The sequence below is a fragment of a genome, unplaced genomic scaffold, assembly GCF_019419815.1.
Source record: "Pyrus x bretschneideri cultivar Hongxiangsu unplaced genomic scaffold, Pyrus_bretschneideri_v1 Contig7, whole genome shotgun sequence".
NCBI classification, from domain to species: Eukaryota; Viridiplantae; Streptophyta; class Magnoliopsida; order Rosales; family Rosaceae; genus Pyrus; species Pyrus x bretschneideri.
The window spans coordinates 7,016,792-7,088,348 of NW_025999809.1; the positions used below are offsets into that span (position 1 = coordinate 7,016,792).

At 40.6% G+C, this 71,557-nt stretch overlaps 5 protein-coding genes and 1 pseudogene across 5 annotated transcripts; 4 read left to right on the forward strand and 2 right to left on the reverse strand.

Annotated features, from left to right (window-relative positions):
• Nucleotides 1-13,726: 13,726 nt before the first annotated feature.
• LOC103957326 (transcription factor UNE12-like) lies at nt 13,727-17,746 on the reverse strand. Its single transcript, XM_009369478.3, has 6 exons — nt 17,396-17,746; nt 16,501-16,620; nt 16,287-16,352; nt 15,295-15,360; nt 14,631-14,708; nt 13,727-14,548 (listed from the first exon to the last, which is right to left on the reverse strand). The coding sequence occupies exons 1-6, from the start codon at nt 17,729-17,731 to the stop codon at nt 14,318-14,320; spliced, it is 897 nt and encodes a 298-aa protein (XP_009367753.1). The 5' UTR covers nt 17,732-17,746; the 3' UTR covers nt 13,727-14,317.
• Nucleotides 17,747-24,904: 7,158 nt separating this feature from the next.
• Nucleotides 24,905-28,477, forward strand: LOC103957327 (tryptophan synthase alpha chain). The gene is made up of 9 exons (XM_009369479.3): nt 24,905-25,255; nt 26,119-26,265; nt 26,379-26,444; nt 26,854-26,962; nt 27,105-27,181; nt 27,300-27,377; nt 27,702-27,779; nt 28,004-28,063; nt 28,188-28,477. Exons 1-9 carry the CDS (start codon nt 25,061-25,063, stop codon nt 28,320-28,322), a joined length of 945 nt encoding a protein of 314 aa, XP_009367754.1. The 5' UTR covers nt 24,905-25,060; the 3' UTR covers nt 28,323-28,477.
• Nucleotides 28,478-28,875: 398 nt separating this feature from the next.
• LOC103957357 (light-inducible protein CPRF2-like) lies at nt 28,876-31,664 on the forward strand. The gene is made up of 6 exons (XM_048574239.1): nt 28,876-29,310; nt 29,400-29,499; nt 29,686-29,896; nt 30,530-30,605; nt 30,728-30,853; nt 30,988-31,664. Exons 1-6 carry the CDS (start codon nt 28,891-28,893, stop codon nt 31,489-31,491), a joined length of 1,437 nt encoding a protein of 478 aa, XP_048430196.1. The 5' UTR covers nt 28,876-28,890; the 3' UTR covers nt 31,492-31,664.
• A 68-nt stretch (nt 31,665-31,732) lies between these two features.
• LOC103957328 (histone acetyltransferase GCN5) lies at nt 31,733-37,044 on the reverse strand. Its single transcript, XM_009369480.3, has 13 exons — nt 36,344-37,044; nt 36,155-36,219; nt 35,826-35,906; nt 35,614-35,685; nt 35,307-35,475; nt 35,082-35,125; nt 34,674-34,773; nt 34,438-34,506; nt 34,189-34,243; nt 33,140-33,252; nt 32,528-32,621; nt 32,059-32,200; nt 31,733-31,980 (listed from the first exon to the last, which is right to left on the reverse strand). The coding sequence occupies exons 1-13, from the start codon at nt 36,923-36,925 to the stop codon at nt 31,914-31,916; spliced, it is 1,653 nt and encodes a 550-aa protein (XP_009367755.1). The 5' UTR covers nt 36,926-37,044; the 3' UTR covers nt 31,733-31,913.
• Nucleotides 37,045-59,781: 22,737 nt separating this feature from the next.
• LOC103957360 (ubiquitin-conjugating enzyme E2 11-like) lies at nt 59,782-60,234 on the forward strand. Its single transcript, XM_009369513.1, has one exon. The coding sequence runs from the start codon at nt 59,782-59,784 to the stop codon at nt 60,232-60,234; it is 453 nt and encodes a 150-aa protein (XP_009367788.1).
• Nucleotides 60,235-65,786: 5,552 nt separating this feature from the next.
• LOC103957361 lies at nt 65,787-71,133 on the forward strand (annotated as a pseudogene).
• Nucleotides 71,134-71,557: the final 424 nt, after the last annotated feature.

Below are 71,557 nucleotides of genomic sequence, written 5' to 3' on the forward strand. Positions count from 1 at the left end.
AACCTTTGTTGGTAGAGGTCATCTTACTTAGCCGTTTCGGCATAGTTGGGTGTTACGAATTACCTTGCTCGGCGCATTGAAGGCCGAGTGAGTTTATGATTGGATACTCACAAGTAAGTTTCAGGGTTCGGCATTCCGACGGCCGAACTACGTTTACCATTAAGACATACGTCACATTCGAGTACCTGTGCCCGTATAGTTTGGTCTCAATTCGGCGTGCTTATACTCTTACGAATATAATCACAGTGGCCGAATCAGGCTTCGACGAGTTGTGAACTCCGTAGAATTAGTAGCCTTGTCTTCAGGCTATAGAATCCAGAGACCGAGAGCGTTCCTTACTCGGTCGTAATCGCAAGATACAGAAGTCAACAGCACGCTCAACGCGATCGCATCAAATTTTACTCCTCGGCCGAGCTCGGCCGACGAGTTGGCACGCCCTGCATTCAACCGAAGGACATTAGTTAGCTCATTAGTTATTCGGCCTGCGAGCCACGTAGGTTCTGTAATTTTTGTAGTCAACATTTTGGCACGCCCAGTGGGACCATTGTGCTAAACCTTCGGAGTTCATGACCGTAGAAACACGGTCTACCAAGAAGAAAACAAACATGGGAAAGTCAACAGTTGACTTACCAGTGCAAGGCCTTGGGCAGGATTCGCACCCAGCAAAAAATCCGGTCATTGCTTTGCCACCCGAGGCTACAAGTGTGACCCGCCGAGAGAATGAGATCTGTCTCGGTGGGCAACCTCACAACGCGGCTATCCCGAATCAAACGACGCCCATATTCGTGGAGGGGATAGTGGAAGACTGCGACGACGATGGTGGAGAAGGCTCTGATCCACCAACTAGGTCGTTTCTTCGGAGGCGACTCGATGAGCAGTATCGACAGGTCGAGCAGTCGATTGGTCAAAAGATGAATGATTTGCTAGAGGCAATACGAAGTAACAACGATACACAGACCAGAATGCTTGAAATATTAGTTAGTAAAGCCTTCGAAGATGGCCAGGTCGGCCAACCTCGACAGCTCTCGACGAACGTGCCCATACCAGCCGATAGAGCGTCCGCTCGACCGCAACCAGTCACCTTAGAAAGAGGATCAGGACATAGATCCGAGGGACCAAGCCAGGGAGAAGAAGCCGCCTCCGTGAACATGACCGAAGTCCAGAGAATGATTGATTCGGCCTTGAAGAAAGGGCCGAAGTTTCCAAAATTCATTCATCCTTACCCGGCTTACGTAGAAAGGTTTGAATACCCACGGGGATTTAAGATCCCTGATTTCAGCCTCTTCGCCGGGGAGTCGTCTTTGTCCTCATTAGAACATGTGGCTCGGTTCACGGCGCAGTGTGGAGACGTTAATAGCGATTTCTACAAACTACGTCTGTTTAACTTTTCATTGACAGGCTCCGCTTTCGCCTGGTACATTAATCTTCCACCCAATTCTGTGCAGAGTTGGGAGGAGTTGGTCGAAAAATTCCATGAACAATTCTATCGGCCTGGGATGGAGATGTCAGTGTCATCCTTGGCCAGGATGGCTCAAGCATCCAACGAATCTCCAATGGAGTACTTAACAAGGTTCAAGTCGGCCAGGAATTGGTGCCGAGTACCACTCCCCGAAGTGGAATTCGTCAGGATTGCTCTCAACGGATTAGACGTGGAGTACAAAAAGAAGTTCCTGGGGGCAAACATTCGCGATATGTACGAACTTGCTCAACATGTCGAACAGTATGATTACCTGCTCCGAGAAGAGAAGGTCTCAAAATCACCATCCCGGGGAACGTTGTATAAAAACCCCACGGTCAGCTATGCATCGGCCGAAAGCGGGGACCCTCAGTACGTCAGTGTGGATGCGGCCGAGATAGTAATAGATAAACCATACGTCTGCAAGGCTCTGGCTCAAGTACACGGCAAAGACACCAAAGCCCATTCGGCCGCCGAGGACATAAGTAAATCTTCAAAAGTATACACTTTCGACATCACCAAGGCCGATGCAATTTTCGATCAATTATTGGCGGCAAAGATCATCAAGCTTCGGCCGGGACATATTATCCCTAAGGCCGATGAACTTAAAGGAAAGATATACTGCAAGTACCATAATTCTAATAAGCATGCAACAAATAATTGTGTCGTGTTCCGGGATACAATCCAAAGTTGGATCGAAAAAGGAAAATTGAAATTCCCGGAAAAGCAGATGGCGGTCGACGTCAATCCCTTCCCTTCAACAACAATTGGTATGGTGGATGCTCATCTTCCTAAAAACAAAGGGAAGGCCGAATACGTTCCGGTGCAGCATATCCGTAAACAGAATGGTCGAACAAGGCTGAAGCTTGATATATTTTCGAATGCACCACCCACGGAACAATCGAGGCCCCTCGCCGATGAGCCTATGATGGGGTCGAGTTCCGACGAAACTCATGAGTCAAAGGTTTTATGTGACCATTGTAAAACACCGATTGAACCTGGGAAGAAGACATTTTCAACAACACCCACGGCCCTTACCACAGCACCAAAGGAAGTTGGTCCGCGACGTCAAGTGTTCGATCGACTCGGCTTACAAGTACGGCCGAAAGACCAGGCCTCAGTCAGGCGGCGCCTTGATTTCGACGCGCCTTTCTATAATGAGGATTACTACTCGCACAATACTAACAGTTCCAGCTCGTCAGCCGATCGCAAAACCTTCAAACCACCCCGAACATCGGATCAACGCTGGTACAGTTACAACTCCCCGACTGGTTTATATACAGCACTGTCTAAATCCCAAAAACGTCGCCGTCAACGGATTGATTGCATGGCTCGGCGACGAGGAGCACAGGCCAGCACTGCCAACCAGTGGCAACCAAAGAAGGCCGCGGAAAGCATCAGTGAACGACCAACCCCGACTACCATGACCGAATTGGCCGAAGGGAAGCAAGTAGCTGCTGCCGGTTTTGAAACCACCATTGAGGATGCTGAGAAACGTATCAAAATCCTGCTTCGGCCTGGGGAAACTAGAGCTCGGCTAGAACACTTCACGCAAGAGGCCAAAAGGAAGATTTCCTCATCACCACCGCGCGAACCGTTTATCAAAGTACGGCGCAACTTACATCCCCCATTCCTCGGTGAATCCTTGGAATACATGAGAGAGTTTCACAAGAAATACTCCGCCAATGACTTGTACGGACTACCCAAGGAGTGTCAGGAAGCCCTCGACCTAGCTCTCACTTGCCCTGATGCCGAGCAAATCATTCAGAAAACCTCCGACCCAGCAATTAAGGCAAGGTTCCAGCATATACGGGAAGCTCGGGTACTTGGTTTTGATGTTGATCCTTATACAGATATCGACACCGCCGAATTACCTTTCTCGCTCGATGACCTTCAGCATTTGCGCTATCATTTCGAAGTTTTCTCGGCGGTATCACTCTTCGGCCTCACGGCCGACGAAGAAAAACGAATAGCAAGGTTGGATACATATCTCGACACTAGGAACGCCCGCATTGCCTATGAAGAACGGGCCCGTATAACAAAGGACCAACATAAATCTTCAACAGTCAACATGGTCGAGGAAAATAGCCACACCACATTCGACTCGGTTCCCATGTCTCGGGTACCGGCTCTTACCGAGGCACTTGAAAGCTTGATCGAGGATGTTCCGCCGACTGATACTGTGGCTAGTTCGGCAGAAGACGACGACCACGATCCAATGGGTCCTTCGGTTCTCGAACAAATGGAGATCAGTATGGTCCACGTGTTACCAGCCGAATTCCAACCAAGTACACCCCAGTCGAATTTCTTGGACGGGGATGTGGTCGCCGAGGAGGCAACACAAGTCGATTTCATCGCAAACGATGACGACCGAGAAACCCGAAGCACGGACAACCTTAAGGCGGCATTGGCCGAGCTATTTCCTCGTTCCCCTTCGGTTAATCTCCAACACCTGAAGCCGTTGTACATCACGGCTCACATCGAAGGATTCCCCATTTCCAAAGTGTTTGTCGACTGTGGGGCCACAGTCAACATTATGCCAATATCTGTCATGAAGGCTTTGCGCCGTTCTGATAATGAGCTCATTCCGTCAGGGATCACTATGAGCAGCTTCATTGGTGACAAGTCTCAGACCAAAGGAGTGTTACCATTGGAGGTTAGCATTACCGGTCGCCAACACATGACGGCATTCTTCATAATTGATTCCAAGACCGATTATAACGCATTACTTGGTCGAGACTGGATCCACCAAACCAGTTGCATTCCTTCATCATTGTACCAAGTTCTCATCTTCTGGGATGGCAAATCGGTTACCATCCATCCAGCCGATAATCAACCATTTGAGACCAACATGATTCAGGCTCGCTATTATGATGATCACGTCGGCTACATCACCCTCCAAGGTCTTAACGAGGATGGGCGGCCGACGCGAATTTCAGTGCAGAAAGTGATTGAGGTCGGCGCCGAGACTGTCCAACAGGATTCGGCGAGACTTGGCTTGGCAGATTTGGTCCCCAATGCCGATGATTGAGCACACCAAACAAGAACAGCGTCAGGCCGCGGTTTCGTCAACAATGGAACGTCTGCTGGCCCATTGGTACGCCATTACCAAGCAACCGCATTCTGGCATTAATTTAATTGAATTTTTGGCCGAAGCAGATGACGGCCCTGTTTTGTCTCTCGAGAAAGTTCGGGCTGCCCCGGCCGAACTCGAGGACCATCGGCCTCAAGTCAAGGACCCATTAGAGGAAGTTAACGTAGGCACGGCCGATGATCCTCGCATATTGTTTATAAGCGCGTTACTCCCACCGGCCATGAAGGCCGAACTCCGTAAGTTACTCCAGGAATTTAAAGATTGCTTTGCGTGGAGTTACCATGAAATGCCAGGCCTCGATCGAAACTTGGTCGAGCATGAACTACGCATCAGAGACGGTTGTAAGCCTTTTCGACAACCCCCTCGCCGATTCTCGACCGAGTTACAACTCGGCATTAAGGAAGAATTGGTTCGGCTTCTCAAGGCCGGATTTATTAGGACCGCTCGCTACGTCGAATGGTTGGCCAATATCGTCCCAGTGTTGAAGAAAAACGGTGCCCTCCGCATTTGCACCGATTTCCGTAACCTGAATCTAGCGACTCCCAAGGACGCATATACAATGCCAATGTCGGATTTACTCATTGATGCCGCAGCTAATCATGAATTACTATCTTTTATGGACGGTCATGCGGGATACAACCAGATTTTCATCGCCGAAGCCGACGTCCACAAAACGGCTTTCCGTTGCCCAGGGGCACTAGGCACGTACGAATGGGTAGTCATGCCATTCGGCCTCAAGAATGCCGGCGCCACATACCAACGAGCCATGAATATGATTTTCCACGACTTAATTGGGACCATCGTCGAAGTTTATATCGACGATGTGGTGGTAAAGTCGAAACGCCGCCAAACACACCTGGATGACCTACGACAAGCGTTCCTTCGCATGCGCAAGAACAGCCTCAAGATGAACCCAGCCAAGTGTGCTTTCGGTGTTTCGGCCGGTAATTTCCTAGGGTTTTTGGTGCACCATCGCGGCATCGAAGTCGACGCCAATAAAGCCCGCGCCATCATTAGCGCCCCACCTCCCACAACAAAGAAACAGTTGCAGTCGTTACTCGGGCAGATCAACTTCCTCCGCCGTTTCATCGCTAATTCGGCCGGTAAAATGAAGGCATTCTCTACTCTCCTCAAACTTAAGGATACCGATAAATTTGTTTGGCGCGAAGAACATCAGAGTGCATTCACGCAGATCAAGGTGGCCCTTTCGACCCCACCCGTGCTGGTTCCACCTTGTCGCACCAAACCCCTCAAATTATACATTTCGGCAGCCGCCGAATCCATTGGTTGTCTCCTTGCACAAGACAACAACGTCGGTCGTGAGCAAGCTATCTTTTATCTTAGCCGAAATCTGAATGCACCAGAGCTCAATTACTCACCGGTCGAAAAACTTTGCTTAGCTTTGTTTTTTGCCGCATCCAAGCTTCGGCATTACATGCTCCCATCAGTCACGCAGGTCATCGCCCAGACAGACGTAATTCGTTACATGCTCACTCGGCCTATCGTTAAAGGCCGAATCGGGAAATGGACACTCGCCTTATCCGAATTTAGCCTGCAGTACGTTCCCCAAAAAGCGGTCAAGGGGCAGGCTCTCGCCGATTTCTTGGCTCAGCACCCTTCCCCATATGGTTTTGAAGGGGGCGATGTCGACATCGGACTAGTCACCACACGCGATAACCATTGGACTATGCATTTTGATGGATCCAGTACTTCGACCTCGGCAGGCGTCGGCATCGCAATTCAGTCGCCCAACCACTGCCGATGGTACTTCTCTCTCAAGTTGGATTTCAGCTGCACAAACAATCAGGCCGAATATGAAGCCCTCATTATCGGTCTCCACGTTTTACACGATCTACGGGCTTCCCGTGTTCTTGTCCTCGGTGATTCCGAACTTGTGATTAACCAATTGAACGGCATTTTTCGTTGCATGAGTTGTACTTTGGCGCCATATCACATGGTCGCCACATACCTGGCCGAGTCCTTCGAACGGATCACGTTTGAACATATTTCACGAATCCACAACACCGATGCCGATGAACTCGCCCAGATCGCCTCCGGAGCACAACTCATGGGGGGCAAACTCGGCCGCGTCGCAGCCACAGGACTGCAATCGTACCCGGCCTTGATCGATCGGCAAACCCTCCAGCGCACACACGTAATACGAACAAGGGTAATGTCGCTCCCATCCCTACTAGAACGAGGAGACCCCGTAGAAATATGTGCCGTCGAGGTGGAACCAGATGATTGGAGAAAAACGATGTTACGATACCTCGATAATCCCAATGGGAAACACGACCGGAGAACGAAGGTCCTCGCCACGAATTACGTGTCGTATCAAAATGAATTATATCGCAAGGGCGAGGATGGGTTACTGCTATTGTGCCTTGGCCCAGACGAGGCTACCCAAGCAATGGCCGAGGTACATGAAGGAATTTGCGGAGCACACCAGTCTGGACGAAAGATGCGTTGGTTGCTCCGACGACACGGTTACTTTTGGCCCAGTATATTAAAGGATTGCATCGAATACGCACGGAGATGCGTACCATGCCAAATTCATGGACACGTACAGAGAGCCCCGGCCGAATTGCTACATTCGGTCACCAAACCATGGCCGTTCAGAGGTTGGGCAATGGACGTGATTGGCAAAATCACGCCATCATCGGGAGCAGCGAAACACGCGTGGATTATGGTAGCAACTGACTATTTCACCAAGTGGGTCGAGGCAAGGTCATACGCCGAATTAACGGCCAAGGAGGTATGCAATTTCGTAGAAGAAAATATTGTGACCAGATTCGGCGTGCCAGAAACGATCATAACTGATAATGGCACTATCTTCACGGCTGATAGGTTTAAGGAATACGCAGCAAGTTTGAACATCCGACTCGAGCAATCTACGCCGTATTACCCACAGGCAAACGGGCAGGCCGAGGCAAGCAATAAAGTGTTGATCGGCATCCTTGAAAAAATGGTAAAAGAGAAACCTGGGTTGTGGCACTTAAAGTTAAATGAAGCGTTATGGGCATACCGAACGTCACCCCGCTCGGCCACTGGAACGACCCCTTATGCGTTAACTTACGGACACGACGCCATGTTACCGGTCGAGTTAAGTATAAGTTCGTTACGAGTAATCGAGCAGAGTGACTTGTTCAGTATTGAATATTGTCAAGCGATGCGGCAGGAATTAGAAGATTTAGAAGAAAGTCGAGTCGACGCGAGTAACTTATTGGTAGCACAAAAGAAAATTGCCGAACGAGCGTATAACCAGCGTGTAAGACAAAAAACGTTCGGCGAAGGAGAATTGGTTTGGCAAACTGTGTTGCCTGTTGGGATTAAGGACCCAAGATTTGGGAAGTGGTCGCCGAATTGGGAAGGGCCATTCGTCGTTCACAAAGTCCTCGGCAAGGGGGCATATCATTTAAAAGATCGGACGGGTTCAGTTCACAAATTGCCGATTAATGGAAAGTTTTTAAAGAAGTACTATCCAATTACTTGGGAAATGCAAGAGTAAGACTATTGTATTGATAGCAAAATGAGCATTGTATTAATAGCAAAAAGATTATTACAAAAACAATACAAGTATAATGATGGGTTCCTAAGGGGTCGAGGGGAGGAAAGTCTCGAGGGCAGCTTTCAGCTCCAGCCACTTCGCTTCGCTCAAAATTATCTCAGCCTGCCGTGTCTTCTTGTTACATTGCAGCTGCTGGATACGCCGTGCACCGGCAGCGAAGGCCGTCAGCCGAGCCTTGTTAGCCTCGAAGTCTTTCTCGAGCTCGGAAGCAGCGGCCGCCCTTTGCTGTCGAAGGACAGAAATCTGACGCTCGAGGTCAGAGATCTGGCGATCAAACTCGGTCAGCTTCGCTTTCCTTGCTTTGATTGCCTCCAACTCCACTCGACCTGCCTCCTGCGCGACCTTGGCTACCTTCAGGTCATCCTCGGCTTGCAGTGCTCGTTCGAAGATAAGAAAATGGTGCCGAGTCCGCTCCAGGAGATCGGTGAGGAAAGAGATGCCCTCCGGGCTGAGGTGACCACCACTGGCGAGGTCGTTGAGACACTCTCCAACAGAGTCAAGACCCTGGCATCGAAGAGCTTGGGAGGCAGTGAGAGAAAGGACTTCGCGCAGCTTCACGAAGACTTCGGCCTCGGGCATGGCTCCTGCTGGTTCGGCAGGAGCAGCGGAGGAGCCGGCCTCACCGGTCGTGCTTTGGAGAAGAGCGTCAAGCTCCAACTCCCACGATGGCTGCACATAAGAGGGAATGTTTGTGAAGAATAGTAGAAACATCGTGATAATGCATGAGGGAAAAAGGGGATTGTTTTAGACCTGCCGAGAGGAGACTTCGGCCATGCCCTCTGGGTCATTGCTCGAACCCAGGGAACTTAATGGCCGAGCCCAGTGCCTTAGACCGCTACGCAATTCACGCGGCCGATGGAGGTTGTCTACATTTGATGGCCACGTCGGCGGCCAGGAAATATAAACAACACCCCTCGGCGCATAAAATTGCCGGTGAAATGACCGTTCGGGCACCTGACATTTAATAATTTTTTAAGAACATGTCATGGAAAAGTAACAAGAAAAAGTGAAGACTTACGTAGGCCGAGGAGACTTCCTGCGGGGGAATGGGGAGGTCTTCGTCCTGCGGGTGGATCGGCGACTCGGCCGTGGCCTCAGGATCGGCCAAGGGTCTCTTGCCGCGATCCGCCGCAGAAGGAATCGGGCGAGCGGTCGCCTCGACCACCGGAGGATGAACGGGAGGAGAGTTGACTGGTCGGCGCCGGCGTTCCAAGGGGACCTCTCCGCTCTCGCTCTCGACATCCTGAACAAAAAGAAACTTTTGCATCATAACCGAAAACCGAAAGGAACAAGGGAGAGAAGTAGGGTCATACCTCCAGAACGACCGTCGGAGAAGAGGGTCCCTCGACCGGTGCTGCCGACCTCCCCGCGGCAGGCGTCACGACCGGCTCCGAGGCTGGGGCTGGCGCGCCGATGGGGGCTGCCGTGGCCTCTGGAGAAGCGACGGCCGGTGGAATCAAGACGTCCGGCAATGGAGGAGAGCCGGCGGGAGCGGTCGTCCCTGTGGTATCACTAGGGACGACATGAATTTCCCGATCGCCCTTCTTCGCCAATTTCTTGACGCGTTTGGAAGGGCGAGGGGCATCAACCTCCGGCTCGGCCTCTCGGTGGGGGCGTTTGGCCGGGACTGCCTTCTCTGTGGCGATTGGCTTCGGCACCTTCTTCGCCTTCGCCACCGCGGCGACCACCTCTACCCTCCTCGACACACGGCTCCCTGGAGGGCAAGGTGATTAGTGACAAGGCTCAGGATATATATAAAAAAAAAAAAAAAAAAAAAAAAAAAAAAGAGAAAAGGCGGAAAGACTACCTTGGGCCGGCTCCTTAGGTTGAGCCGAGGGCGTCGACCGAGGACGGTCGCCGAAGATCTTCGTCACCAGATCTTCGGCCGGGGACCCGAAGAAGTCTCCAGTGTACTCTTCCCACCAGTCCCCAAAGGTGTCGGTTCCCAGAGACTCAGGAACCGCCGGCCGGATCCTAAATTTCCTGCACTTCTCCTGGAACTCCTGGTCGGACGCCTTGCACTCCCTCTCAGAGGAGCCGGTAAGACGTCCCCGACTCAAGAGTGACCGAGAAGCAAGCAGGGGGACTGGACTGCCTTGGAGGTAGCCGAGCTGCCGGGCGACAAAATTGGGGTGGTAAACCTCCCAGCCCGCTCGGCGGGCATCACAACCCAGTGGGAGGTCACGAGCCACAACGAACGACCCCCATCGTTGACGAATGTCCGCATCCTCGGACGGGGCCCACGTTGCCGTAGGAAGCCCGAGCGAGGAAGGGTACTCCTGGTGCCGGCACACCAGGAACTCGTCATCCGAGAGGACGTCGAGGCTGAAGAAATGTTTGAATACCTCGTCGGCTCGGTGGGGAGGCGCCGGTCGCGAGGCCAGTTGGGGGCCGAGGGCGGCCGTTCGGTCGAAGGCGGGAGCCTCCGGTCGAAGGGTGGAAAAGTAGACCTGCAGCCAGAGTTGGAACACCCAGAGGGGTCCGTTCTGGTGCGGGTCAATCTTGCCAATGGTCGCCTCAGCCAGGCAACGGAAGAGGTTGGCGAGTATGGCTGGACTGAGCGCCAGCAAGCGACCATTGGCCAGTGCCTGGGCCACTGGCATGTTCTCCACCAGGCACTTGTTCGACCTGGTACAACAGACGAATTTGTTGTACCAGTAGAAGAGGAAGGCCTCGTGCTCTCCCTTCCTCAGGCCCTCCTCGCCTCGACCGGCGAAATGCAGAATGAGGGTATTGTAGTTGAAGAAGTTCTTGTGGAGTTTATGAACTTCTTCCCTTGAGGGCTCCCGATCGCCCCGGCTCAGCGTTTCGACGGCCCTTTCGTCGAATAGCGCCTTCAGGTCGAGGGGAGAAGGGTATCCAGAAAGGGCGGCGTCAATGGGAAGGCCGGTCGGGGAAGTCCCAAGGATGGCCGAGACGTCGAGGACTGTAGGGCCGAGGGGGCCGAAGGGCAAAACCATGGTATTGGTGGCCGAACACCATAGACTCATGGCCGCCAGGAGCAGCTCCTTATCCATGGCAATTTCCATGGTTGACAGCATAATGGCATCATAAATGCCAAGAGCCTTCCACTCATTGGAGAAAAAGGAGCTCATCCGGTCGACCCAGGCAGCCCAAGCCGTGGTGGTCGAGGGCCAGGCTCCCTGTGGCCGCGCCAGAGTCCACTTGGACCAGTCGAACCCCTGCAGCAGGGGTATTAAGCACTGCTCTTTGAGCAGGTCAGTGACGGACGATGGCACGGCGTCTCTAAAGAGGGGACCCAGAATCTGGTGGGTGGTGGCCATGTCCTCTTCGAATCGCAGCGTCTTGACGGTGCTCCGATCGATGAAGTCTTTGCATTTGTTGATCTCCTCAGAAAGTTTCGCGATAAAGGAAGCCATTAGAATAGTCTGGAAGAACTGGTAAGCTTGCAGGAGGGAAAATTAAAAGGTTGTGAACAAGCAAGAATGATTGAAATTTGAGTTTGGATTCTTTCTGAAAGCGTAAGATACGAATGGAGTGAACTGTGGGTATTTATAGGCTTTTCAGATAGAAGAGCAAACGACTGAATTTTGGAAGGCATTAGAATTCGAAAAGTGTTCGTTCAAAAGAGGGGGAAATTTAACCGGGAAAGTTGGCAATCATTTCGGATATTTTGGGAACCTGCGAAAATGGGATCGAGGGGGCGAAGATCCAGGACGCACGATGGCGTGCGGCGATAGGTTCAATGTATTAATGAGGATAAGACGGTTCAGTTGGTGCACGGTTTCGAGGCCCATGATTGAAGCTTTTAAGAACGGCGGAGAATTGACGCGTGGCCATGCGTTGGGGGCAACGAGGAAGGTGCAATCATGTCTCATAAATATGCAGGAATAATGGTCATTAATGAAGTAAGGTCCAGAAAAGCAATAAATGTTTTCGCTTCTTCAAGGCCGAGAGCCGACCAAGAGTGACAGTCGGCGACCTCAGAAGCGAGGGGGCAATGTTTGGGCCCAAAATATTGGGATTGGGCCGAGCAGCAGGATGTGCTCGGCCCAAGGTAATGACATGCTATGGGCCAAATAATGAAACCCGGACCAGCTGGCAGGGTCGGCGAGATCCTATCTTAAAAGTAGTCCAGATAAGTGAGGAGAGGTCGAGGAAATCCTGGTGCAATCAGGATTCTCGACCAGCAAGGGATAAAGCCTCAAAAGGAGAAGAATTCAGAATCCCAGTAGGACTAGGGTTGTTCGAGTTAAAGGTGAAATGGGATAAGGACTCCCAATCCAAATTAGAATGGGATTCAAGGAGCGAGGTGCTATAAATACAAGAAATTACGCAAGGAAAAGGTCTCCACAACCAGCATACAATTGCCCTGCGCAAATTCTCTCAAACACCTTGAGATTTTTCCTTTTCCTTTCCCGCCGACACACCTTCAGTTTGGATAAACAGCACTGTGGAAGCAACCGGTGAGCACCTTCAGTTTGGATAAACAGCACTGCTGCCGCAGAATCAGCCGACCAAGACACACCTTCAGTTTGGATAAACAGCACTGCGTCGAGGTCGACCGATTATCTATCTAAGTCTCGGCCGAGGAAGGTTTTCGAACCTTTGTTGGTAGAGGTCATCTTACTTAGCCGTTTCGGCATAGTTGGGTGTTACGAATTACCTTGCTCGGCGCATTGAAGGCCGAGTGAGTTTATGATTGGATACTCACAAGTAAGTTTCAGGGTTCGGCATTCCGACGGCCGAACTACGTTTACCATTAAGACATACGTCACATTCGAGTACCTGTGCCCGTATAGTTTGGTCTCAATTCGGCGTGCTTATACTCTTACGAATATAATCACAGTGGCCGAATCAGGCTTCGACGAGTTGTGAACTCCGTAGAATTAGTAGCCTTGTCTTCAGGCTATAGAATCCAGAGACCGAGAGCGTTCCTTACTCGGTCGTAATCGCAAGATACAGAAGTCAACAGCGCGCTCAACGCGATCGCATCAAATTTTACTCCTCGGCCGAGCTCGGCCGACGAGTTGGCACGCCCTGCATTCAACCGAAGGACATTAGTTAGCTCATTAGTTATTCGGCCTGCGAGCCACGTAGGTTCTGTAATTTTTGTAGTCAACAGAAATAGGAATTGGAATCATTTTAATTCTTAAGTTCTTTGATATGGGTAAGGAAATCATTCATTCCTTAACTTTTGCTGGCGTTTACTTACACGTAAGGAATCGGAAAAGTACAAAATTCCCCTTAGAATCGTTAATAAAATACCAAAAAAACAAGAAATCTAATCGAATAAGAGGGACTACTAGTTCTTATTCTCTCTCTTTCTATTTTTAAACTTTCTGAACAATTTCATCAAAAGTTCTTTCAACCATTTTAAAAGCACTCTTCAAAACGAGATTTAGACTTCGAAGGCACCTTATTGTGCTGCAATGCCAAACTTTAACAATAATACATGACTTTGATGGTTTGATTGCAAAAAATAATAACTCAAGGCTAGCGTTGGGTTCTCTCTCTCAATTATTAATCCTCAAATGATGATTCGGAAGAATTGAAAAATAAGTCTAATTACTTTTCTGTTGGACTTGCACAAAAGAAACGCTAAGGTGGCCGTATCTCACACCTTATTATCTAACACGGCACGCTATAAAAATTAAAACACACATCACATGTTAGGTTCCATATGCTGTCACTTTAACGTTCCTGTTTCACATGGCTAACACCCAGAATTTTCAAACTAAACAACTATTATTTATTCTTTATCCCACCTTTATATTACATTCCTCTAAACATACATAGGAAGGAAAAAAAAAACAATAATGTTCATATATACTCATCTAAATCCTTTTATTAGGTAGGTCCCACAACCCACTAAGCAAAAACAACGAGAGAACCTCCACTACAAAAGGGCTTTCCATCATTTTCCACTACTCCCACCATTGATGCAAAAAAGCAGAGCATATCAAGTGATCTTTGACAATTCCTCTCCTTTTGACTTGAAGCTGGCAAGACATGGAGGGCCAGCTCTGTTTTTTGAGAGCATTGACATCGATCCCTGTTTTGACAAAAGTTGAAAGCAAAAGGCAAAAAACAACAACTATGGCATCTGACTTTGAATGCAATTTGAAGCTTAAGATATGGCAGGTTGGAAAACGACCAATATGGGAGTGGGACCCAAGAGCATCTAGTGAGTTTCGGGTGGGACTGCGGGAATGCATACCTACCATTTTCTGGGGTCTTAGGAAGGAGGGTTCATTTCAGGCTTGACAACGCTAGAGGTGTCCGGTGATTGCGTGTGGTAAATTGCTGAGGCCAGTGAGATGGGCATGATGCAGAGAGCCTTTGATTGGAGGAACTGCATTGCAGCCCCAACGTTTTCTTCCATAAGCTTAGCTACTTGTCGTTCTGTGCCATCATTAGACCACTTATCCCACGCCGGTTGGTTTCTACCACCTTCGCCGCCTTCTTCCTGCCATTAGATCAGGACCATGTTTGGTCATAAGAAGATAGAAAACAGACCCTAGGAAATATAAAATGTTATCATCTATTACCTCAACGGAAGATAGTGGAATGTCCGTTACAAGTGGTGCCACAGCACCAGCTCCGCCCAATCTACTCATGCTCAAAACCTGTAAAGGATATGACTAAAGCATTAATAAGAAAAGAACAAAAAACCTACACTTCTTTCATTATCATAAGAAGACCTACTTCCACTCTATGCCCGCACGCCTAACAAATCAGAATGGTCGTTTGTTTGGGTCCTAAATAATTGGTCAAACAGACCAAAATAAAAAAAATGAAATCTATCCTTTCGTTGTGTTGTTCAATATAACAACAATAATTTGATTCGATATCTTACCAAAGAAAACAACACACTTGTATGAACATTAGGAAATCTGAAACCCACCCTCAAAAAGAGGAACTAACTTCCAGTATTTGATTGCACAACAAATGTCTATGGAAAGTATTCAGTTTTTTTCTTTACTATGCTCAATCATGTGGATTTTCTACCAGTTTATCAGAAAATGTTAATATCAAAGGAAAGTAAGCCTTTATGGAATAACAATCGCTTAAAAATTAATGACCATAATAAGTACAAAAAGGTTTCAGTAAAAAATTGAATGTAAAACAGACAAAGATGAGAGGATTGAGTAATTAGGAATTCTATCATGTACGTGAAAAAGAAAACATGCATTAAACTTGAAACAACTCTACCTTTACTTGGAGCCTTAGGAACTTCACGTAATCCATTATCTCATCAAGCATGGCAGCTCTATCCGTCTGCACAAAACATAAGTACATAGAATACAGATGATGAGGTCTCAAGAAGCCGTAACAATATGCAAATCCATAAAGCACCAGCATTGAAATTATTTTGCTACAGCATTTGTCAGATAACCAGCTTCTGGAATGCCATTAGTATGTTATCATTAAAAAATGTATGTATAATCACTAAAAATGTCACAAGAAACCATTGTGTGGATTAACAAGCTCTATTGAATTCCTGAACTTTAACTTATGAACAGTAATTCTCAATCACCCAAACTATTAGTCAATGAAGCAACCAGTCGTAACATTTTATTGCGGACAACATATTCAATTTCTTAACTTCATAGTACCAGAGACCAAACTATTTTTACACAAATAAAACTATCCTATGAGTTGGAGGAATCATAATAAAAGGTCAGTTCTGTAAGCACTATTTCCACATACATACCAGCTCTTTCATTATGTTTCTAACGACAGTCACAACATGTAATTTATACATCCATAAAATTTCTTCGAATGCATGCAACATTTGCGACAGCTTAGTAAGTTGCAGAAGAAATTATTTTAAGAAAAACTGAGAGCTGAAAAGAGGTGAATATTTCTATAAACTGAAGAAGGATTCAGTCCCCAATTTTTTCATTCAACACCTCAGAACAGCACTCGAGGTAAAGTACATGTCTCTGAACTTTCTGAACAAGACCACCATATTCACTACATCTAAGTCGGATTTATTACCCGGGTTTCCAAAGGGGTATTCTCTTAAATGATTTAACATATTATCACATTGGTAACAATTCAAGTTTTACTAGGATAGCTTGTGCACAACTTTTATCAACTTGTAGAACAAGGGAATCCTTCCTTCCCTTCATACTACATAAAACAACATGTTTCTAGTTAGCGTGAAATGAAAAACAAGACATGAAAGGAGTGTCACTGACCTTGTTGACGCTAGGAACTAGTTCCTGCAATGCTCTGATTCTTTCTGCTATTCTTTCTCGGCGCAACTGCACAGAAAAGGTGCGAATCAAGAATAATTCCACAATAATCATAAAGGAGGGAAAGGAAAATAAAAGGTACAAAATTAAAAATTAAAACATAGTTTCAGAACATTTCCAAGGAATTTTGTGTGTGTGTAAACTATAGCAAAGTTACCCGCTCGGCAATGCTGTGTGGATCTGTGGCTTGTCCTCTTCTAGCTCGCACCCTTGGTCGCATTGCTGGTGGATGCGGTGCTGCAGCAACTGTATTTGAGATTGGTTGGCCATGGAAAACCTGTAAAACGATATGGTTTATATGACTAAGGACAGTTGTAACGAAAGAAAGTGGGCTAGTTCCTCAACAACGCACAACACCGCAAAACCCAAACGGTAAATCACATCAAACATTTTCAATAAAATAAGCTGGCCTATCCAAGTTCCGAATTTCCATAACCAAACATCATACTTATACATACATAGTTAAAGATAGTCACGAACTTCTGTTTCCATAATCCAACATCTTACGAGGAAAGCAGAAATATTATTCTTGGTCTTAAGGTTTCGAAGGCCTGCCGGAATTGTACTCAATCGAGAAACAGTATTACATAAAGTATAAAACATTTAATCACCACAGTTAGATACTCTCTCTCTCTCTCTCTCTCTCAAATCACAAGCAAACCCATCACTTTTAACATGCTTCCATCTTCTCTGACATCAGAATGCTTAAGGATAATCGGTTTTTATGCCAAAAAATTGTGAGTTTTCTGTTTGATTCTGGCCAGCCATTTAGCACCAATTTCTCTCAAGTAACCCATACGCATCCTCTTGTAACTTGCTTCTTGTCAGATAGCACTACTTGACTCTCACCCAATCAATCAAAACCCCATTTCTTATAAGTTTCCAATTTTCCTTGTTTCCATTCCTTTGTCTTCTTGCTTATTAAGCAAGCAAATGAAACAGTTAATTAAAAAAATTGATTAACTTTATAATTAAATCATATGAAGTGTTAAACTTTAGAATTAACAAAAAATATAAAAAATAAAAAAAATAAACACCCAAACAAAACTTACATTTTTCACAGATGAGCCTCGACTATCAACGACGTCGTCTTGGAACCGCTTCCCGCTCCCAGAAGCCTCCTCGTGCTTCAAAAACCCAGCTTTCCCCTGCTCCAAGCTCAACCCCAACGGAAACACCCCTCCATGGAACCCCCCACCGCCGCCGCCTATGTGGCCTGAGCCGTTGCCGGAGTTCAGCTGCAGCATCATCGACGCCTGAGACACTTGACCTCCGGCCAAACCCCCATCGCTTCGCGCCAAATTAGCATCGGCGGAAGCGAAGTTCTGAAGGCCGAGAATTTGCTCGAGGAAATCGTCGGCCTGGGCCTCCGAGGGGTTGTTGGCCATGGGAGGAAAAGGAGGAGGTAGTGAGCGAGTAAGGCCGAGTCGAGGTGAGTCGGTGGGAAGCGAGTTAGGGTTTATGAAGAGAGCAGCTACATGCAACAGAGAGAAATGGAAAAGGAAAGCTTTGAGCTTTGGGCTTTGAGAGAGCTTTTGAATTTTTTGCTTTGAGCTTTTGTTTTTTTGCCTGCTCGGACACGGAGTGAGCGCAGAGACAAAAGGTGATGGTGGCTTTGTCTGGTTAAAAATGTTGCATTTTTGTAAAAGGGGCTGCTTTTTGCAAAATTTACCTTTCTGTACCATTGTATGATTTTACCTTTATGTTTGATTTTGCTGGTTGGGTTTTTTCGTTGGTTCTTGGCGGGCAACTATTTTGCCGCCCAATGTTAAGTGAAGCCCCATCATATGCAGGCCCAACATCTTAGAATTATGGACTGTATTTCTTTGTTAAATTTGATTGTTTCTTGGACCAAATGGTGAAGTAGGGGGAAAACAAGGTAGGGAGGACGGGAAGTTATTTAGAGGTGTCTCCCTGAGACGTAAAATCAGAAGTTCTGCTAGTTTAGATGTTTTAACGGCAGTGGTTGACGGTGATCAGCTTCGTCGGCCACAATGAGTTGCCTCAGGTGGAACTGCAGGGGGCTTGGGAACCTTCGTGCAGTTCAAGCGCTACAACGGTTAATATCAAGCAAAGATCCCATAATTGTTTTTCTATGTGAGACAAAAAGTACTGTTGCTCAGATAGAAAAACTTAGAAAGAAGTTGAATTTTGATAGAAGCTTTACAGTGGCAAGCAGAGGTCTCAGGTCGATCATGTGGGTTATGTGTGCTTTGGAAGGACGAGATCGATTTGAATTTACAATCGTATTCTCAAAACCATGTATACTTGGATGTGGGCGGAACAGGAGACGTTGATTACTGGCGGATCACATGTTTCTATGGTTTTCTAGCAGTTCGTGATAGGTACAAATCTTGGCAACTGTTAGATGCGTTGCGGGAAAATAGAGACAAACCTTGGTTATGCTTGGGCAACTTTAATGAGATTCTACAAGCTAGCGAAGGAAGGGGGCAAACCTCGAAGAACATCTCAAATGAAGAGTTTTCAAGATACTGTACTAAGATGTAATTTAAATGACCTTGGTTTTGTTGGCAATAAATTTACTTGGTTTACTATTAGGGATGGGCATTAAGGTCAGACTAGATCAGGCAATGGCAAACCAAGTTTGGATGGACCGGTTTTCGAAATTCAAGGTATTTCATTTAAATAAAACCACATCGGATCATAATAGGGCAGAAAAAAGAGTTAATGGGTAAGCTCAATATGTTACTTGAACAAGAAGAAATGTTTTGGCGGCAACGCTCGAAGGAAAATTGGTTGAAATTGGGTGATCGTAACACGAGATATTTCCATCAAAAGGCTAATCGGAGACAAAGAAAAAACTTTTTGTATGGGCTTCAGGATGAGAACGGTGATTGGCATGATGATAAACCAGGAATGGAGAATGTTGTGGTGGATTATTTCTCGAGGTTATTTAATACAAATGGGGAAGAGAATATGGCCACACTACTTAAGAATATTGCGCCTAAAGTCACACCTGAAATGAATGAGGATCTTACGCAACCTGCAACGGATGAGGACATCAAGTCTGCAATTTTTCAAATACACCCTACGAAGGCTCCGGGTCCAGAGGGTTTAACACCAGTCGGTGTCGACATCTGTAATGGAGTCAGGTCCTTACTGCAGTTAGGGATGATGCTTAGGAAAGTGAATTTTACACACGACTTTAATTCCGAAGGTTAAAGATCTAAAGAATATGAGTCATCTTCAGCCTATTAGTTTATGCAATGTATTATATAAGATTGTAGCCAAGGTACTTACGAATAGATTGAAATGTATTATTCGTTAGATTATATCGCATTCCCAAAGCATGTTTGTTCCGGGGAGGCTTATTTCCAATAACATTATTGTGGCTGCGGAGATTGCTCATTATATGCATAAACGTACGTCTGGGTGGAATGGAATTATGGCACTAAAACTTGACATCAGTAAGGCGTATGACCACCTTGAATGGAATTTTTTGGAGGAAATGATGCGAAGGTTGGGTTCCTCAAAGGGATGGATTTGGCTGATTATGGTGTGTATCACTTCTGTATCATATTCTTTCAATATTTAGGAGAGCCGGTGGGCTATGTCCAACCTAAAAAAGGTATTCGACAAGGCGATCCGTTTTCGCCGTTTCTGTTTGTAATTTGCATGTCTGTTAGCATTGCTCACGAAAGAAGGTTGTGAGAGGAGGATTAATGGGGTAAGAGTTTACCGAGATGCCCCATGATTCACCATTTACTATTTGCCGATGATAGTTTCTTATTTGCTCGTGGGACACTCGAAGAATGCGGTAATATTAAGCGAGTATTGAAGACGTATGAAATGGTCTCGAGATAAGCAATGAACCTTACCAAAAGTTGTGTGTCTTTTAGCTCCAACCTCACGGACATAGACCAGCAGCTATGAGTCGACTTCTTGGGTGTGCAACGAGTCGCCTTCCATGATCGTTATTCGGGTTTGCCCATCTTCCTTCGTAAGTCCAAGAAAGAAACGTTTGCTTATGTGAAGGCTTATGGAATAGGCTAAATGGATGGCGTGGCAGTGCAAGGAAATAAGTTTTAATTAAGATCGTTGCCCAAGCTCTAACGATGTATAGGATGCAATGTTTCTTACTTCCATAAACTTTTTGTGAAGAGCTAACCATGATGATCGCTAAGTATTGGTGGAAAAGTGATCCAGGAAAGAGGAGAGTGCATTGGTTAAATTTATGTATATTATGTAAGCCCAAGATTGAAGGTGGTCATGGCTTATGCATTCAATATTGCACTACTATCCAAGCAGGCTTGGAGATTTGTCCGGGGTATAGAGTCATTTGCGTGTAGGGTGTTCAAGGAAAAATATTTCCCGACAACTAATTTTTTGAATGCTCCTGTTAAAGCTAATGCTTCCTATTGCTGGAAGAGCATTGCGACAACAAGGAGTGTTATACACAAAGGTTTAAGATGGCAGATCATCAGTAGGAAGGAGGTGAAGATTTGGAAAGATAGCTAGATTCCTAGGGAACATTTTTTTCGCGTTATTACCCCATGCCCAACAATTTGGGGATTAGAGACCATGGTGGATCACCAAATCTGCCCTGTTATGTGACGGTGGGATCAAGACTTGCTGAACACCGTATTTAACGTGGAGGAAGTGGAGCTGATTCTAAGCATCCCACTTAACTTTCGATCCACTTGTGATAGACTTATATGGCATCATGAGAAAAATGGCAAATTCTCGATATGTACTGCTTATCATGTAGCTCGACAAGATGTGTGTTTGATGGTGTTGAAGTTGAGCGTTTCAGGGCTAGTAAAGATGAACAAGTGTTTTGGAGGCAACTATGGGGAGCTCGGGTTCCTAGAAAGGTTCAAATTTATGTGTGGCAAGGATGTTCGGATAGTATCCCCACACGTACAAAACTAGCAAGAAGAGGATTGTTACAAGATATGGAGTGTGCTTTTTCTAGAAGCAACCCGAAAACTGTTGAACATGTGCTGCGAGGCTGTGATTTTGCTGCTGTGATGTGGTTGGCGCGACTGGGGCTCTGAGTCCGTGAGGCACTTGTAACTAGTTTCAGAGCATAGATTTTGGGTGCTGCACAAAAATGTCAAAGCAGGCTTTCAACTTATGTCTTATGTTGGTGTCAAGTATTTGGGGCGCAAACGGAGATTTTGATCGCGATCGAAAGTAGGCTTCAGGAGTATCACAAATGGCAATCTCCAGATGGATTAAGTAAAGCTCGGACACGATAACAGTGGACTAAACCGTACTTAAGAGGGTTGAAGTGTAATTTTGATGGAGCATGGCATGAATGGTCGCATCGGGGATGATATGGTGTGGTTATATGTGATTAGGTGGGCAATTTTATCGCTGCAGTTTTCTGGGCCTTTTTGCCATGTTAATTCACCCCTACAAGTTGAGCTGCTTGTTGTTAGAAGAGCAGCAGAGCTACTAATGGAATTCCAAAGTGCTACTTCGAATTCGATTTTGGAGGGAGACTCAAGTGTTGTGCTTGCAGCCGTGAATCGTTCCAAGGATGATTGTTCATTATTGGGACCTATAATTAACGACATCAAAGGAGTTTTATGCAGCATGGAGGGAACATCATTGAACTTTGTGCATCGGGAAGCGAACAACATGGCACACAGGCAAGCGCATGCTGGTTTGGGTGTGTTGAATCTCCCCCAGTTTTTATTTTAGATGCTTTGTTAGAAGACAATCAAGTGTAACCGTTTACGTTACGGTGATGATAGCTATTTGTGCGTGACACTCTTTTTTCCTTAGACTGGGTTGAAATCTCCAACAAGGTTTTTATTGAGGCCCATTTTAGCACCTTATCATCTCTTTGTATGCATGTTTTGTACTAATGAATATCGTACTTTCTTTAAAAAAAAAAAAAAAAAAAAAAATTTAAAATAAAGAGTCATTGCTACATATGCTGCTAGGACCGTTGAAAAGTCTGATGGCAATGAATGCCCACACAGTATGTTAGCAAAAGTCTTCAGCATGGGCAGAAGTTTTCAATGCTCATGCAAAGTGAAAGAGATTGTATAGTCAGACGAAGTGTCGTAAAATTTCAAAATGCATTAACTGCATCAGTTTGGAGTTGCTCTATAAATAGAGCACTCCGCATGTTTTTAAGTTACAAGGAAAGAAAAGAAGAAGTGAACGAGAGAAAAATATTAGTAACATCATCTATTTTCTCTGCTTTTATTTGTTATCTACCTGTGCTATAGTTTTAATGTAGCATTTTACATCTACCTTGCACCTACCATTAAAAAGGTTTTTCCTCTAACTTTGACCTTTTTATAACACGTTATCAGCACGAGTCTCTAAATATAATTATTCTCTCATCTCTCTTTGCTGAACGAACGAAAGAAAGAAAAAATGTTTCTTTTAAGGTTTTTACTGTTCATCTTCTTCCTCTGCCTCAACTGCGCAGTATACCCTCGCGACGAATTGTTTGCTCCATGCCTGCTCTTAGTTCTCCAACTAACGGTTACATACATCTTTGATTACTTGTTTAGTGTAGAGATTGATTACTAACCCAGTATTTATTTATGTTAATTTCACTGCAATCCAAGATGGTGCGGTACAATCGCCCATCTTGAACTGTAAATTTATTCTTACTGCGATCCAAGATGGTGCGGTATCATCGCCTATCTTGGACTGCAGATTTAATTTTACTGGAAATTTTAGGTGGAGCGATATAATCGCCCACCCTACCCTGCTTATAAATTTACCTGCTGTTTAATTTTATTGCAATTTTAGGTGGTGCGGTATAATCGTCCACACTACTTTGCATATTTAATTTTCCTGTTACTTGAGTGGTGCGGAATAATCTCCCATTCTATATTACATTATTTCAATAAAAATGGTGCGGTACAATCGCCCTTCTCATTCACTCTGAAAATCTTGAGCCAGAAGTTTCGAGTGCTTATCATTTTGGCCTGAAGATCAAAATGAAAAATTTGTAAGAACCAGAAGTTCTAACATCATATTCCTTCAGGAATATATATTATTGCAAGTTCTTACATATCTCATTTTCTTTCAGAAAAGAAAATGGCGAACTTGGCGAAGCTTGAATTTGCTGCCCTGGATATTACCGGGAAGAATTACCTGACCTGGGTACTGGATACCAAGATCCATCTGGAAGCAGGGACGAAGCCACCATTTGGTCCTTTTTTTATTTTTATTTAACACTGAGAACCTAAAATAAAAAATCATAAGGTTTAGTTGTATTCCTCTTCACATGTAACTAAAAGGTCTTAGGTTCGATTCTTCCCAATTGCGAACTTAAACCATATTATTGTTAATCCATTATGAGGCTAAACCCGTCCTTTTGTAAATAATATCATATGTGAAAAAAAAAAAGAGTAAATTGTTGTAATGATCTCTCAACTAAAAATTCATTACCATTGGTCCCTCAATTCATCAAAATGTGTAACTATGGTCTTTTTTGACAACTTCATCAGAATTTTGTCAAAATAAGTTATGTTGAAAGGATCATTGCTACAATTAGAGTCCCTCGACTCATCAAAATGTTGGAAGGATCATTGCTACAATTGGAGTCCCTCGACTCATCAAAACGTGCAGCTATGGTCCCTCAACTAAAAATCAATTACCATTGGTTCCTCGACTTTAACTCAATTGGAGCAATGGTCTCTCAAACTTTAACCCAATTGTAGCAATGATCATTCCAACATAATTCATTTTGACAAAATTCTAACGAAATAGACGAAAATGATCATAGCTACACGTTTTGATGAGTTGAGGGACTCCAATTGTAGCAATATTCCTTCCAACATTTAATTGAGTAAAAGTTAAGGATCATTGCTACAATTTACTTAAAAAGTAATGGGGCTTTTAGATCCAGGTCCAAAAATGTAGAGTGTTTTTAGGAGTGAGTCCAGTTATCTAATTATTTGTTTTTATTTCTTTTATACTCATTTTATATTTTCTAAAAATATTAAAAATCAATTAAAATCTTCTAATATTATGCATTTTCCAACTCCAAAAGAATATATTTAATATCTTATAACAAAAAAACTAATATACTAACATAAATTTATCTACAAAACATTCTACCCTAACTCAAGTAACAAATATATGAATGTATATAATACCTATACGTGAGATATGAAACCTAATTAAAATGTAGAAAAAACATAACATACCTACAAGTAAGACACATTAATCTGTGACAGGTTGATTATAAAAAAAGAATCTATCATATAGGTAGATAAATATAATTAACCTGTGATATAGGTTGATTATAAAAATTAAAAATAAAATCTACAAATCGGGTTTAAAGTAGGAGGAAGAACGAGAAATAACAAAAAGATAAATAAAAAGAAATAAGCAAAGAGATAATTGGGAAGAAATTTGATTTTTATAATAAATCTTATCATTGAACAGATAACTATTGATAATTAAATAATTAAATATAACAAATTGAACTTATTTTAATAAACTGGACTATTCCTACAATTGGCTCAAAAAATTGGACTTATATCAAGTTTCCTCAAAAATAAACTAAACTCACAAATTTTTTGCCCAAAATAAACTGAAAAATTTTCATTTGGGGGAAAATAAAAAATTTGCTGAATTCAACGGTTGAGACAATTGTATAAGATAAAGAAGGGATCAATGGCGAGTTGAAGAGTTCGGACCGAAGTGTACCGCCACACCAGCAGACAAAGGCTACTGAAAACCCTACAAAACCCTCTCACTGGTGTGTATACTGAATGGAGGCTGCTTCTTCTCTGAAATCTGCGGCTGGGTTTCTCCAACTGAAGAAACCACAAAATCCTTTGCTTTTTAGCTCTCCCAATCAAGTATCCACCATTTCGACCAAGAAGTTTGCTCCAATGGCGGCTTTCGCTTCTACCCCAGTCGTCAGCCTCTCCCAAACTTTCATAAATTTGAAGGATCAGGGAAAGGTAAGCAATTTTTGGGCATCTGGGGTTAGGAGATTTGGATTGCATTGTTGAAAAGTTTCGTCGTTTGGTGTGCCTGTTATGCTTGGTTGTTCTTTCATTTGAATCCATGTTGAAAATTTTGCAGAACCCGCCAAGTTTCGTGGCTTTCTATGCACAATGAAAGCTGGGTTTTGAAATTTTCATCATCTGGTGTGCCCTTTTCTGCAGTTTTGTTCTTTCATTTGAATCCCTGTTGATAAATTTGCAGAACCCATCAAATCTCATGGCTTTGTTTGCCCAATGAAATCTGGGTTTACAAAGTTTCATTATTCGGTGTGCTTGTTCTGCATGTTTTGTTCTTTCATTTGAATCCCCGTTGAAAAACTGGCAAAACCCACCAAATTCACGGTTTTCTATGCCCAATGAAGGCTGCCAAATTCTTTGTAACTCTTAGTCGGGTCTTAATCACCTGCCAAAGTGCACCTTTTTCTTAGCTCTCTTGGTGCTCTTGGCATTGCCATGTTCTTAATATGTTCAATTTCCCCTTCATATGATGGCCTCATTTCCAATTAGGGTCGGGGAAGAGATGCTGACTGATGAGACGTTGTTTGGTTCTTGTTCTTGAGAACGTTTTGGCCTTGACCAAAATATTCTGCATGTTACCAGTGTTGACAAAGTTGTTATAGACATTCCTTTATATTAATCAGTCACAAGTTATGTTTGTGGTTATTTGTTCTGCATGCTTCAGACTGGATAGACATTGGAAAGTTGGTTTTCTTAACTAAATTTCATCTTAGGACTAGGACTGGGAGTTGTGGCTGATTTCAGATGAAATTAGTTATTCTGTCAAATTTTGTTGTACTAATGATTGTCTTCCTTTGAAGGTTGCATTTATCCCTTACATCACTGCTGGTGATCCTGACCTTTCAATCACGGCAGAAGCATTGAAGGTGCTTGATTCTTGTGGATCAGACATAATCGAATTAGGCGTGCCATATTCTGATCCATTAGCAGATGGTCCAGTTATACAGGTTTGATATGTTTTTCGTTTGTATTGTATACTTAGGCATGTTCTTTTTACAATTTATGTTCAATAGGTTCCTGTTTTGTATCCTCCACTTACTAGTGTGGTATTATTTCTTAGGCTGCAGCCACCAGTTCCCTGGCAAGAGGGACCAATCTCAATGCAATTATTTCAATGTTGAAGGAGGTATATTTATATGCAATGTTAAAACAACTTGATATTTTGTTGATTTTGTATCTCAAAATAGTACGTTAGATTTATTACTGTAACTAAGACTACCAACGAAATATGGATTGCTGAAACCCATGACATATGCTGATTATAAGCATCCAAGTAATTCTCATATTACCATACCATGTATCTCTATGTGGGATGTAGGAATAAGAATTCATATCAAAACAATAGCATATTCTCCCATGACATTTCTTACTTAAATGAATCTACGAATGATATGCATACAGACATCTTGAAGTTGTTGCTAGAGGGGGTATAACAAATTTGTGTACAGTTCTTGTTTCACGTTGTCACCTGTCTCTGTCTCTGTCTCTTTCTCCATCAAACTAATCTTATTATATTAATATTGTTGAATGGACAGGTGATTCCCCAATTGTCTTGCCCAATTGCTCTGTTTACATACTATAACCCAATTTTGAAGCGTGGGATTCCTGAGTTCATGTCCACCATCAAAGACGTTGGTGTACATGGTAATGTATAAGCACTTGCTCTATAATGTATCTGAATATCATAATTAGTTCTGTTTATCCTTTGTCAACTTGATTTAGTCTTAAAATAGTCTATATAGCTTATAGGAATATGACTAGAATCCTATTTCATTTTGGCTTGTAGGGCTTGTGGTTCCGGATGTTCCATTGGAGGAAACAGAAATTTTAAGAAAGGAAGCTGCGAAAAATAATATTGAATTGGTTTGTTTCTTAGTTTTTATCCCTGCACTATTTTTGGATTTTGTAAATAAGTTCAAATTATTTATTCATACGTTTGGATGTAATTGTAATACTTCCGATCCGCTTGTATGATTTACAGGTATTACTAACAACACCCACTACTCCAATTGATCGAATGAAGGCCATTGCCGAAGCTTCAGAAGGATTTCTGTACCTGGTAAGAATAGCATGTATTCTTGGTACTTTATATTCTATATAGGTTTAAGAATCTTTTGAGTTATGCCCAATTTTCCAGAATTATCATTCAGCTTAGAAAATGAAGCTATTGGATACATGCTATACTGGTGTCATGAAAGTGGATGCTAAATGTGGCTTTTGTTAAAGAACTTTATTTTTCGGAGAGATAATCTCCTATCAATAACATGTTGGCAAGTTGTGTTCTCTTCACAGACATTTTGTTTATGCAAATTCTTTCGTCTGTATCTTGGGGTGAGTATGACATTGCTAATTGCAATTTATTGTTCATTGTTTCGAGCTATAGGTGAGCTCGATCGGAGTTACTGGTGCCCGTGCATCTGTGAATGAACGAGTTCCTGCTCTTTTAAAGGAAATTAAAGAGGTTTGTCTTCTGAACCAGTTCTACGGTCTACCAATGTAGAGTTTTATTTTTTTTTATTTTTTTGAATTAGGTTATATCATTAGGTGCTAGAATTGAACTGAATGTCTTTTAAAGTGTTTAGGCTTCAATACCAAATGGAGCTAGAAAACATTATTTAGTTGACATGATCCCACTTCAACTAACATGTTTGTCTTGCATAATCACGCTTACCTTTTATGCGACAGACAACAAAAAAGCCTGTTGCAGTTGGTTTCGGCATCTCAAAGCCTGAACACGCGAAACAGGTCATTAGTTTAACCTAACTCATAATGCCTCACACCTACACCTACACCCTCAGTGGGCTACTTTACGCTCCCTGCTAACATCCTACACCCTCAATCGAGATACTTTTTCACGTGTGTTGTACAGGTAGCAGGGTGGGGAGCCGACGGCGTCATCGTTGGTAGTGCGATGGTGAAGCTGTTGGGCGAAGCGAAAACTCCCGAGGAAGGGTTGAAGGAACTAGCAACCTTCACCAAGTCTTTGAAATCTGCACTCCTCTGAAGACATTTTATGCGATTTTTCTTCTTATTGTTGCAAGTGCGTTACATTCGAAGCATGTAATCCCCGCATGACGTGAAAATCTTACCATTGTAGTTTCAAAAGTGCGGTCAAAAATACAAGATGGAAGGGTCAATACAGCCCTTTTATCCTCTCAATTTAATTTCTTCAAATTTGATTACGGTTACGTAAAGGAGTTCTTAAAAAAAAAAATCTTTTCAACTTTACATGGGACCCATCCATGTGGATCCCCACTTTCATGTTTCACATTTGTTCTTCATTTATGTCTCTTGACTCGTGGGTTTCCTCCGATCAGCCAAAAATTGGCCCTTATCCTCTGCTGCACAGGCCGCCACATCAATTATTCAACACACGACACGTGGCAAATACATCCAAATCAACGCCGGCCGTCAGAAAAAGTCCCCGTGCATAATTATTATGCTGTACCGTACATCACCAGAATATTCCTCCATTTTGTCCGAAGTCCGATATATAAACACACGAAAGTTCGCATCTCGTCGACGAAAACAACAAAAATCGGATATTTCGGACACGCACGCGCGCACAGAGAATGCATTCAGTATTCACCGCGGACGACTCCTCCGATCCGTTTTGGGCGCTGTCGTCGCCGGCGGCGGAGATGAATCGGAGCGCGTCGGAGTGGGCCTTCGAGCAGTTCCTCGACGAGTTCTCGACGCCGGCCGCCACTCCTCGGCAATCGGTCGCCGAGCAATTTCCCGTCTCTTCCGCCGCTTCCTGTTCCGTCGCGTCTCAGTCGTCGACGTCGAAGCGCGACGATGTGGACGAAGAGGTAGTTGAGATCAAGAAGCCCGATCGTCATCGTCAACAGCCACCAGCTCAGCAGCTCAATCATCCTCCGCAGCCGACGGTGTTGGATCCAGCTCCGAAGGCTCCGGTTAACTCGGACCAGTACCGCGAATTTCTTAAGAACCGGCTCGATCTGGCTTGCGCAGCAGTAGCTCTCTCTCGCGTATCTCTCTCTCACATCAATTTTTTTTTATTTGATTTTTTTTTTAAATTTTTAAATTTTTTTTTTTTCATTGATGAATGTGATTGCAGGCATCGTCTTTGACGCCTGTGGATTTGGTTAATCTAGCCGAGAATCAATCGCCCGTGTCGAAGCCTTCACAATTAGCCCCTACTCGATCGCTTGATAAAGGTTTGTCATTGGCTCATTGCTTGCTTAGGTGCTTAATATGTTATGATTTAGTTGTTTAATTTCGTAATTTGGTTGTGTGTAAATTAAATTTGGGAACTTTTTTCAAAGCATTTCTCTGAGATATGTAAATGATCCTTATATTTGTGTCTAACATTCGAAAACCCATTTGATTTGAGCTATTGCTAGATTCTGGTAATGGTTTGCCAGTGACACAAAATGAAGCTGACGCAAGCCCGCTTGGCGTTTCGGCTTTACCTGCTGCTCAGAGGAGAACTCCGGTGCTGAGTAAGCAAACAACAAGTGGATCGTCGAAAGAGGACTCGGACGATGATGATCTCGAAGGAGACATTGAGATTAATGAGAATATGGGTCCTTCTGATGTGAAACGTGCTAGGAGGTAACCCATTTCTTTGCTTGTGTTCATTTTGCTTGCCTACTTTTTGAATTAATTAGGTAGTTTAATTTCATATCTTGGTGTAATGTTTTGGTTATTTCATCGGTCTCCAAGTAATAGTAGGTGTTTAGGCTTAATTGACACTAGTTATAATTTCTCTACAACAATTGCTATATGAAGGGCATCGACACATTGATTGCCTTCTTGATGGATGATTTGTTATTATGGGTTCTGTGTGCAAGAAGGATGAGTAGTTGCTATTTGGCTTAATTGACCTGAATTATAGTATCTCCACAATAATCGATATGCGAAGGGCATCAACACATTGATTGCCTTTGTGATGGATGATGGTTAGTATGAGCCCCTGTATGCACGAAAGATGAGTAGAAAGTTTAAAACTTTAGTCTGTCCAAACAGAAGTTCGTTTTTTTTTTTTTTTTTTAGTAGAGAATTTAGAGCAAGTGCCTACCTGCTTCGGAATCAGTGATTCTTGAAGCAAAATGATCTGATTTGGAAGGAGGGAAATGTTTCCTGTCTACTGAACTTTCACCTGATGAATTTGTTTGACAACGGGTTACCATATTGCTAAATCCAAAAACTTGGCCTTTTATCCATTGACATGTTAATGGTGCTCAGGATGCTGTCCAATCGAGAGTCAGCTAGACGCTCAAGGAGGAGAAAACAAGCCCAAATGAGTGAACTTGAGACACAGGTGGTGCTCCTTGTTTCAAATTATGAATTAGCAATAACAACCATCATCTTTTCTTGATATATCCCGTAATCGTTATTTGTACGTAGACAACATTATGAAGTTATATGTTTGCTTTCATTCAGGTTGGTCAGCTAAGAGTTGAACACTCTGGGCTGTTAAAACGTCTCACTGATGTGAACCAAAAATATGATAATGCCGCTGTTGACAACAGAATATTAAGGGCTGATATTGAGACGTTAAGAGCAAAGGTTAACAGCTAAGACATTCTGCGTTTTCAGATTTTGTTTTCGTTTGCATATTTTTTTCTTTAAATACCCTGTATACTGTTAATTCAGTTTTCTTATTGATTCAAGGTGATATGTATTTGAAAAAACAAAATCAGGTGAAAATGGCAGAAGAATCTGTGAAGAGAGTGACGGGGATCAACCCGCTACGTCTAGCCATGTCAAATGTAGCTAACGCAGGCATGCCATCAGTGAACAACCCAATGAATGCATCTACAAATGCTGCTGTGCCAATGCAACCGAACTCCAACCACCTCTTTCACCCGGGAGTTCCTAGTATGACCACTACTCCTCTGCATCACCAGAGATTGGACACTGGCTTTCACGCGAACCCCCCAATCTCTCTGGTTAGGAACCGACAGAGTAATGTTGGCCAACCAGTTGTCGCTGGAAGCAACATGACTCAAAACTCTTCAATTCCGCACACAGGCAACATAGATCACATGCCGCAGCAGCAGCCACAGCCACAGCAGCCACGGCCACAGCAGCAACAGCAGCAGCCACGGCCACAGCAGCAGCAGCAGCAGCCACGGCCAGGAGTGGGTGAAGCATTGCCGGGATGGGACCCTCAGCTCCCTCACGCCGTCCCAAAGAATAAGTAGAACTGAATGTGGGGGCCTTCCTAATTTGCAGGACAGAGGGATAAATGGCTGATTGAATATGTATTTATTAGTGGGATTTATACTTTGGCCCTTTGTTTTCGTACAGTTTACATTTCAATTCCGTAAGTGTTCATGTTTTAGAATTTGCCGTAAATAATCTTTTTCTTGTCAAACTTTGTGTGCCACGGCCCACGACCATGTTTCAGTTAGACGAGAATTACCACCGCAAAAGACTTGTAGCTCAAGTAATTAAGAACATTTCGATTGCTATCCCATCAATACTTGAGTGTATCAACAAACGTTGAATCTACAACACATTGTCTTCTATTCCTATGAAAATTTTGCAACAATCGGGACATAAAGTAAAAACCAACTTGAAACATAACGGCATGGGCTTACAATTAAAAATAAAATAAAATTCACTACTGGATTTTGGCACCACCACCTTGGAGACCTACCTGAACTTTACTTTGAAAATGGGCTTCCAGCCTGAAAGGAGTAGATTGAAATCAGAAACAAGCATAGAAAAGAACGAAAATGGGGAGGGACGTGGACGCACTGCCATACCTTGTTGCGCATTTGTAGTAAATGGTGTCCGGGGAATTGTAGGTGCGTGCATTTGCAAACATCCTCTTGGCATCTGCAACAAACATCTCGAATGTTACATAATACTGCTCCGACTCTACCCTCTTTGACATCGTCCTCAGATCTGCATCATATTAAATATCCGTTAAAAGCTTCGAATATTTGATACGATATGCACATTTACAAACATCTAACTCAACTTTGTGCCGACTTTTGAAGTACATTTAAGAAGTCTTGGCAATTTCGCTACTCAGGATGTCAACGACAATGAGCAGATTATGACCAAGCTATTATCGAAACTAGATTTTTCAGAAATCAAATCTTCAAAGTATGGTTTCCATGAAGGCACATGGAGCAAGTTCAGACACAATGCAACTACATAGTGCAGAAGACATTTAAACCATGTTCTTTGCGGGTCGCTGAAATTAATTAAAGAAATTGTCCTTCTTACCCATAGGATCTTTTATGATGTCATAATAATCAGGAACATCACGTGCGTCGACTGGTTCCTTGAAAGGCCAGGCATCAGCATGTTCATGCATACTCTGCGCATATGAAAATTTCTATGGTAAGAAGGCATTCGATACTGACAGCAGGACATAGGGTTAAAAATATTAAAGTCGACTATATAAATTAAAGTTAAAATAAATTACAATATTCATATGCGTCTTCTATCCATACCGACAAAAATAGTCAATACACCTCAAATGGCAGCCTGCCATACATTGTATTTTGCGTATTGCATACAATGATACAAACTCATATTGCTTCCGCCCCCTGGAAAGGCACTTGGCTTTAAGAGACTTAGATGGTATTCTATTGCAAGTGCAGAACCGAAGCATATATTTTCTATGTAGTCCTTCATGCTTTGTGGAGTTTCCATATATTTAAATTGAATATAAGGAAACATCCGATTCATTTCTCAAATTAAAAGGCATGCAAGTGAAAAATGCATAGCAACATATGATAGGATCAAACTATTGTAAAAAGAAAATGACAAGCTCACTATTCTCCATGATAAAAAAACTAAAGGCAACTGCAAAAGAAGAGCGAAGAGATTAACCTTTAGAAGTGATCGCATGAATGCAGTCAAATTCTTCCTGGCACTGTCTGTGGAACTACTCAAAGTTCCGAAGCGTGAATGCCCCCATTGATCCGGGGTCCACCCAGCCTCCCCTATTACCAAAATGTTCCATAAAATTCAGATTACCCATTCAACTTCACCAACAGAACTTAAACACAAGGTGAGGTTGGCATGAAGTTACAGCTTTCTTTATGACTTATGACAAGTCGCAGCTTGAATGACTGATTAAGGAAATAAAAAAAGGGATAATTTGATATAGATCCAATTTTGTGAGAGATTAGTAGAATTAGTCCACTTCATTGAAATAGGTCCAATAATTGAAATTCCATGTATGTTTATTTGTGGTTTGTACCATATTTACCCCTTAGGCTTACGAATTGTAGTAAATACACAAAATTTCTTAATTATGAGATAATTTGTGGTTTAACTAATCCCTTAATTGTAGGATTAGTTATAGCCATATAATCATCTCAACCCCCAGTCTGTTTCATCCCTCATTTTTTCCTTCTTCCAAACAATTCCCTCTATCAATCCTTCTCTTTTTTGTCTCTTCTTTTCATGGGTGATATTTTTGTGTTCTTCCCTCCAAATTCGTTCCTTTAATGGAGGTATATTATATCATATTTATATTTTTATGTTCCGCCATGTAGGTTCCCAGCATTTTTCTTCCAATACAATAGGTAGTTTATTTTTGTTTTGCGGGTAGATTATATCTGCTTTGTAGGTATAAAGCATTTTCTTCCTATACAATAGGTAGGTAGTTACTAGATTATATCGGTCTTGTTTTCTTCATAAATAGTAGGTAGTTACTAGATAATATTTTAGTTTGAGTATTTAAATATTCAAAATTTAAAAACTGAATAAATGATAAAAAATTAAAGAATTTAAATATTTTTATCTAAATAGGCAAAATTGATATCAAAATATGTAATTGGATAACTGGACTCGGTCCCAAAAACTATCTAAGTTTTTGGACCTAGATCCAAAAGCCCCATAAAAAACTAGTTAAGCAAAGTTATAGAACTTACTCAAGCCAGGTATTTCCTCGGCCTTGATAATTTTTTTAGGTATACCAGCTTCTTTCTGGATAAATAAATACGTGATCAGAACTAAGTTGTAGACATTGAAATACTTGATTGATCATAACAGTTAATGAACAACGAAAGGAACCACTGTGATACCATATTCTGACAGGCTATGTCGAATACTAAAAAATTTAAAGAAACCACTGGAAACAAATGGCATAATCTTCAAAATCTAGGATACTGTTATGTTACCTTTTGAAACTCCATGCCAGGATAAACAATGTGGCAGTTTGAAAGCTCTCTTATCTTTTCATCTATCGCCTACCATAAGACCAAAACAAGAAGACAGTTTAGAATGTAGTAAATACACCTTGGTTCAATACTCTATACATGATTTATTGATTTGGCATCTATCAAGACATATTTTTACATGGGAACCAATTTAAACTTTAATATGAAAATCTAAAATCTATTGAAGTGACTCTTACCTGCCTCTGACGACGAATCATAGTGGATAAGTCGGTGTATGGAAGCTTTGGGTCAATTCTGCATTCCATTAGGATTCCTCCATCGTAATCTTTTATATAGCTGCAGATAACAATAAAACGTTGAGCAAATTTCAAAACTGAATTTTTTTTTTCACATTAAGTAAGAACATAAATCTGGCAGTGCATCATATACTGGTAAGGGCCAGAACATAAATCTGGCAGTGCATCATATACTGGTGAGGGCCACCATCTCACAAGTTCATTTGTTTGTTTTATCTTTCCCCTTGTTTTGGTAGTGATTTTAGTCTCAAGGGTAAGAACTTGAAGCATACAAAGGACCTAAGAAACCTAGATCTGAAAAACAAAATTGGCAGTCTTTGAACAACAAGAGTTGTGTGCAAAACATACCCATGCCATCGGTCTTTCTCCAAGTGAATCTCTTTTGTGAAACCCTACAAGTAAATACGCCTTAGTGCAGTTCCTTTACCAGATCCACTCCATAACTCAGAAGCACAAAAAAGAAAAAACATTTGAAGTGTTGAAAAAAATGTCAAAAACTGGCATTATTAGTTTATACAGAAAGAATCAGTAGAAAACCTAAAAGGTGATTACACAAACAATGGAGAACAATACCTGTTTAATAAAGTAGCCAACAGCATTATTGTCAGCATAAGTCAGGAAATGGGTTAGGCCGTCCTCGTCCCGTGCATGCTGTTTTAAGTGATTCATCAGTCTAGTACCATAACCTTTAACTTGTTCATCAGCTGTGATTGCACAAAAGGCTATCTCTCCAAACCTTTGACTGAATTAGAGGAAAAGGGTGTCGGTAACAGGGTAAATAAAGTATGTCATAGATGAAGCCTCAACTATGTACTGAAGAATGTGAAAAAAAAAAAAATGCCAACACATGAATATACAGATGATAAAATACAAATTTAACCTGATATATGGTCGATATGTTATGCCACCGACAACATGATTACGCCTGATAACCATAACTGATTTATGACTTCTGCCATTTCAGAAACCATAAAAGAAATTAGATTCAATCAGATGCGTGACAAAGGGTTATGTTTCACATCCCAAATGATATAAACCAAGGTACCCGAATCACTTATTCCATGTGCTTGAAAGATGAGCTAATAGTATTACCTATCCATAACAAGTCGGACAATGTACTCCTTTGGCATGTTTGGTAGTTGCCTGGCAAATATGTTCTTCAATCCTACCAACCTGAGAAAAACCAAAAACAGCGGTCTAAATCAAGCTCCATACCCGCATTGTTAAACAATTTCATAACAAACTGTTTAAGCGGAATCGGTTTCATTTTTTCTTTTTCTTTTTGTATTTCATTCAGCATTGTGGCGTTCTAGGATTCATATAGCCGACCCCACTTAGTGGGATAAAGCTTTGTTGTTGTTTCGTTCAGCATTGTTAAATCATGAAAGATCAGAAATGAAAGTTCCATCAGAGACAAATACCAAATCATATGCTGATCAATACCATCATTCGAAAGGCACACAAACTTGAGCCTCCCTGCTTCCTCCTAAAACATCAAATTCGAAAACACAATTTTGATTCCAAATTCAATTTTATTTCGTACGAATTCACATTCCTCAATTTCATAAAATAAAAAGTAATTATAAAAAAATTAATTCAGAGAAGCTTACCTCTCTCTTCAAACTCTCTTCTCTAGCACTGTAAGCTCCACTGGTCTGTATATTCTCAGTGAAGATCTTAGAGGCGTCCTCCTTCACCACGATCCCCGGAACCGGCCCTGCGGCCGCGGTGGTCCCCGAGGCACCGGCTCCGGCTGGGGCGCCGCCTTCTTTCGCGCCATCCGAAGGCTCATTCTTGACCGTCGCGTTCTCAATTTTGAGTTTAGAGTTGCGCGCCACAGCAGAACCGCCGCTGTTATCGAGGCGCGCAGCCGTGAAGTTTCGCATGGAGGAGTCGTTGTCGAAGTCCTCCTCATCGTCGTCGACCAGAGCGTCGGACTCATCGTCCGAGTCGGAATCGGCGCCGCCGCCACGAGCAGAAATGCTCTCGAGATCGTCGTTGGACGTCAACGCGCCGTCGCGAGTGTCGGCCGAAAAGGAAGAGGGAGGGAACGGCGGCGCGTGATCCTCGGACGCGAGCTTGCGCTTGTGGATCGATGAGGTGGCCGAGGCCGAGGCCGAATGCGACGGGGACGGGGTCTGCGAGCTCCGCGAACGGTTCGACGCGGCAAGGTGTGAGGAGTGCGTGTCCATTTGGATCGAGTCGGTGAGTTGACTCGGAACGAGTTAAGGGTTTTGCGGGGGCCGAACTGGTGGGTTTACAATAGTTTGGGTTCGCACCGAAAATGTGGATGAGAAAGGCAATCACGTGCCAATCTCCTGCTACCTAGAGACTGACTGCAACGGCGTCGTTGCACCGGATAAAGATTGAGCCCAAGCTGGACAAAGTTCGGGCCAGTGAACCCGAACAAGTTTGAGTTGAGGCGTTACCCAATATTAAAATTGGCCCGAACTTTCTTTAAAAAAAAAAAAAAAATTTATTTTATCCTCTTCTACCAACACACACTAGTATACTACATGTTATTAATATTATCTTCACTTGTAAATAAGATGTACCATATTGCTTATGCTCTCTATTGATACTATCAATGTGATTGTCGTTATTCTTCCTTGATAATCTTTGTTCGATATACTGGATTCAAATGAAGGTCATTTTAATCAAATAAAAGTAATAGTAGATGAGATACATGTTGAGAGAGGGTCGTAAATGGTGATATCCTAAGAGAACTACTAAAGCCAACTTCTCAAAACAATTTAGGTTTGCGATTAGATTGAACAAATAAAAAGATAATCAAAATCTAAATTAAAAAGAAAATGTGTAGGATAGGGGAAATGGGTGTGCAAAAATCAACCATTTTTGTAGGGGTTGAAAGCTCTTCTTATATTAAAAGTTGAATTTTCTTGGTTTGTAACTCCAAGCAAACACATTACCACTAATTTCAGCCACCTTTATACTACATTTAATTAAGATCATCTCCAACCAACGGTTATAGACCACTTTTAACCCTAATTTGTGTAAAAGTTGTCTTCAGCCAAAATGCCAAAATATATCCCCCAAAAAGAATCAAAGCTAAGATTAACCAAGGGCTATATAGAGCAAGCATTCAAACCTCTCGGTGGGCCCCAACATGTGAATGCCAAGTCAAGATGAAAAGATTTAGCCTTGCGTAAATGGAGATGAAGAATATTTAAGCCTATATGGTCTTAATTATTCTTTATTAAAATAAAAGGTTAAGTGCTAAAACATAGATAAGGGCTAGGTTTAGCCTTATGTGACGTGACTGGAGATGACCTAACAATAAGATAGAAACCAACTGACTTTTAGTAGGAAAACAGTAATATGTGGTACTGGAAAATGTCTACCTAGTATAATTCGTTTATGTGTTATAGTATTGGTGGACGACATGATTGATAATTCCCTTTAAATGTAATACCATCTGTACATTTTCATGCATATGATACCACATAAACTAATTATACCACATGGCAATACACTAGTACTAAACTTACCAGAAAAATTATAAGTTCAAATCCCCCATGTATAGAAGGGACCTCAAATATTAGCACTATTAAGTTTACAAAATAAAATGCCCAAACAAAACGAGCCCGAAAGCTCATGAGTCCTGACCAAGCCGAAATAAAGTACTGAAAATAAAATAGTTCTAAAAAAAAACATGCAGCCCCTCACGACTTCATTTAAGATTGAGTACCAAACAGAACTTCCTATCAGACCACATCAGGCGACCAAGATCTTCCCAACACCTGCGCATAAAAGAAGAACACCATTTTAATTACATGTGAAAACCAAGATTTCATTAATAAAATAAAATTGAAATGACATATAGCTAGAAACTGTATATATAATTAGGAGAAATTAGGTTCTCATCCTTCCTTTTGCTATTCCATTGATTAAAATCCTATTCATTTTCAAAATTTTATCAAGATTCTTGGGTATTAATAACATCATTGATTATTTCAATAATAAAATATTTTTTTTTAATTTCTAAATATATTCATTTAATGTTAAAAATGTTATAATTAGTATATTTATATTTGTGACTAAAATTTTTATCATATATTTTTAGTTTTAGTTTGTACCCATTTTTAATTTGTAATTCTTTTTTTAATTTGTACCAAGTTTCTTTTCAGTTTTAATTTGTACGCATATATTAATGTCTTTTTGTGCCTATATTTTTTTAAAGTTTATTTGTATTTGTACCCATTTTTTTTTTTACTTTTTATTTTGCTAAATATACCCATGCTAATTATATGTACCCATTCATGTAAAACTTTTTAATCTTAAAATGTACTCATTCTTAAATATACCAAGTTGTTATATGTAAAATGTACAATTTTTTATATAAAATCTATTCAATTTTTTTCTAATCCATTTTTAAACTTATATGGGCGCATTCTTTTTTCTTTGATTTTAAAATGTATCTATGTCAAGTTTAATCAAAGAAATTTACTAAGTCCCTGTTTGGCACACTATATAATGCATCGGATAGTACTAATAGTACAGAGTACGGTGTTTAGTTTCTGTTTAGATTAAATAATCACCGGTTTAAATAATCTGGGCCCACCTTTTTTATACTGTCTTTACTCGCTTGCTTATATCATCCAAATCCACGGTACAATTTAGTAGGGCTGAAATCTCTCGCTCTCCCCTTCTTCTCCAGACGCACTCTTGCTTTCTCGTCTGAATCCCAGGTTCATCTTCTCAAATTCTTCTTCTTTTGAATCCCAGTTCGTCTTTTTATTTTTCTTCTTCTTCCCAGGTTCTGCCCTTCCCTCTGTTCTTCACCGTTGGCCAAATCACCATTGACCCAAAATAGCAACACTAATTCACTAATTGTGGGGTTGTATTTATTGCAATTTTATATGTTACAAAGCACCCCCTCTAAATCTGCAGCAAAGAGGAGATAAAATAAAAAATAAAAAATTCACCAATCGTGCGCCGAACCGTGGGCCCTCCCCTTGTTCTTGTTTTTCCGACGAACGGGAATCGATGACAATGATTCTTCAGGTAGTTTGTGGATTTTGGTTCAGTTAATTTGTTTCTGGGCTGTTTCTGCAACTGGGTCTTGCAAAGAAACATGGTATATTTGCAGAGAGGTTCTTGATCGAAATTGCAGTGAAGGAAAACTGAGTCTGTGGGTGTTAATTGCAGAGCTTCGGAGTCGGAAATCAGTTGAGGAAGAAGAAGGGGGAGAGAAGGAGGGAGTTTAGGGGGTGCGGCAAAGAGATCTGGTGAACAAAAGAGATGATTTCAGTTTTTTTTTTTAATTTTATTTTAAGTTTGATTCTTTCTATCCGGTATAATACCAAACATAGTATAAATAATATGGTCATTAGTTCGATATTGCACTAAACGCCCGATTAATTTAGTTAATACTATCCGGTGGTTATTAATCATATCCGACAGAAATAGTCAGTACAATCCGAACTGCCAAACGAGGCTTAATGTTATTAAGCCTAATATTTTTTTTTTTTTTTTTTTCGTGATTTTGAGAATGTACCCATGTTTTGATACAATTAATTTTGATGAATGTACCCATGTTTATACACACAAACAATAGTATATTTATATTTTAATATTTTTAATCTCACAAATTATGGTTTTTTATTTATTTAAAATCTCATTTATATAAACAATTAAAATTTCTAATTTTTAATATTAAAAAATATAGTAACATATATAAAAATAAATTATCACACTAATTTCAGGAACATTAATAAAAAATTAAAAAACAATAAGGTTTCAATTAAAGAATAATCATAATTAAGGACCGCATCTAAAGTCTCCCAAAACTGGATCTTTCTCAACCCATCTAACGCAGTAGGTTCATCCTCTCCCACCCCTGAAGAAATCATGCACCACTCTGATGATTTGATTTTAAAGTAATGCTATTCAAACCATGTTTTTGTACTACATTTTCATATCACCTTGGATGACATTTGATGTAAACAACCATATCATTTGAATTAATCAGATTTTTAAATTTAGTTCATTATTTAATAAACTAATAATTAAAAAAAACTAGTTAATTAAATGATGATTGTGGTATACGAGGAGTCTTTTTCTTTCTTTTCCTTGAATTTTGTAAATTTTTAAAATAATATAACTGTGTAAACAGATGTCATTTAAAATGTTATAAAAATATGATATAAAAATACGGTACGAATAACATTACTTTTGATTTTAATCGATTTGTGCTCACAAATTTCTCATATCCAATTCTTCTAAGCCTATCCTTTTTCTATGCTGACTTTAATCAATTTGCGAACTCGGTGGAGGAGCTGGAGCCAAAGAAACCTTCTACAAAAATCTCTGAATCGATGCCGAATTTCCAAAGTTTATCGAGATCCAAGCCGTTGGCTTTAAGGAGGGTGATGGATTCTGGGACATGGGGGTGGGCTTCCTCGTCAAAACCCCGGAAGTCGAACTCCCAGGTGCCGCTGACGCCGCCGCCTTCGTCGAATAGGGTGATACCGCGGTGGAATCGGGGACTGAAATGGGGAGGAAGTCGATCTCGCTTGACTTCACCTACGAAATAGGGACGAAAGCATCGAGTTTTTCTCAGGCATTTCCTCGAACAGCTTGCCTACTTCCACCATAGGCAGTCTGAGAGCTTAAATTCTACTTCTGAGTTCTCTCTCTCTCTCCCTTGAGGGATGAGGCTCTGTTGGGGTTTTTCACTAAGGATTGCTGGGTATTTTTTTCAAGTTTTTGAGTTTTGATTTTTGGGTTTTTGCTGTTTTCTCTTGGGCCTTTGGATTCTGTACCCAAAACCCGTATATTTTCGGATCCAATTAGTCTCTCTCAAGTTTTTGAAATTGAAATAAAATAGTAGGCGATGTATGAAAGTGAAATTTTTTTAAAGATGTTACATGAGATTGCAATAGACCTCAAACTTAAGGTGGTAAAGTGTAATTTACCTTTTAATTTTTGTATCCGACGGTTCTAAATTATTTATGGAAGGTCATTTATTCAGTTACATTATCATAACTTTGTAGGTAAAGTGTAATTTACCCTTTAATTTTTGTCAAATTACCGAAAGGCAACTCCAGTCCCAATCCTTGAGAATTCTGAAAGCTTCAAAGCCAAAAGAAAACTTTGAACTTTGGGATTCTGAAGTGTCCAACACCGACACAACTCTTGGGACGCTAGTGGCCTAAAAAACCAGGCTCAGAACAGACTCTCTCAACCAAAGCTGGCAACCCATCTAAAACATCCGGAAGAACAAATACATGGAGAAACTCGGCGACTGGTTTGACTCCATATTTTAAGGAAGCTTCAAGACTTTGAAGTCGTCAAAGGCACTCACAAATTGGTTCTCATAGCTTCCCATGAAGGGTGCTTTGACTGATGATTTCCTACTTCCAATTGTATGTTTCTGATGGATCAAACTGGCCATCCCGATGCTAAAGTCCTTTGAAGTATCATGCATCTCCGAATATGAGTCTGGTTGAGGAATCAATTGAGTTTGGAGGAAAAACCTATTTGATAAGGCCCTTAGTCTCATTTTCTGCCCCCACGAATCGACTTGGATTCTCGCTTCTTCAGCCTTGGTCTTAAATCGACTTGGTTTTGAAGTTGCTGAGATCTTGAAAACCATAAAAGCAAAGATAGCCCTACAAGTCCACAAGGTAAGATAGATCAGGTATATAGAAAAATGTGGGGATACACACACACACACATATATATGTAGCTCAAATCTACGGGAGAAATCAACATGCCTGAGGAATTAAGCTGACGAGAGAGAAGCACTCAAAAGACTGAGACTCTCAGACAGCTGCTGCTAGAAAATCTGTTTGGCAAATGAGGGTGACATATTTCATGTATATATAGTGCTAGAGGTTTCCTCTTCCAAGGGTTTAATTGGAATTTAACTCTTTCTCACCAACTCATCCGAAGACACCTGCACTAAAACGCTCATGCGAGTTAAAATAAGCTCTTTCATATCAGATCCATTTTGGATGCTAAGTGTCATTAATAGTAGTAACTTAGTAGTTCATAGCCATGTCATAAAGTCTATGACATGTGCACATCTTGGATATGCAGGTTTTATTTTTATGTTTATCTTTTTTATACAACAATATGTCTATACGAAGTGAATGAGTTCGCATAATATACGGTATAGACACAATCTTCTTCTTGAGCTTCTCTATAATGAAATGTCGATCAACCTCCACATGTTTTGTGCTATCATGCTGCACCGGATTATCAGCTATATCTCTTGCTGACTTGTTATCACAATATAGTATCATGGTCTCCTTTGGCTTGAACCCAAGACCCCAAAGAAGTTTTCGAAGCCAAAGAATTTTACAAATGTCGTGGGCCATGCCCTTATACTTAGCCTCAACTGAAGACCGTGATACCACCTTCTGTTTTTTACTTCGCTATGTAACCAAATTTCCTCATACGAAAGTAAAATACCCAGAAGTAGATCTTCTATCACTGACATTTCTTGCCCAATCAGCATCTGTGAACCCCTCAATCGTCAAATGCTTGTGCTTCCCATACAGAACTCCTTTTCCTGGCACAGACTTTAAATATGCTAGGATACGCATAACAGCAGCCATATGATCCGTACTCGGTGAATGCATAAACTGACTTACTACACTTACAACATAGGCGATATCTGGAGGTGTATGAGCCAAATAAATTAGTCTTCTTACAGTCTTTGATATCTCTCTTTATCAACTGACTTCTGATATGGATCTAAACACAGATGATGCTTTTCAACAATAGGAGTGTCTACTAGCTTACACCCCAGCATACTAGTTTCTTTTAATAAATCTAGAACATACTTACATTGAGACAAGAAAATACCTTTTGAAGAGTGAGCAACTTCAACCCCAAGAAAATACTTCAAGTCTCCTAGGTTTTTCATTTCGAACTTGGCTGCCAGATTATTTTGTAACTTCAAAATCTCATTACGATCATCTCCAGTGATAATCATGTCATCTATATAGATGATTAGGGCTATCACTTTACCTTGTCTTCGTTTAACAAACAATGTGTGATCAGAATGACTTTGACGATACCCATTCTTTTTCATAACTTGGGTAAACCTGTCAAACCATGCACGAGGTGATTGCTTAAGTCCATAGAGTGACTTACGCAACCGACATACTCAGGTATTCCCATAAGCACTATACCCAGGAGGAAAAACCATATACACTTCTTCCTCCAAATTTCCATAGAGAAAAGCATTTTTTACATCAAACTGTTCTAATGGCTAGTCCATATTTGCAGCTAAAGAAATTAGAACACGTACCGTATTCATCTTGGTAACTGGAGAGAAAGTGTCTTGGTAATCTACACCATATGTTTGAGGGTATCTTTTAGCTACCAACCTTGCTTTGTACCTGTTTATTGATCCATCGACTTTGTATTTAATTGTAAACACCCACCGGCATCCAACTGTCTTTTTTCTTTTGGGTAAACACGTCACCTCCCAGGTATTATTTTTTTTTGCAACACCAACATTTCCTCATCCATTACTTTTACCCACTTTGGATCCTTTAGAGCTTCCTCCACTCCAGTTGGTACTTGAACTGACTCCATATTGTTCACCAAGGTTTGGCGTTCCGGTGCAAGACCACTACATGAGACATAGTTGGCTATTGGATACTTCACCTTCCCTTCCAGAGAAAACCTATCAGGTGGCACACCTCGATTTTGTTTTGGTGGCAACCTATATCCATTTACATTATCACTTGGATTAATTACATAATCATCCTTGGTACTTACCTCAGACATATTCAGAGAAGATGCATTGGGCGGCACTTTGGAGCTAGAGAGAGAGAGAGGGGGCACATTAGCAGATTCTGTATGTGGCTTCTCCAACTGTGTACTGAGCTCGGCAGAACTCTGTCTTGACTATTCAGAAGCCAATTCGGCAGCCTCATGGGTATTAGGTTCCTCAGCAGGAACCTTATGATGCTCGGCATGAACTTCAACATTAGTATTCTCGGCAGAAACCGGTTCAGTGGCAGGTTCGGTGCTAGTATTATTTGAAATGGTGTCTCCCTTAGATCTAACCACTCCAGATCACCAATAAGGTTCTCCCCCTGGTGATTTGAAGATAAATGCACGGAATAATAAAAAAACTCTAATTCAGAAAAGGTCACATCCATGGTTACATACATACGCCGAGTCTAAGGGTGATAACATTTATCGCCTTTTTGGTGAGCTGAGAAACCCACAAACACACACCGGATGGCACATGGGTCCAACTTTGTGCGATGAAGTTTTTGAATATGCACATAAACCACACACCCAAATACTCGAACTCGAGATGGCATACGGTTAATCACATATACAACATAAGTGACAGCTTCAGGCCAAAAACCCTTAGGAATAGAGGCTCCAATTAGAAGAACACGAGCTGTTTCTAGGATGTGGCAGTTTTTTTGTTCAGCAACCCCATTTTGTTACAAGGTATAAGGACAAGTCGTTTTGTTTGGAGGATGCCTCGATCACGAAGAAACTCTAACAACTTAAAATTAATGTACTCACCACCATTGTTAGAACGAAGTACTTTAATCACAGATGAATATTATGTCTGAATCATCTGAGAGAAAGAGCGAAAAACCATACCAACATCACTTTTATTTTTCAACACATATAGCCAAGTCATACGAGTACAATCATCAACAAATGTAACAAACCATTTAATGCCAGAAGGGGCAACAACTGGAGAAAGTCCCCAAACATCAAAGTGCACAAGTTCAAATGGCAAGGACCTTTTATTCAAACTAGGAGGAAACGAAGCATGATGACTTTTAGTAAGAATACATACTTTACAATGTAAGCTGATTAATTTATTCTACTAAATAGACTAGGCAACATATGTCGTAAATAGCCAAAAAATGCATGCCCTAACTGACGATGCAATAACCATACTTCTTGCAAATTACTATCATATGATGCTCGAGCCGCATTAGCCCTACCAGGAACAACGTCATCCACATAGTACAACCCCTCTCTCTTAATGCCACGCCCAATTATCTCCTTGGTCTGAATATCTTGAAGTAGACAAAAGGGCAAATACATTAGAACAACACAATCTAATTGTTCAGTAACTTGTGGTATTGATAATAAATGATGGGACAAAGACGGAACAAATAAGCAACGATGTAATGGGAGAGATGAGGAGAGTTGCACAATGCCCGTGCCACACATAGGTACAAGAGTCCCATTGGCAGTTGCTATGCTTTTCCTATGAGACATTGTCATATATTGAAACATATTTTTATCATATGTCATATGATCAGTTGCACCAGAATCAAGAATCCAACCTGTATGTTGCTCACTTTCGGAAGCTAAGAGAGCAGGCCCCATAGTACCTGTATTGGAGACGAATCACCAAGAGTAGTACGAGTCAACAAAGTTTGACTATGATCACTTGAGCTAGCCCTGACCTTCTGGGCTGTTGGTGTAGCTGTGGTAAGGGAGGCACGGCCTCCACTGGACCCGGCTGCTCCACATTCCTTGGCATGTAATTTTTTCTTAAATTCTGGAAACCAATTAGGTACCCTATGCTTGGTAAAACATGTATCTTCAGTATGGCAGGTTTGACCACAGAAAGTACACTTCAAATCATCTTTGTTTTCTCCGGTAAATGAACGAGAATTGAAAGAATGATTAGAAGAATTGTTGGGATGGGAAGTTGCAGGTGGCCGAGAGACCATGGCCATGGACGGCAGCCCTCCTTGGTTGTTACTCCCACCCATCATAGTGGCATGTCGTTGTGCTTCACGCCTAACAACAGAAAACACTTCCTCAACAGATGGTAACGGTTGAGTACGGAGAATATCACTACGTACTTTATCAAAGATGTCATCCAAACCCGCCAAAAAGGCATACACACGATCAATTTGAATTTCTTCTCGAAGTGTCTTGAGATCGACAACACATTCCATCTTAATTGGTTTCCGTTGATTTAGCTCTTGCCAAACGGACTTAAGGTCATCGTAATACACACCAACTGACCGGCCCTCTTGACGAAGCTTGAACGACTTAACCTTCACTTCATAATTTTGAGAGATATCTGAACCATCATAATAGGTCCGAGCCACCTTCTCCCAAACTTCTTTAGCAATACACAGGTGAATAAAAAATCCCATGATAGCAGGTTCCATGGAATTGATCAACCACCATTTTACTATTGCATTCTCTATCTCCCACGTCTCATACTCAACACTGTCCTCAGCAGGTTCCTTGGTACTCCTTGTCACGAAGCCCTTTCTACCATGTCCAGCAATATGCATCTCCAATACCTTGGACCAAAGAGGGTAATTTGATCCATTCAACTTCATAGTGTTCGGTACAGCAGATGCATCGTTCTGAATAACTACGGGACTCAATACCGTATTGTTGGTTGGTTTGCGGGAACCACTTTCCAACTTTAAAGTAAAGTCGTCTCCTTTATTCACCATCTCAACTTACAAACAGGAAAGAAACTCATGACACCCACGATGTTGATGAACACAACTTAAGGCAGCAGCAACAAGACATAAAACTGTTGCAATCTCAATAGGCACGGCAGCAAAAAAAGGTGCTGCAATACTTCCAACAATTACAATCCGACTAGTTTCTACCCAAGGTAGCACAGGACCAAGTCAGACAAGCACAGCAGTAGAAGAACAAATAGGGTTTACAGTTTCTAGGGTTATGGCAACAAGGCTCTGGTGCCAAATAGAATTTTACGGGGTTATCCTTCTTGTATTACTTCTTTGAAATATATACATATACAATCCTTGTTCTATAAGCAAACAAATAATAAAGAGTATAGACAATATCCTACCTAATAAAGGATTCCTAGTATTTACCCTATTTACATTCCTTTTTCTCCCTAAACATTGACTCACGTTTTACATGTACGAGGTTTCATTTGACGGCACATTTATTGTTCATATTTAACTCCAATAGTAAACTACTTTTTTGTGTAATATTCCTGGCGCGCCCAAGCGCGTAGTCATGCCCTCTTTCTTCCTAGACCGTAATGCAAATAAATACATCTGATTGTACTGAGGTTTTATTTGACAACTGTGTACATACTCGTTGTTCATTTTATCAAATTTTTTGTATAAATTAATTTATTACTAATAATTAATATATATTTATGCAATATGTGACGATTACTATTAGTACTGAAATTAGTGTTTAATTAGTTTGATAATACGTTTTTAGTACATAATACTTCTAATAGCTCATGAAAAATAAAATGAAAATTATATTTTTCATTTTTGATTGGATAAGATGAAATAAGAAAGTTGAAAAAGAAAGAATTTTATAATAAGGTAAAAAGACGCTACTGCCCATTAAAGCGTGGGTGAAACTTGACATCCAAAATATGTCACGAGACAGTGCTTCTTCATGAGTGCAATTCAGATTACATACCTTAATTGTTATCTCGACATGAACAACACTTGTCATATATACATGGTGGTATCTCTCATGTAGCTTGTATTCCTGAAGTGGAAATTTAATTTTTGTATCCAATGGCTTTATATTATTTATGGAAGGTCATTTATTCAATTACATTATTGTAAATTTGTTGGAGCTAGAATTATTAATTAATTTTCTTTCCTGGCATCCAAAATGTGTCACGAGATAGTGCGCTTCTTCCTGAGTGCAATCCAAATTAAATACCTTAATTGTCATCTCGGCATGAATGACACTTGTCATATATGGTTGGTGGTATCTCTCAGGTAGCTTGTATTCCTGTGGTGGAAACTTAATTTCTGTATCCAATAGTTTTAAATTATTTATGGAATGTCATCTATTCAGTTACATTATTATATCTTTGTTGGAGCGATAATCATTTATAATTGAATTAATGGATTCAGATTCTATGCGGATTATCGGATCTGTATTGTCGATCCATATTTGATTAGCATCAGAATTAGATATTGTATCGAGTCAGATCCTTATCGAATTTAATTGAAGGCATAGAAAATATTAAAATGTCATTAGTAATCTCAGTTTTTATTATACTTTTTAAAATTTTAATTTAAAGTTTTATGTTGAACAATAATAAACAGGATAAATGTACTGCATAAAAAATTTAAACTACCATTACACAAAAGTATAAATAATATAAAAATTAAATAATATGTTATATTAGGTCCAGTCGAATCATTGTCGGGTTGGATCAACCTCAACCCATTGACAACTCGACTTTTCTCCCTCTAAAAAGAAATCAGCAAAAATAGGGGGAAAAAAATTGGTTATCATTGTTTAAAAAAAAAAAAAAAAAATGATGTTTGTTACCCTATTTAGGGACTCTCATAGCCAACTTTGAGGTATCATTTAGAGACCTTAAGAAAATATTTGAGTCTCTAAAGGAATATTTTCTATGATGAGAAGTTCTTGTAGTATAATCTGTAAATATAGTGACTAAAATATTACAAAATATTTTTCATTTTGTTGAAGTATTATGGTCGTTGATAAAGACTAAAAAGCTATATCTACGGTTGGTTTCCCAATAGTTAAAAAAAAAAAAAAAGGAAGCTACAGGAAAAACGAAAAAGAGAAGCAGCATTCCCACACGGGTGGGTTCAAAAACAAGAAAAAAAACCACAAATAGACGCTGTCATGTGGGCATTTCCACATAAGTGGTGTTTTTTCCCACTCAAAATCAACGGTGGGCCCACTTTTAAGTCCATACATACAATCCTCATATTTGAGGATTTCTTTGAAGTATTCGACGAGTCCTCATATATTGAGATACTGACTTCTATTCCGACCCTACAAATGTGGAGACTCCATTTAGGGTCTCATTGAAGATGCTCTAAATAAAGAGCTGGAATCATGGATGGTGTCATGATTATTTTTGCAAAAGTACTGTCTTACGATATTTTCCATACAACATATGTACTAGTTCTCAAATAGAGATGAGACCACACGTGTTGGTGAGCCCTACTTGTCACATCCCCGCCCGGGTGGATCACTTCCCGGGCCGCTCCACCACCGTAACACGATATTGTCCGCTTTGGGCTTACCATTCCCTCACGGTTTTGTTTTTGCGAACTCACGAGCAACTTCCCAGTGGATCACCCATCATGGGATTGCTCTAGCCGCCTTCTCGCTTAACTTCGGAGTTCCTACGGAACCCAAAGCCAGGGAGCTCCCAAAAAGCCTCGTGCTAGGTAGGGATGAGAATATACATATAAGGATCACTCTTCTAGGCGATGTGGGATGTCACAATCCACCCCCCCTTAGGGGCCCGACGTCCTTGTCGGCACACACGTTACCAAGGTTAGGCTCTGATACCAAATTGTCACATCCCGGCCCAGGACGGATCACTTCCCGGGCCCGCTCCACCACTGTAGCACGATATTGTCTGCTTTAGGCTTGCCATTCCCTCACGGTTTTGTTTTTGGGAACTCACGAGTAACTTCCCAGTGGGTTATCCATCATGGGATTGCTCTAGCCCTCTTCTCGCTTAACTTCGGAGTTCCTACGTAACCCGAAGCCAGTGAGCTCCCATAAGGCCTCGTGCTAGGTAGGGATGAAAATATACAAATAAGGATCACTCCCTTGGGCGATGTGGGATGTCACACTACTTCTATTAGATAGGTAGTATAAATATGATAAGTGTATCATTACTCTTATTTTAATTTGTGAAAAAAAATTCACATCATCACGCAAGGAAATATTTTTATTACAAACGATTAAACTATTTAAATTACACATCTTTGCCATTTTAAATTATTCTTTATATTTTTCATAATTATTCTGAAATATTATGTGCTTAATGATGCTCTTAATCAAACTGTATTAACTTTGTCAATAGGCCTAACAATTTATTACACGACTTGTTACCTCAATCCGAAACCATACAAAATTAACATGTTTCAGGTCGACACGATAACGAATCAAGTCGTTATCAGGTAACCTGATAAGCACATGTTAAGATAACGGGTCGGTCTAGATATACACACAGATAACCCGAAGCACGATAAGAAAAATATTAATTTAATAATTTTATACCACTGAAAAATATATTATAATTAAGAGTACTGGGATTTAATCTCATTTTTGTGACCAATTACACCAGCAGTTAGCAGTACAACACAAAACCTAATTCTCAATCGCAATTTCACAAAACTTAATATATTTTATGTGATATAGTTATTGTTTTATTTATTTTTCCCAATTATTTTTGGTAAACTTCTCATAATTTAAATTGTTTATAATGTTTTGGTTTTTCTATACTAAGTTTATGCGGAAAAAAATTCTGATGTGGAAAGCCTTGTTGAAAACGTCATCAATATAACACTCAAAGACAATAGATCAAGTCAAAGTTCTAATATACCATTTCTCCATGATGTACGATGAAAATTGAAGGATTTTGTAAAAAGAATAACATGCAAGCTTTGAATTTCTTTTTTGTATTTGGTCAAGGCAAGCCTTGAGTTTTATTGGCAAGGTTTTAACTTTTGAGAAAAGTTCCACAACCTTGAAAAGAAAAACTCCTAATTTTGCATATCCTTGCACATTTGATATTTTGTAGTAGTGTATTGATACTTTTTTATTAGACTCTTATTCTGGAGTATGTAGTACTAAATGACAAATATGTTTTTATATTTTGAAGAAATATTTATGTGGCAATGTGTGTCCAAATTTTAAAAATATTTTTTTTTTTTCTTAACGGGTTAAACGGGTCGGGTCATTTTACCTATTAATTTTAACGGATAAACTAACCTGACCTGTTAAGAACTCGTTAAGATAATAGGTGTGACACGATATGACCCGTTAAGATAACAAGTGTTACATAAAAACAATATGAACACGACAAACACGACTCGTTTGTCAGGTCTGGAATGAGCCTTTATTCAAAAAATTGATTTACGGCAGTAATTCATGGTTAGCTTACAACTGTTAATAAACTAAAAGGACGACTCTCAGGCCTACCCAAGCGGGCCAAGCCAATTGTAGTCAGCCTCATTGAATTCATGGTAATGCCTTTTGGTCTTTCGAATTCCTCTTCTGAACTCATATACTGCATCACCATGTTCTACCGATCGATGCATTTTCCGGTGCAACACATTTTGCGGTTCAACTCCAAGTATTTTTCCAAAGCGCGGGACAGATTCATAATTCAAAGGAGAGATTATTTTCTGAGCAGAATCCCTAGCCTAAGATTTAAGTGACAGATTATAACATGTGTAATCATCTCATAGGGTGATAGAATCAAAGGCTAAGATTTGATCTTGTTGTAAGTTGTTAGAGAAGTATCTGTATCTGTCTTCTCTCTCCTCAAACAGTTATATTTGGTTAGACGTGAAGGGAATGGTAATCAGAACCTTCATCACTCTCGCAGCACCATTGCTGCATATTCTCTGCAATTTTCTCTCTTCCCAAACAATCCAAAACTCCATAAAACTCAATACTAAAAGCTAACACCGTTCCACTCTTCCTCTCTGATAAAAAATAGGAAGGGATGATCAAGCACAAAGTCCTTTTGTGCTTCGTCGCAACATACCTCACGACCAATAGTAACTACTGCAATTTCTGTGCCTTTTTCGTTAACTTCGATGACAGATTTATGAAATCTGGCGGAAACACAGGGATCCCTCTCACTCAAAGGGGTTTCCACCATCTCTGTCAAATTACCGAAAGGCAACTCCAGTTCCAAAATCCTTGAGAATTGTGGAAACCTCAAACTTCAAAGCCAAAAGAAAACTTGAAGCCGACACAACTCTTGGGACGTAGCGATCTAATAAACCTGGCTTAGAACAAACTCTCTCGACCATAGTTGGAAACCCATCTAAAGCATCTGGAAGCAACAAATACATTGAGAAACTCTGCGACTGGTTTGACACCATTTTGTAAGGAAGCGTCAAGACTTTGAAGTCGTCAAAGGCACTCACAAATTGATAGTCATAGCTTCCCATGAAGGGTGCCTAGGCTTGACTGATGATCTGCTACTTCCAAGGAAAAAGTAATAAGTATATGTTTCCGATGGATCAAACTAGCCATCCCGATCCCACTAGTCGCATTTGTCTGTTTCAGGAGACGCAAAAATCCTCTGCTTTTTTGGGAGATGTAACGTAATGGTCCTATTATTGATAGGTGGGTGATGAAAGAGTGTGTGGAGGAGTCATGGTCCAAATTGATAAGTCTCAGTGCACAAGGTCCTCGAACGAGTGTACACAAGGCATTATGTTTTAGGAAGAGTGGTGAAGTAGTGCTTGCAATATGTGAAGATTAGAATTAGCTTCAGCGGACCTCGTGAGCAAACAAATTAAAAGTCTTGATATTCTGGAGTACCAGTATTATTCTGCTGATCATTATCGAGAGAGCCTTGTTTTACTTGACAATTCTGATGTAGCATCTAACCGAGGGAAGTGTTGAACTATAAGTATTTGAGCTGAAAAGTTTTAGAATAAGTTTTGTTTAAATTGGTGTATCCACTTGTGTAGAATGAGGCAAAGTGTAAATGACTAGTTTTGTAAAAAGGCCATGAGTGCCATGTGTTGAGTGATCCATGAGATTAGAAAGATGTGTGTCTGGGATGAATTGTAGTGGTTAATGTGGTCCCAAGTTAAGGGCCTTCAGTTAATGTAAAAGCACGTTAGTGCTCCTTTTTGAAATGAGAAGAAATATTCCTTTGCACAAGTTTCTGCAGAGCTAAGAACAAGAAACCATTCGTTTTCTCCGAGTCTTGGTTCATTGTTTGTTTTCTGTGCAGCTCCATTTACATCAAAACTTTCGTTGATTCAAGAAACACTAACATGGTATCAGAGCCTAGTTAGGTCTAAAAATCTGGGCGTAAATCTGTGAAGCTATTTTTGAGCTCAATCGAAGCTCTCTTGAAGCTCCGTGAAGTTGTCGATTCAGATCAAAAACATGTCTGGATCTGGAGGCTCGGAAGTGAGAACTCCAGTTTTCTCCGGTGAGAACTACGAGTTCTGGAGAATTAAAATGGCAACAATATTCAAATCCCTTGGGTTATGGAATCTGGTAGAGAAGGGGATTGCAACCTCCAATCCGAAGAAGAAGGAAGCTGGAGAAGCATCGGAGGATGATGAAGAAATGGTAGCTGTTCTGATGAAAGACGCAAAGGCTTTGGGAATCATTCAAAATGCAGTCTCGTATCAGATCTTCCCACGAATCGCCAATGCCGAGTCAGCTAAGATGGCATGGGATTTGCTGTACGGGGAGTATCACGGTGGTGATCAGGTACGATCTGTTAAACTGCAGAATCTTAAGAGAGAGTTTGAATATGCTAGGATGAGAGATGATGAGTCTTTATCTAGCTATCTTACACGGCTGAATGAGTTAATTAATCAAATGAGAACATTTGGTGAATCTCTGTCGAATGAAAGACTTGTGCAGAAAGTGCTGATCAGTCTTAGTAAACCTTATGATTCTATCTGTTTGGTTATAGAAAACACAAAGTGTCTAGAGACTGTAGAGTTGCAGGAAGTAGTTGCAATCTTAAAGAGTCAAGAACAACGGTTTGATCTGCATACTGTTGATACTACTGGGAAAGCATTCTCATCTTTCTCAGTGAGTCCAAAAGAGCAGAATAGGGGTGAAGGTCAATCTGGTTCATCTCAGTTTCAGAAAAATTGGAATAATAAGGGTAAGAAATGGGGTTCAAAACCTAAGTTTTAGCAGAAATTTCCTGCTAATTCTGCACATAATGCACAGTCAATGGGGCAGATAGGTACCAAACCACAGTGCAGGGTATGTTCTAAGTTTCACTTTGGAGAGTGTAGGTATAAAGGGAAACCTAAATGCTATAACTGTGAAAAGTTTGGTCACTGGGCTAGAGAGTGCACAGTAGGCAAATTGGTACAAAAGGCAAATAGTGCTAATCAGGTAGAGGTGACAGGGAACCTGTTTTATGCAAATAACACAATCACTGAATCAAAAGTGAATGGAGAATGGTATGTAGACAGTGATTGTAGCAACCATATGACAGGGGATTCTAAGTTGTTGATAGACATGAAGACAAATGTGGTTGGCAAGGTTCAAATGCCCACAGGGGAACTCATGAATGTGGCAGGTTTTGGTACACTTGTGATAGACACTAGCAAAGGCAGAAAATATGTCAAAGAAGTAATGTACTTACCTGGGTTGAAAGAAAATCTGTTAAGTGTGGGGTAGATGGATGAACACGGTTACTACCTGTTATTTGGGGGAAAGATGTGTAGTATCTTTGATGGACCTTCATTGGATTGTCTTGTACTCAAAGTTGAAATGAAAAAGAACAGGTGTTATCTTTTGACACTGATACCAAATGATCAGGTTGTACTGAGAGCAGGTATTTCTAAGTCTACTTGGATATGGCACAAGAGACTAGGCCATCTGCATTTTAGAGGTCTTCAACAGCTTAAGAACAAAGAAATGGTGCATGGTCTCCCAGTTTTAGAAGAAATTGATGAAGTCTGTGAAGGTTGTCAGTTTGGGAAACAGCATAGAGAGTGGTTTCCAAAGAATCAAGCGTGGAGAGCTAGTAAACCTCTAGAACTGGTACATGTGGATCTGTGTGGTCCTATGCAGAATGATTCTCTTGCGGGCAACAAATACTTCATGCTTCTTGTAGATGACTGTACAAGAATGATGTGGGTTTATTTCCTGAAATACAAGTCAGATGCAAAGATCTGTTTTCGAAAATTCAAGTCCATGGTGGAATTACAAAGTGGCTTTAAGATAAAATGTTTGAGGAGTGACAGAGAGGGTGAATTCACATCGTGTGAATTCAACAAACTGTGTGAAGATGCAGGGATTCAAAGACAGTTATCTATGGCCTATACTCCACAACAGAATGAAGTGGTAGAGAGGAAGAACATAGCTGTAGTTGAGATGGCAAAAGCCATGCTTCATGACAAAGGACTACCATACTACTTATGGGCAGAATCTGTACTCAAAGCTGTCTACATATTGAACAGGTGTCCTACAAGAGCTCTTGGAGAAGTAACTCCATTTGAAGCATTCAGTGGTCGAAAACCTGGAATTGCACATCTTAGGATCTTTGGTTGTCTGTGTTATGTACACACACCAAATGAGTTGAGACAGAAACTAGATGCAAAGAGTGTCAAGGGCATATTTGTAGGTTATGCAACCTGTGAAAAGGGGTACAGAGTGTATGATCCTCTTAGTAAAAAGCTTATACTCTCAAGGGATGTAGTGTTTGATGAAAATGTAGCCTGGGAATGGAAGACAGCTCCTGAGAACTATGTAACTGTGTTTAATCCTAGTGAGTTATCTGTGCTGCCTAAATGTATCTCATCAGAGACAACTCCAGAGGAAAATGATTATGTTTTGTCACCAAATCTGGCATTTTCTCATGAATCTGTAAGTGATGTGGACAGCAGCATGAGAAGGACTCAAGCTTTTGATCACACTCCATTGAAATGGAGGAATCTAGATGATGTTTTGGCACAATGCAATCTTTGTATTATGGAACCTGAAAAGTTTGAAGAGGCAGCCAAAGATGAAGCATGGATGAAGGCTATGAAAGATGAACTGTCAATGATTGAGAAGAATGCAACATGGGATCTGGTGAACAGACCAAGTGATAAACCCATAATTGGGGTTAAGTGGGTGTTCAAGACCAAGCTTAATCTCGATGGGACAGTGCAAAAGCATAAGGCAAGGCTGGTAGCCAAAGGGTATGCTCAGAAACCAGGTGTGGATTACAATGAAACGTTTGCACCTGTAGCTAGACTGGATACAATTCGGACTCTAATTGCTTTGGCAGCTCAGAAAAGTTGGAAATTATACCAACTAGATGTGAAATCTGCTTTTCTGAATGGAGTACTCGAAGAAGAAGTTTATGTAGAACAACCAGATGGCTTTGTGATCAAGGGGAGTGAAGACAAGGTGTACAAGCTTTATAAAGCCTTGTATGGTCTAAAACAGGCGCCAAGAGCCTGGTATAGTGAAATTGATACCTATTTTGCTCACTGTGGGTTTGTGAAAAGTCAGAGTAAAGCTACTCTTTACATCAAAGCAAAGGGAGGAGAAATTCTGATAGTTTCAATCTATGTGGATGACATAGTGTATACTGGGAATAGCACTGAGATGTTGAAGGAGTTCAAGGAAGACATGATGACAAAATATGAGATGACAGATTTGGGGTTTCTTCATCATTTCCTTGGTATGGGAGTGATTCAAACTCACACAAGCATATTTATCCATCAAAGGAAGTATGATGTTTCTTTGTTAGATAAGTTTGGTTTGAATGAGTGTAAATCTGTGTTTACACCACTGGTTTCATCAGAGAAGCTATGCAAAGATGATGGCAGTGGTTCAGCAAGTGAGGAACAGTATCGAAGAATTGTGGGAAGTTTGCTGTATCTCACAGCAACTCGACCAGATATAATGTATGCTGCAAGCCTTCTAGCTCGATTCATGCACTGCCCTACAAATAAACATCTTGGAACAGCTAAAAGAGTGCTTAGGTACATCAAGGGAACTCTAGATTATGGTTTGGAGAATGTAAAGGGAAAGAATGCAATGCTAATTGGATTCTGTGATAGTGATTAGGGAGGATCTGTTGATGATAGCAAGAGTACTTCTGGTTATGCATTTTCATTTGGCAGTGGAGTGTTCTCATGGGCCTCAGTGAAGCAGAATTGTGTAGCACTCTCTACAGCAGAAGCAGAGTACATCAGTGCCTCTGAAGCAACTGCTCAAGCCATTTGGCTTAGATTTGTTCTTGAAGATTTTGGTGAGATGCAAACTGAAGCAACTCCAGTGCACTGTGATAATACAGCAGCAATTGCAATTACTAAAAATCCTGTTTTCCATCAGAAAACCAAGCACATTGACAGAAGGTATCATTTTATCAAGAATGCACTCCAGGAAGGAATAATCGATTTGGTGTACTGTCCAACAAATGAGCAGGTGGTAGATATATTTACTAAGGCTTTGTCTAAGGATTGGTTCAACTATCTTCGAGATATGCTTGGTGTGAAATCAGCTCAAAACTTAAAGGGGAGTGTTGAACTATAAGTATTTGAGCTGAAAAGTTTTAGAATAAGTTTTGTTTAAATTGGTGTATCCACTTGTGCAGAATGAGGCAAAGTGTAAATACTAGTTTTGTAAAAAGGCCATGAGTGCCATGTGTTGAGTGATCCATGAGATTAGAAAGATGTGTGTCTAGGATGAATTGTAGTGGTTAATGTGGTCCCAAGTTAAGGGCCTTCAGTTAATGTAAAAGCACGTTAGTGCTCCTTTTTGAAATGAGAAGAAATATTCCTCTGCACAAGTTTCTGCAGAGCTACCGAGTCTTGGTTCATTGTTTGTTTTCTGTGCAGCTCCATTTACATAAAAACTTTTGTTGATTCAAGAAACACTAACAGGAAGAACATCATTTGATATTGAAGTAGCCATGTACTGTTAGATTGTCTTTCGCTTTTAATGCATGAAGTCACTCCATCCATCTAATATCTGCTTCTTAATTTATATCATTGTAACCTTTCTTGTGGTGTGAGTTTTCTGTCCTGCCATTGGATGAATATCTAGTTCGGATCTCTCACCTAAACAATCTTATGAAGCTTTTCCTAAAATTTTGGATTGCCAATGAGCAGAGGATTCAAACAAGTAAAAACTAAAGAATACTTGCATCATCTGGCAAAGGCCATAGTGTGAAGTTGAACTCTATTTTTCTCTATGTACTTTGGCCTTTGGAGCCAAAGTTTTCATCAGGCCTCCAAGTTTTTTAGAATCTAGAAGTTGAGGTATACGAGTGAAATTTCTTTGAGTGGTGCAGATTAATGAGTTAGAATCATGGTAGATTCAAGGTTCAATTACTTTTTATTGTAATTTTAAAAAATTGTAGTATTTTGAAATTTTAAAAACCTAATTCATAATTTTGGTATTTTACGTATTATTCAAATTGTAAATTCGGAATGAGTTTTTTTTTTTAGATTTTCTTTGATGTGCACCGGGTCGTGTGTGCATGAGTTGCACACTCCAAAACCAATCTACGACAACACTGCAACAATATAACGATAGTCCAGCAATCCAATGACAATCAAACGACATTGTAAAGACAACATCAAAGGTTGCGCTTGACCTAGTTTTATTATTATTGTTATAGTGTCATGATATGTTGTGAGAATATTGTTGTTGCTGTGTCGTTATGACACCATTACATTGATGCAAGCTTGTGCACAAAAGAGAAAATAGTATGAATTTTTACGAACTTCTGTAATTTTCAAGTTGTTTATGCCTTTTCTCTTTCAAGGCCACTACTATTTGCCCATGACAACCTTAGAACAAAATGAAGCCCACTATAAACCCAACTTGTAGAAACTGAAGATGTGTTATACGGTTAAGATTTTGTTTATTGAAAGATAATCATTTTGTGATAAAATTATACCATTTGATCTAAATAATGTGGATAATACATACTCAATACTCGTAAACAAAATCTTAACAACTTTGTCATGTAACAAAAGTTATTTTGTGACATTTGTCAGTCACGTATATTGCGTATAGACAATCTATAAGAAATCCTCGATATATACAACATATGTGATTTATATATAGCGAGTGATATTTGAATCCCTAGTTCCATCATTATAAGTGTTTGTATCCCTAAACCATCACAAAATTGTTCATGTGGCACTAGGACATGGAAACTTGAAGGTCAAGAAATTTCAAGACTAGTTTAGAGTCCATTTTCCCATCTTGAATATTAATAATGATGATCAATGCTAAACCATGCCATCTTGGAAGTTAATGATCTTAATTAATTATAATTAGGCAATCTCGAATTTCATAATCAACATTTCATTCTTGTTTTTGTTTTCATTAACGCTAACCCATGCCATCTTGGAAAATCAATGGTCTCAATTATTGCTCCGAAAAGATATGGCATTAATATACAAATTAATCCTATAAATTCAAGAGAATGGAGGTCCGTAGCTTGTAGATTGTAAGCTATACAGTACACAACAGTTTCATCTTCGATCAAAGCGCGATCAGTGCGATTCATCAGACAAGTACGTACCAAGGGCTTCGGTAGAGACTTGTTTCATTTCCGAACTTGCTTGCGAAGAGGTCAATGGCCGCCGCGAAGCGCATTTTGAAGGAGCTCAAAGATTTACAGAAGGATCCTCCTAATCATATCAGTGCAGGTCCTCAATCCTCCGGAAACCTATTCATATGGCAAGCTACAATTATGGGACCCCCTGCTAGCCCATATGAAGGAGGTGTATTCTACCTTGAGATTAACTTCCCCGCTGATTATCCCTTTAAACCGCCAAGGGTACAGTTTAAGACTAAGGTCTACCACCCAAATATCAGTAGCGATGGAACCATCTGTCTCGATACCCTAAAAAAAAATTGGAGCGCTGCTCTTAGTATTTCTAAAGTGTTGATCTCAATATGCTCATTGCTAACTGATCCAAATCCCGACGACCCTCTCGAAAAGGAGATTGCTCGGCTCTATAAAAATAATCGAGGCAAGTACGAAGAAAATGCACGTACCTGGACTCAGAAGCATGCAATGGGATGATTTTCATGATCAAATATTGCCCAGATTAGAATAAGTAAGAGATGTATCAAAATAACGTCATGAATGCATGCATGTATGCTTGATGAAGAATTCTATATAGAATATGTGATACAGAATAAAAAGACTCATGAGCAGCTGATCGTATGTAATACGTACTCATATGTTTGTTTTAATTTATATTTTAGTGAACAATGTTTCATGCAATTAATAATTTTCTTACGAATCAGAGCTAAGAACAACAACGGTATCGATCAAACATGTGAGAGAGAGAGCACGCAATATGATCAGTTGAGATGGTAAAAATAGCATTGTTATAAAAATCCCCACCTGGCGCCGTCTAGGTCTCGCCTAGGCGCTAGGCGCTAGGTCACCACCCCGATTAGTCCCTAGACATTTGAAAATTAAGAAAGTGCATCTAGAACCGTTTAGGTGTCCGCCTAGCCTGTCTAGGCACCTGCCTAGCCTGCCAAATCTGCCTAGGCATTTGCCTAGGTTGCAACTCTCACTTAGACAGAAAATCGATCATTTTGTATTTTAATTTTTCAATAAAATGTAAGAAACTTGTTGAATACTTGGATGAACACTCATTATATGCTGGTTCCCCATGTTATCAATATGTTCTAATACCTTATAATTTATATCTCATTATATGTTGCAATTTATGTATCTCAATACAATTATGTGTGTTTTTTAAAGTATAAATCAGCACTTATTTATACAATATATAATAAATTTACTTAAATCCGCCTAATCCGCCTAGGCCCCCGTCCAGCCGCCTAGGCGCTAGGCCCTAACCCGCCGTCCGACTAGCGCCTAACTTTTTTTAGAACCTTGAAAAATAGTCATATGCACAACAAAAATATTAGGGGTGAGTTTTTTTTTAAAGATTTTTACTTGGTAATTTTGCTCTGGTTTTTCTACCTGGCTAAGCTTTTTGAGTGTATAGTTTGAAGAAAGTTGGGGTTCTCACCATAAAATCAATTGGTAATATGGGGAGTAACCCAACCTCTTATAAACCCTTGCAAAGTAGCTAGGTTTCTCCTTTCACCAATGTGAGACTCTTTTACCTTCACATCCTCACATAGTTTAGGCTATCGATTCCTATAGCTCTTTATTGTGCTTGGTGATCTCAGTGGATCATTTGGGAACTAATTCCTAATATTTCATCAAGTATGCTTCATTTTAGCTTATCTATCATTTCTATTCTAACTTCTCCCCATTTTATTTGCTCCTCAATTTTATATCTCCTATTCTGATTACAAATTAACAAAAGAGCCAAAAGTGTGTAACTTTGCTCACAGTGGTAATGAGTAGCCTGCTTTAGAGAATTAGAACATAAGTGCGTAACAACAGAAGACATTAAACAATGCATGTACCGAATAATATATTTATGATGATTTATTGATTTATTTTATACATTTAACTGATTAAAAATTTTCAATTTGAATAATTTTTGTAAGGATGACATTCAAATGAATATTAAGTAATTGAATCGTTCCAATTAAAGTACTTACAATAAAAAAAAATACGTTATTTACAAGTGGGGACCAAAGAGGAAATGCAAGTATTATTCATCATAAAGTTATATAATAACAGATTAGCACATTACTTTAACCCAAAACGAACTTCTACAGTGAAAAAAAATAAAAAATAAAAAAAAGACTACTACAATAAAAGAAATTCGTGAATCCCAACTACTCAGCAGAAAGGATGTTTTTATTATCTTTGCAACTTTGTTGTAGTTCTTGGTCATGGCTTATGATATAATTTAGCCCAACCTGTTGGCCGAATTGTACCCAACCAAAAAATAATAATTAATATTATTGTTACACCAGAAAAAAGAGAATTGTGATTAGAATCTAAAATTCTTATTGTACACTTTAAACTTTCTATATTTAGAGAAAAAATAAACTTTGTGCAATAAGTAGTTTGCTTTAAAGACAAAAAAAATTTCTTTTTGTTTCGTTTTTTTTTTTTTTTTTTTTTTTGTTAACAATAAATTTTGTTAAATTAGATGTTAGATTAGCCACTGACAGGGTTCGAACCCACGCTATCATGCAATGGTTCAACTCCTTTACACCACTATGATAAAGGGCCACTTGCTTGTTTTATTTTCGGTTAAACTTTGTTTCTTCTTTGTTTAGTGTGTATCGAATTTTGGTAGGCTTCATGGCAGTTTATCAATTTGATAAAAATTCAATAAACTGCCTCCTATTTCGTTATTCAATTGCTTTGAATGTTCTTGAAATTTTGCTTGCTTGAAGCGTATTATAAAACTTACTCTCATGTCCTCCTACTCCATGGTGTTTTTGGTGCTCACTATTTATCTAGCTTTCACATAGATTATTTGACTGAAACGAAACAAGAGGTTACTCTTTACGTTGACCTTGCGTTTGATGAGTACTGCAAGCTAGAACTTCCCATTCCTCACAAGGAAAAACTGTGAAACTCTAGTTTTCGTGTGGTTGGCATTTCCAATGGGTTTGTGTGCCTTCTGGATGACTTGTCCTTTTATCCGTACAACTTCATAATATGGAACCCAATCATAAGAAAGTGTCCCTTCCTGAACCTAATTTTACCTTCAAGAAGTGTGGTGGATATGATGCTTTTATTGGTTTCGGGTATAATGCTACTATCAACGACTATAAAGTTTGTCAGATTTGTCAATCTTTTGGATCAACAGTGGCGTCCAAATGTACCTGAGGTTTATTCACTAGCCACAGGCTCATGGAGAAGTCTTTGTTTGGTTGCTCCTAGATTATAGCGAAGAGACCCACAGGCTTTCGTCAATGGGGCACTTCATTGTGCTTATTTCGGAAGGAAAATATTCCAGAGAGTTTGAAATATGATAGTACCGTTACACAGGGTTCATAGCATAACCTGATGAAATGGGCATTGGACCATGGAGGTAACAAGGTGATGCTTCAAAAACCGCCAATTTCGCACAATGAAATCAGAACATAGTGACGGTGATAGCTCTGATATGAGAAGATACGTTTTCTTTCTTTCTTTGGAAAAAGTTAAATATAGCATGTATCTTAATGTTATTTGTCTTGGAAATCTTGAGTAATTGGATATACCTGCAGCAAACATGATTACTGGACTCTGTAAAGCAGAGCTTGCTGAAGCGCAATTGTTGATCATTCATTTTGCTATGTGCAGGTAGAAAATGAGGACATATTAAGTTTCAATACTCTTACAATGCGGTTTTCTGTAGTTGCGAAGTGGTAATCTTGCTGCATGTAATGTCATAATCTAATAATCTATATCTGTGCAGAAATGTCCGACGATCATTTTCATTCTCTGGTTATCCGGTACCTCTTTGTTTGCTAAAGACATCATTGGATATTGCAGGCACCCATGTACTTTTCGGTTCTCTATCGCTTTTAATGTATGCAGTCACTACTCCATCCATCTAATATCTGTTTCTTAGTTTATATAATTGTAATTTGTTGACGCAAAAAATCGGTGAAGGAACAACGTAAAGTGTTAAGTTTGTGACATTCGCTCGGTTGCTCCGGTCACCTAGTGAGGATAATATGTAAAAAAATAGAGTTAGGGAAGCAAACATAAGATGTATGTGGATCACCCTAAGTCTGGCTACGTTCACGGAGTAGAGAAGTTATCATTAATAGTGAAGGTTTTACACAAATAGATAGGTTCAAGCATAATCATCATTAGTGGGTTCTAATGACTAGTTTAAGTACAATAATGACATTAGAGATTAATTGTAGGAGAATGGTCTTCTTTTATAGCTGAGGAGAGTCTCCAGTTTTTATCCACGGTGGATGTGGGACTCTATGAGCCTTATTCTGACGTTGACATGTGTCGTGCTGTGATTAGCCTCCTAGGTGGAGGGAAACTCTTGTGCTTCGGCAAGGATGCATCCGCATGAACCCCTCAGTAGGCCCTTGAAGATATGAAGTTGACAGATGCTTGATAGTTTCGGGATTGGTCAAGTATGGTATAAATATAATCTTCCTTGTGATATGAGTGTTTTTGCCATTGGATGAATATCTGGTTTTGATTTTTCCCTGAGCAACCTGATGGAGCTTCTCCTCACACTTTGGATTGCCAATGAGCAAAGGATTCAAACAAATAAAAACTAATGAATACTCGCATCATCTGGCAACGGCAATATTATGAAGTGGAACTCTTATTTTTCTCTATGTACTTTGGTCTTTGGAGCCAAAGTTTTCATCAGGCCTCCAAGTTTTGTAGAATCTAGAAGCTAAGGTATATGAGCGAAGTAACTGCGAGTGGTGCACAGTAATGAGTTAGAATTATCTTAGATTCATGGTTGGATTACTTTTTGTTATAATTTCAAAAATTGGTAGCATTTCGGAACTTTAAAAACTTGATTCAAAATTTGTTATTTTACGTATTATTCAAACTGAAATTCCCAAATGATCAATTTTTCAAATCTTCTCTCATGCGCACCGGGTAGTGTGCACATGAGTTGCACACTCCAACAACAATTTATGATCCAACAACAATCAAACAACATTGTAACCACACCGTCAAGGGTTGCGCATGATCCGATTTTATTATTGTTGTTACAGTTTCATGATATGTCGTTGTCATACTATTTTTGTTCCAGTGTTGTTATGACTCCATTACATCTCCATTACATTGACGTGGGTCTATGCGCAATAGAAAAAATATTATAATTTTTGTGAACTTTCGTAATTTTCAAATTAGTTGTTTATGTTTTTTCTCTTTCAGGCCCACTAGTACTATTTGCCCATGACAACCGTATAACAAAATAAAGCCCAATACAAACCCAACTTGTAGAAACCCAAGATGTGATATACGGTGAGGATTTTTTTATTGAAACATAATCATATTGTGACAAAGTTATGGCATTTGACCTAAATAATGTGGATAACACTTGCTAAATACTTGTAAACAAAATCTTGAACAACTGTGTCACGTGACAAAAGTTAGTTTGTGACGCTTGTCAGTCACGCATATTGCGTGTGGACAATCTATAAGAAATCATCAATACAAATAACATATGTGATTTATATATAGCGAGTGATATTTGAATCCCCAATTCCATGATTATAAGTGCTTGTCCCTAAACCATCACAAAATTGTTCATGTGGCACTATGACATGGAAACTTGAAGGTCAAGAAATGTCAAGACTAGTTTAGAGTCCATTTCCCCATCTTCATTCATAATGATGATCAATGCTAAACCACGCCATCTTGGAAGTTAATGGTCTTAATTAATTATAATTAGGCAATCTCGAATTTCATATCCACATTTCATTCTTGTTTTTGTTTTCATTAACGCTAACCCATGCCGTCATCTTAATAGTTGCTATACCCATGCTATCTTGCAAAATCAATGGCTCCAATTATTGCTCCAAAAAGATATGTACAAATTAATCCTATAAATTCAGAGAATGGAGTAGATTACAAGCAATACAGTACACAACAGTTTCATCTTCGATCAAAGGGCGATCAGTGCGATTCATCAGACAAGTACGTACCAAGGGCTTCGGTAGAGACTTGTTTCATTTCCAAACTTGCTTGCGAAGAGGTCAATGGCCGCCGCGAAGCGCATTTTGAAGGAGCTCAAAGATTTACAGAAGGATCCTCCTAATCATATCAGTGCAGGTCCTCAATCCTCCGGAAACCTATTCATATGGCAAGCTACAATTATGGGACCCCCTGCTAGCCCATATGAAGGAGGTGTATTCTACCTTGAGATTAACTTCCCCGCTGATTATCCATTTAAACCGCCAAGGGTTCAGTTTAAGACTAAGGTCTACCACCCAAATATCAGTAGCGATGGAACCATCTGTCTCGATGTTAAGGATACAATTAGAACTAATCAATGATGTATCTGTTTAGGATTTTACTTAGCTGTTAAGCTATGATTGTTATAGTCGGTTATTAGAATCTGTAAAGCTATTTATATTGGTTGTACACACGGCTTGTCTAATTGAATAGAAATCATTTTTCCACAACAACTTCTCTCTCTAGATTTTCTCTCTCTCTCTACCTTTAGCATTTCTCTCACAGATCTATGACTTTCTACATGGTATCTTTCGCCATAGTCCACCGACTTTGATCCCTCGCTTCCCCTTTCTTGCATTTTCTCGCCTTCCAAACATGTCTTCTACGCCCTAATTCTCTTCAATTTCTTCCTTTCTTTCTCAATTTCTCTCTATTTCCTGCAATGACGACGGCTGCGCACTCCTCTTCTCCGGCTGCTTCTTCTGGATCTCATGGCGATGTCACCAATTCGTCAGTTCAATCGCTCTCGTCTATTACTGTTCAGAACATCACAGGTATGGTTGCGACGAAACTCAATCGTCACAACTATATCACCTGGCGTAGTCTCTTCCTCCCTGTTCTGAAACGATTCAAGCTTTTAGGGCTTGTTACTGGATCTGATGTGTGTCCTTCTCAAGTTCTGCTTGATTCCTCTGGATCTCGATCTCTGAATCCAGCGTATGAGGCTTGGTGTGAACGAGATCAAATCTTGATGATTTGGATTAATTCTACTCTATCTGAAGATCTTCTTCCCTTGACAGTTGGCTTTGATGATTCCAAATCTCTCTGGCAATCTCTCGAGCGTCGCTTCTCTGGTGCATCTCGGACGCATATTCACAGCTTACGCTCAAAGATTCAAACTATTTAGAAAGGTGACTCCTCGATGACGGATTATCTCAATTCTCTCAAGGAAATTTCTGACAAACTTGCAGCGGCTGGGGAACCGATTTCTGAATCAGATCTTGTTGCATATACTCTTTCTGGTCTTTCTGATGAGTATGAGTCCTTTGTTGACTCTATTGAAACCCGACTTGAACCTGTCAATTCTGATGAACTACACGGCATGCTTCTCAGCAAGGAAATTTCTCTTCAAAAACGCAAGACCAGACCATCCTCATCCTCCTCTCAACTTTTTCATGCCTATACCGCTCACCAAGGTTTCTCTGGTTCTACCAACCACAGAGGCAACCATCGTGGTCGATTTCAGAATCGGAATAAGTTTAATCAAACTCGGAATTTTGGAGGTAATCGCAACAACTATAACCCCTCAGGAGGTATTCTTGGCCCTGTTCCATCTCCTCGATCCACATTCTCTGGTTCTCAGTCTGCCAATTACAGCTCTGGAAAATCCTTTCAGTGCCAATTGTGCCTCAAATATGGCCATGACGCTCTCAATTGTGAGAAACTCTCTCAGTTTGCTTCTCAACGATCCAATGTTGGTCCTCCATTTGGTATGACTGCTACTACTTCTCCTCCACCGAGCTATTGGCTAACTGATAATGGTGCCTCTCACCATGTCACACCTGATCCAGCTTCTCTCAACTCTGCTATTCCATACACCGGCAGTGATCACCTGTTTGTTGGTAATGGTAAAGGTCTGTGTATTTCCCACACTGGCTCTGCTTTAATTCGAACTCAAAATGCTACTTTTAAGCTTAATGATGTGTTATTAGTTCCCAAAGCTTCACACAACTTATTGTCCGTCTACAAGTTTGTCTATGATAATTGGGCATCTCTGACCTTTGATCCATTTGGGTTCTATATTAAGGACCTAAGAACTGGGAGGATGCTCTTCCAGGGCCCTTGTGAAGGTGGTTTGTACCCTTTCTACTGGGATGCATCAAATGGCACATCTGGAGTTGCACTCTCTCCTCAGGCATTGCTCGTTCATAAAGCAGATATTCATTTGTGGCATCAGCGATTGGGACATCCATCGAGCCAAGTATTACATACTATTGTGAATAAACACCAACTACCTGTCATTCGTTCTGTACCTCAAGGTTCTATATCTCAATGATCTGTTTGTACTGAATGTAAATTGGGGAAGGCTTCTAAGCTACCTTTTTCTGTTTTGCCGTGTATATCTACTAGGCCTTTTCAATTACTGCACACTGATGTTTGGGGCCCTTCTCCCATTGCTTCATGTACTGGTTACAAATACTACCTCATTTTGGTAGATGACTATACTAAATACAGTTGGTTATATCCTATGGTTTATAAATCAGATGTGTACTCAGTTTTCACGACTTTTGTGCTCAAAGTTCAAACTTTTTTTTCTTGTCGCATACAATGCCTACGGTCAGATTCAGGGGGTGAGTACTTGAGCAGGACCTTTCAAACTTTTCTCAATGATCAAGGCATTACACATCAACTCAGTTGTCCTCATACACCTGAACAGAATGGGTGTGCTGAGAGGAAGCATCGGCATGTTGTTGAAATGGGTCGAACTCTCCTTTCTCAGAGTGGATTGGCAACCAAATTTTGGGTTGAGGCGTTTCAGACGGCTGTCTATCTTATCAATCGACTGTCTTCTCATTCTTCTTCCATTAGTCCTTGGGAACAACTTTTTCAAGCTCCTCCACGGTATCATACTCTGAAGGCTTTTGGATGTGCTTGTTATCCATGGTTGCAACCGTATTCAGCTAACAAGCTTGACGCAAAGAGCAGATTGTGTGTTTTTCTGGGCTATAGCCTTAATCATAGTGGGTACAGATGTCTTGATCCTGTTACTAATAAAGTGTATATTTCACGGCATGTTACGTTTGATGAGCAGTTGTTTCCATTCAAGCACGGCATGTTCTCTGATTTTAACCCACCACAACCTGCCTCCTCTACAACCTCTTCTCCTACCTCTGTGACTATTCCAGTTCCTGCTCCTTCCAGTACACTTCCATCTGTCACTGCTGCTCTCCCTCATTCTACACATCAGGACTCTCTCTCACCGGCTCCGTTTACTACACTATCTGCCCCGATATCTCCATCTTCCTTACCTGCTTCTTCTCATAATTCATCGGCCTCTGTCCCTGCACCACCACCATCTCTTAATTCTCACCCAATGATTACTCGAGCTAAGGCTGGCATTCACAAACCAAAAGTCTTTACTGCCACAAAACATTCTCTTCCTGTGTCTGTTGATTCACTTGCGTGTCTGCCTCCTACTCCTACCACATTTCTGCAAGCTTCCAAAAATCCACATTGGATGGCTGCAATGCAGGATGAGTTTCACGCCTTGCAGTCCACTGGCACATGGGATTTGGTTCCTTTTCATCCCAACTTAAATTTAGTCGGCTGCAAATAGGTGTTTAAAGTCAAACATAAGCCTGATGGCTCCATTGAACGGTACAAGGCCCGTCTAGTGGCTAAAGGCTTTCATTAGCAAGAGGGCATTGATTTTTCTGAGACTTTCAGTCCTGTTGCTAAGCCCACAACTATCCGTATTCTGTTATCCATTGCTATTTCTTATGACTGGTTCATTCATCAACTTGATGTCAGTAATGCGTTCTTGCACGGTACTCTGAAGGAAGCTGTATACATGATCCAGCCACCGGGATTTGTTGATTCCACAAAACCCCGCCATGTTTGCAAACTTAACAGATCTCTCTACGGTTTAAAACAGGCTCCTCGGGCCTGGTATGAAGCATTCTACACGGCTATTCTGTCCTTGGGTTTCTCCTCTTCTTCTTCTAATACCAGCTTGTTCATCAAGCAGGATTCTTCCATCACCTTTATTTTAGTCTATGTTGATGACATTATCATTACTGGTAGTTCCCGATCTGTTTGTTAATCTATTATTGCTCAGTTACAAACTATGTTTCCTGTGAAGGATTTGGGTGATATTCACTATTTTTTGGGCATTGAAGTACACAGATCTGCTAAAGGACTGTTTCTTCACCAATCCAAATATGCTCTTGATTTGTTGAAGAAAACAGATATGATTGGTGTCAAGCCTTGCTCCACTCCTGTTGGTTCTGCAAAGTTAGATCACTCAGGCACTCTTCTCTCTGATCCCACATTTTACAGATCCACTGTTGGTGCTTTACAGTATCTAACCTGGACGAGACCTGATTTGTCATTTGCTGTCAATCAAGTATGTCAGTACATGCATTCCCCTCGTACCATTCACCTGCAAGCGGTCAAACGGATCCTTCGTTATTTGAAAGGGACTCTTGATGCTGGTTTATGGTTTACCCCAGGGTCTCAATGCCTCACTGCATGGTCTGATGCCGATTGGGCTGGCTGCCCGGTTGACAGAAGATCAACAAGTGGATACTGTGTTTTCCTTGGTCCCAATTTAATTTCTTGGAGTGCAAAGAAACAGTGCACTGTTGCCCGCTCTTCTACAGAGGCTGAGTATCGGTCGCTTGCCAATACAGCTGCAGAACTCAGTTGGGTCTGTAAAATTCTGCAGGATATCTCTTTTCCTATCCTCCACACTCCTGCCATTTTCTGTGACAACCAGAGTGCAATTGCTCTAGCCTTTAACCCTGTCTTTCATGCTCGGACTAAACATGTGGAAATTGACTATCACTATATCCGTGAAAAGGTTCTTGCTGGTCAAGTCAGTGTGCACCATGTTGCTTCTCTTCTTCAACTCGCCGACATTTTTACTAAATCCTTGCCATCTGCTCGCTTTGCTGAGTTAACTTCCAAGCTTTCAGTTCGCTTTCCTCCCTTTAGCTTGAGGGGGTGTGTTAAGGATACAATTAGAACTAATCAATGATGTATCTGTTTAGGATTTTACTTAGCTGTTAAGCTATGATTGTTATAGTCGGTTATTAGAATCTGTAAAGCTATTTATATTGGTTGTACACACGGCTTGTCTAATTGAATAGAAATCATTTTTCCACAACAACTTCTCTCTCTAGATTTTCTCTCTCTCTCTACCTTTAGCATTTCTCTCATAGATCTATGACTTTCTACATCGATACCCTAAAAAAAAATTGGAGCGCTGCTCTTAGTATTTCTAAAGTGTTGATCTCAATATGCTCATTGCTAACTGATCCAAATCCCGACGACCCTCTCGAAAAGGAGATTGCTCGGCTCTATAAAAATAATCGAGGCAAGTACGAAGAAAATGCACGTGTCTGGACTTAGAAGCATGCAATGGGATGATTTTCATGATCAAATATTGCCCAGAGTAGAATAAGCAAGAGATGTATCAAAATAACGTCATGAATGCATGCATGTATATATGCTTGATGAAGAATAATATATACAATATGTGATAAAGAATAACAAGATCCATGAGCAGCTGATCATATGTAGTACGTACTCATGCTTCTTTTAATCTATATTTTAGTGACAATGTTTCATACAATTAATAGTTTTCGTACGAATCAAAGTTAAGGACAACAAAAGTATAGATCAGAGATGTTACACCTCAACTAGAGAGAGTATGCAATATGATCGGTTGGGATGATAAAAATAGTCATGCTCACAATAAAAATATCTGGAATGAGTTTTTTTTTTTGAAGATTTTTACTTGGTAATTTTACTCTTGCTTTTTCTACCTGATTGTGTTTATTGAGTGTATAGT

Bases quoted from the DNA above. Each gene is read 5' to 3' on its own strand.
- LOC103957326 (XM_009369478.3), bottom strand. From the start codon at position 17,731: ATGGCCAACAACCCCTCGGAGGCCCAGGCCGACGATTTCCTCGAGCAA. The intron at 14,709-15,294 runs GTAGAGTTGTTT...TATCCTTTACAG, and splicing joins TCCTAAGGCTCCAAGTAAAG to GTTTTGAGCATGAGTAGATT. The intron at 14,549-14,630 runs GTAATAGATGAT...ATCTAATGGCAG, and splicing joins TTCCACTATCTTCCGTTGAG to GAAGAAGGCGGCGAAGGTGG.
- LOC103957327 (XM_009369479.3), top strand. From the start codon at position 25,061: ATGGAGGCTGCTTCTTCTCTGAAATCTGCGGCTGGGTTTCTCCAACTG. The intron at 26,266-26,378 runs GTTTGATATGTT...ATTATTTCTTAG, and splicing joins CAGATGGTCCAGTTATACAG to GCTGCAGCCACCAGTTCCCT. The intron at 26,963-27,104 runs GTAATGTATAAG...TTTGGCTTGTAG, and splicing joins CAAAGACGTTGGTGTACATG to GGCTTGTGGTTCCGGATGTT.
- LOC103957357 (XM_048574239.1), top strand. From the start codon at position 28,891: ATGCATTCAGTATTCACCGCGGACGACTCCTCCGATCCGTTTTGGGCG. The intron at 30,606-30,727 runs GTGGTGCTCCTT...GCTTTCATTCAG, and splicing joins TGAGTGAACTTGAGACACAG to GTTGGTCAGCTAAGAGTTGA. The intron at 30,854-30,987 runs GTTAACAGCTAA...AAACAAAATCAG, and splicing joins TTGAGACGTTAAGAGCAAAG to GTGAAAATGGCAGAAGAATC.
- LOC103957328 (XM_009369480.3), bottom strand. From the start codon at position 36,925: ATGGACACGCACTCCTCACACCTTGCCGCGTCGAACCGTTCGCGGAGC. The intron at 35,907-36,154 runs GTATTTGTCTCT...GGTTTTTCTCAG, and splicing joins ATTGATCAGCATATGATTTG to GTTGGTAGGATTGAAGAACA. The intron at 31,981-32,058 runs GTATGGCAGTGC...TACTCCTTTCAG, and splicing joins TACTACAAATGCGCAACAAG to GCTGGAAGCCCATTTTCAAA.
- LOC103957360 (XM_009369513.1), top strand. From the start codon at position 59,782: ATGGCCGCCGCGAAGCGCATTTTGAAGGAGCTCAAAGATTTACAGAAG.